This window comes from Zalophus californianus, chromosome 15 (assembly GCF_009762305.2).
Source record: "Zalophus californianus isolate mZalCal1 chromosome 15, mZalCal1.pri.v2, whole genome shotgun sequence".
Classification (NCBI taxonomy): domain Eukaryota; kingdom Metazoa; phylum Chordata; class Mammalia; order Carnivora; family Otariidae; genus Zalophus; species Zalophus californianus.
Window position 1 is genome coordinate 49,389,263 of NC_045609.1, and position 63,392 is coordinate 49,452,654.

At 52.0% G+C, this 63,392-nt stretch overlaps 1 protein-coding gene across 3 annotated transcripts; it reads left to right on the plus strand.

Moving 5' to 3' along the window:
- The first annotated feature begins 13,059 nt into the window (after positions 1–13,059).
- On the plus strand, positions 13,060–28,748 carry CXCL12 (C-X-C motif chemokine ligand 12). 3 transcript variants are annotated; one of them, XM_027589875.2, is made up of 4 exons: positions 13,060–13,215; positions 17,375–17,492; positions 20,076–20,162; positions 28,029–28,748. In XM_027589875.2, exons 1-4 carry the CDS (start codon positions 13,155–13,157, stop codon positions 28,186–28,188), a joined length of 426 nt encoding a protein of 141 aa, XP_027445676.2. In that variant the 5' UTR covers positions 13,060–13,154; the 3' UTR covers positions 28,189–28,748. The 3 variants fall into 3 exon arrangements, with proteins under 3 accessions (XP_027445676.2, XP_027445694.1, XP_027445685.2); XM_027589893.2 differs by having other exon boundaries at positions 25,486–28,169; XM_027589884.2 differs by lacking the exon at positions 28,029–28,748 and adding an exon at positions 22,831–25,478.
- The last annotated feature ends 34,644 nt before the right edge of the window (positions 28,749–63,392 follow it).

Sequence of the window (63,392 nt, forward strand, 5' to 3'; positions counted from 1 at the left end):
CCTGGCCATTCACCAGCTCTGGGGTTGGGCAAGTTACTGATGTCTCCTCCAAGCCCGTTTTTTTTTGTTTTTTGTTTTTTTTTTTTTTAGGTTAACAGGTGGCAATAAAATTGCCTGCTTTGGAGGGCATGTGGCAATTAAAGTAGATAATGGGCGTCTACTTCCCGGGAGGGTGCGCACGTGCACAACCCAGATCTATGGCACCTCTGCCTGAACCGCTGTCCCCAGGGTCACTGGGGCCTGGACCCTCTGCGGCAGCTAGGACTGGGCTGCAGTGGCCCTCCAGGAGCCAAGGAACCCAGCGAGCACTCCCGGCCATCCTCTATGCTGCTACTCCCCTCTCCCAGCTCAGGGTATGCCCCAAGACCAGACCCAGGGGCAAAATATGGGAGGGGGGCCAACTCCCCTTCCATGGAGCAACTGCTCCTCCCCGCCCTCAAATATGTGGAAGGGCAGAGATAGTGAGAGAGGACATCTAGTCTTCCCTGAGGCCAGTCTGTGCCTCCCTTCCTTGGTCTATTTACAAGAACCCCCTAAATTCCCCCACCTTGGCCCGAGTTAATTCAACTCGGTTTTAGTCATTTGTGACTGTAAAAAATAACTAATACAAAAACCCTTGCAAAAGAATTTGTAGACATTCTGCTCTAACAAGCTGGTGGAATTTTTACATCCCTGCTGTTTTCATTAAAAAGGTTTCTTAAACTTGCATTTCATCTTAAACCAGGCCAAACCCATAGCCTAAAAGGTGTCCCATGAAATCCACTGGCACCCTGAGGCTTCACAGAGGTCCCGTCTCCCCCCCCCCCCCCCCCCGGGCTTGTCCTAGCTGGCTGCCCACACCCCGGAGCCTCCTGTGTGCATGGATTCCTCTCCCGGTCCCTGTCCAGTGACTTAGCTGGCCAGGTTCCTCTTCTAACACAAAACTCTTCCTAGATGTGACTTGGCGAGGCAAAGGGGTGGACTAGAGTAAGTGCTGCGATGGGCCAGCATGTCCCCCTTGGGGCCTGAAGGACTCGTTTCTCCCAAGCGCTGGGAATACCACTGGCCGATGGCCACCTGGCAGCCACCCCACCAGAAGCTGCCCTCTGCTGGAGAAAGCCGCCTCGCCCAGGGCTAAGCCTCTTCCCAGGGGGCCAAGCCCCAGCAGGTAGAAACATGGGAGCCCTGCTCCCTCAGGGACAGGGTTCCCATGAGATTGGCTGGGACCTTTTTCAGGCTTCATCACAGGCTAACGCCCTCTGGCCAATCCTGCTTCCCTCCCTCCCTTTCCACAGGTCAACCCTGGGAGCAAGCCCGAATAAACTTTGCGCATGCTAACGAAACACGCAGATGAAAGACTTAGTCTCTGATCCCAACAGTCCTGGGCTCAGATGTTGTCACAGGTCCCCTTTTGCCTCCAGAGCTCAGCAGCACGCCCAGCAGTGGTCCAAAGGGACCAGCCGTGGGGGGTGGGGGGCCAGGTCATCCTGGGCCTGGCCTGCCCGGGCTCAGCCAACCGGAGTGAGCTGGCAGGGAGAGTGCCTGGGGAGAAGAGCAAAGTGACCCTGACTGCAGGGGGTGGGACGAGAGAGGAGCAGGATGCCTTCTGATTCCTGGATGGGCCCCTCTGGAGAGTCTGAGACAGCTGGAAGGCATGCTGCGGCCGGTGGGCGCTCTGCAGAGCCGGTCATCCTGGTGGCAGAGTGTGACGCAGGCAGGAGAGACGGGCCCTCTCCACACTGCACAGAGAAAAGCCCAGCTCTGCCTCAGCAACTAGAGGTGGGCAGCTGGCCAGGCGTGGGGCTCAGCCCATGGCATTGGCGGCCATTTGAGGGCCGGTCCAGCATTTGGACCAGTGTCAACATGTCCTCGAACAGCTCTGGGGCCCAGACATGAAAGAGCAAGTGGGTGGAGCTGGACGCCGCTCAGCACTCCTAAGACGACCCTACCCCTAGAGCAGGGGCATGGGGAAGTGGGGGCCTGGTGAAGAGAGGAGAAGTACCCTTTCCTGCAGATGCAAACCCACTGGTGCCCATGGGCTGGGAGGGTGGGGACACCAAAGACTGAAGAAGAATTCTCTACTCCTTCATTGGACACTCAAGGACTCTGAGACCTGGTCACAACCTGCCTTCCCCATTCAGCCCATGATCTCCCCTCATGCAACTGCTAACTCCATCAAATCATCCTCCTTGCTGACCGTGACCGCCATGCTCCCAGTGACCACGCACTCTCCTTTGCTCCCCTAACGCTCCCCTGCACTCACCTCAGGTCTGGTTTTAGATCTTTTCAGTCTTTAACATCTAGCTGGGATCTGCCCTCCTCCATCCAACCTTTCAAATTGCCCCTGAGATTTGCCTCTGTCCTCTGCCTCCACCCTCCCCTGGCACCCCTCCTGAGACTCATGGGTATTCTTGTCGTAACTCAAGACCCCATCCACCCCTCTGAGATGCCTCCTCCACCTGCCCTGAGTGGGTTTGTGCTACGTGAAGGGCAGGGAGAGTGCAGGACTGGTGGTTAAGTGTGAGTTCAAAGCCCACCTTTCCTGGTGAGACACTCCCTGAGCCTCAGCTTCCTCATGTGACACAGAAATGTGTAACAACATGCAGGCCCTGAGTGCCATGGCGGGTCCCTTCTTCTGCCCGCATTGTCACTAGGGCTCTAGGGACTTCTCCGGGAAGTGGAAGAGCTCTATGGGAGTTTGGGTTGTGCACTCTGATTTCTGCATGAAAGTCATACCCTTGGGGGGGTCAGGTCCCCCACCAGGACTTCCAGTCACCCCCTGAAAGGGAATGAGGAAGAGCCCAGGTGGCCACTGAGAAGGGAGTGTGCTCTCACCACAGCATGGCACGGTGGAGGCAAGGAACCTTCGGGAATGGTGCTGAGTGCCAGGAGGGGCAGCTCCAGTGCTCAGGTGTGGCCGCTGGGACTGGAGACCCCGCATCAATGAGATCCCTTGCTTTGTGCGGTCACTTGTGGAAAGCAAATAGCGGGCTGTGGAGAGAGGGGGCAGGGAGGCTGTTCAGTGCCCAAGGATGGTAGAGATGCCTCTCCAGATCCTTTCCCCAGATAGGGAGGCAGGGGACTTACTGGGTAAAAGCACAGAGCCTTCTGTGGCTGCTGGCTAGGCTTTCCCACCATTACCCCACCTTTCCTGCGCCGACCTTGCCAGGGGGCAGAAAGCTCGGGGCTCACACCCGTCATGCTGTGTTCCATAGCATCTCTGCCGCTGCCTCAGCCAAATGGGTTCTGTCCAAGGTGCCGGGGTATTGGGTGGAGACTGGCTGGCTACACACTGAGTGCATGTGGCCATGATCTGAGGCTGAACTTCGCATCTGTGAAGCCGTTCACTTGGTCCTGTTGTGGCCGTTGTGGTCCCAGGCAAGGCTGGAGAGGTGGAGGGGACCAGCATGGGAGGGTAAGCTCTTTCCTGGGGCACACTTGGTGTTGCCACCCACTGGGGCTCTTCCCTGCTGGGTGCACACCATGTCCTTCTGAGCCCGGAGCGGAGAGTGGGCACTGCAAGCCTCACTGGTGGACCCCCATTCACTCCAGTTCCTCCTTTTATCTTATCTGCAAACTAAACGCATCTACCATCTGTCAACCTGGAGAGAAGGAGGTCAAAGTTTGCACACACGATGCATTTCAGCCTGAATAAACAAGTTCTTTTTTTTTTTTTTTCTTTCTTGGTCCCCTGTCATTCCCAGAATCAATCCAGCTGTTCTCAGCCTGGGCTACCGCCCGGCCCCAGATGTACTCTGGAATGAGGACAGCAACACACCTGGGCTGGTTGCGTGGGGGGGCGAGGAGGAAGAGGAGGGGGTCTCTCTATGGCCCCGGAGGGAGGTGCCTGCACTTGTTCAGGGAGGGAGGGCAGAGCAGGTGGCAGCCCCCCATCCCCCAACCCGGCCCCTCCCTGGCCCTGACTGCTCTCCCCAGGGGGCCTTGGAATTAGAGGTTCCTTCCAGTGAGACTGACTGATCTAGACACACACAGGCACCCTCTTCCTCCTAAGTGATGAGGCTCCTAGAAAATGCACTCCCTCCCTGGACCTCAGTGGGCTCCAAGACCTGCAGCTTCCTTCTGTCTCCTCTACCTCCTCCTCCCCCTTCCCCAATGCTAACGGAGAGCAGGTCCCTGGGTAGAGGCCAATTTATCTTCTCACTTCTATCTCCCATCACTTCCCAGGCCTGCAGACAGGCTGGTTCTCACTGAAACCCTACTGGCCCAAACCCCAGGGGTGGAAGCTTACAGAAAATAAGCTCCCATTCAAACGCCTGTTAAGGGGCCAAGCTGAGAACAGCAAGGGGAGGAAGTAAACAGTGTGGGCTCAAAAACTGCCCTCCTTGACATCAGATCTGACCCAGGGACTGGGTGTCTACAGACATCTGCCTAAAAAGCCCCCTGTGATAAGAGTGAGGTGGCAGGCAGTGGCTGTTGGGGGGGAACTGGTTTTTAATGTCCTGTGAGGGACAAATCCCTGGGGGAATGCACCCCCGCCCCTGATTGAGCTGCTTCTTCCCAGCAGCACGCCCAGCCCTCCCAGGCGCTGCTTCGCCAGCCTTGAGAGGTCACGCAGCCGAGGGCATGACCACCCCCAGGACCCCGCCTCCTCACCCAGCACCTGAGCAATGTCCTCCAAGCCTTGGAGTCTTGGATGTGTCCTCGGCAGAATGAAGAGGCGAACCCTTGCCTCACTGCAGTTCAGTGGGAGAGAGAAATGCATCTGAGGGGTGCTTCCTAAACCAACAAGAGCTGTAAAATCACAATAAATAACGCGGGCACTCGCTGCCCCGCCACAGAACAGAGGGTCACCCACGGAGCCTCTGGCTCCATTGAAAAGGCAGAGCAGACTCTGATCCCTCTTCCAGCTCCGCTAACCAGCAGCGGCGCCCTTGAACTGTTCCATGCTAAGAACCTGGCATTTGGGTCTGATGTCAGTCATGAGGATTCCAGGTCTGCTAGGGCACAGTCAAGGCCACCCCTCTTCGGGAGCCCACAGAACCATGTCTGGAACCCCCAGGCAGGGGCCGGTAAGCATGGAACAGTAGAAGCCAGTGCCGGCCGTCCAGGGCACCGGGCCTGCGGCCCCCACTATAGCTCCCAGGCAGCCTGAGTCTCTGAGGCTCTGCAGACCCCGTGGCAGGCCATGCACCCAGACCAAAGGGACCCTGGCCTTTGCAGTCAGCTATTCTGTGGGTTTATTAAACTGCCTCCTGTTAGCTTTCTGGAGAGCCCAACAGAGACGTGACGGGCCCTACTGCACACCAGCAGATGCACCCCGCCATGGGCCAAGGGGTCAGGAGGGAGCATGCACATCTGCGTCCAAAGCAACCAAAGACCGAGCCCTCCCACACCACGATCAGGGCCACAGTGGGGAGCATGCAGGCCCTATCATGAGCACTTGCCAGCTGCCCTGCCAGTTCACATTGTGTTGGGAAGGCTCTTGGCTCGCCGAGGCTGGACGTCTACACCTGAAGATCGGGAGAAGCACACGACCCTACAATATTGCTGAGGGACTCAGATGAGCTGGCAGCGAGACCCGTCCAGGGGATCGTCTGCATCTGTCTGCCATTCAGCCGCACAGTGCTTGTCGCCACACCCAGGACCCACAGGCTAACTGTGGCATCTCAAGAGGTGGCTTGGTGCTCGGCCGCTGGGAAAGGTTGCCTGTCCTCATAAGTTGAGGCTTTAATTTCCCTTCCGACTTCAAGATCTTTGCCAGGTCTAGTGGACTCTGTCTACCAAGGTTGCGTGAGACAATCGTCCAGCCAAGACTACCATCCCTGCCCAGTGGTGTATCAGAAAGGACAGGTGTTCCGAAAGCTCTGGGACAAAATGCAGCCAACAACTGCACAAACCAGTGGCATGGTTGGACCAGGTACAAACTGAGGCCATCAGTCTCTGTTGACAATGGCCTGGGTGTGCAGAGTCCCTCACCCCATCCGGCCAAGACAGTACAATGTGCTTTTCTTGCATGCTCTGGGCAGGGGGTGCCTGACTACTCCTGAGTTATGAGCGCTCAGGGTTTGGGCTTCCTGCTCAAAACCTCAACTCCAGTCAACTGGTAGACAGAATTATACCCATGCTGACCTGCTGAAGAAGCCGCAGAAGTAAATATTGCCTCAGGTCAGAGCCGCTCCTGGGATCTCAGCCGCTTTGTTGAAAGCTGGGGAGGCAGGGGCCATACATCACGGCCGCCCGCCTCTGTTTACAACCGGGTAATGCCTTTTATGACCGCCTCTCTCTATCCTGAATATTTGTTTTATTGCCCCTGTAGGGAGATTTTTCCATTTGGCAAAAATCTTCAGATGGTTTTAGTCATGTTAACAACTGGTCATTAAATACAGAGGAGTAAACAGAGAAATAAAGGTTTGTTTCTTTGCTATTTTTTCTTTCATTTTCATTTTTTTAATAACTTATGGAAGAAAATTATGAAATGAACAATTGGGGGATGGTGAGGAGTGTTCGCATGCTGCTCTCAGCTCCTTCCTGGGTGGGCATTCCCCAGGAAGCCCTCCCTGCCTTTCAGAGAGGTCATGCCTTTAGCAAGGGGAAAGCAAAGGTTTCAATCTGTTGCAAGGTGAGGGCTTGCTCTGTGATCTTTGGATTTGGGGCCCTTGATGCTTGATTATTCTTCCCCTGTGGCCCAGGAAGCAGGAGGCACATCTGTTTCTGGCAGAAAAGGCATCTCAAGGCTAGAGCACCTGGGGAGGTTTGGTGAGGAGTGGTTGAAGGGGAGAGCCAGGGGGTGGGTGCTTGCTGGCTGGGTGGCTGGCTGCTAGATGGATGGATGGACTGGTGAGTGGAGGGGTGAATAGATGGGTGGGTGGATGTTGGATAGAGGAATGGATAGATAGGTAGGTGGTGGAAGGGTAAACGGGTGGATGGAATGTCGGATTACAGATTTATGAAGGAGGTATATAGCACCTCTTGGTGGCACAGCCTAGGGCTCTGAGGCAAAACTTGGGTACTCTACAGAGAAAAAGGGAACATGAATGATCAATCAACTGCCTGCAAACATAGAAACTTCATACTGGGAACCTAAGAAGAAAAAGAATGTTAGAAGCTGGAAATCAATGAGACTTCACGGATGAAGCCCAAACTCAGAGTAGGCATCCTGGATTTCCATTTAAAAAAAAAAACAACAACACCTAATTTACAAATTCTTTGTTTGATAAATTACCCCTAAACAAAATCCGCCTTTCAACCTCCCCAGTCAGCTTCTGAGCAGTGGGGTGGGAGGCTGGGTACCATAGAGGTGCTGGGCCCTTCTCCCCGGCTGAGTCCGTCCCCTACTTACATCCCCTGGGCCAGGCAGCTAGTGGGGCCTGCCTTTGCACTTGGCCTTGAAAGCCTCTCTGGGCAGCCTCCGTGTGCGGTCTTATCCAGTGCATCTGTGCTGCAGGAACTATAGACTCCCAGCCACAGGGAGGTAAGGTGGAGGAAAAAGTAGAAGTCCCTCCTCTGAACAAGGAGGGCCAGCGAGACTGGAATCCTGGCTTCTCTGACCAGGGGACCAGCTGTGCAGGCAGCAGGCCCAGAGTCCCCTCCATGACCCACAGCAGTGCTTAACCTCTTTCCTTGTCTGCAGAGCCCTCCGGAGCAGGATATTGCTTACGTGAGCCTCTCCGCGCCCCCCCTCCCCGGGACCATGGCTCCTCACCTTCCCCTATCCTCAGCCCATGCCACAGAAGGAAGGGTGTCAGGAGCTGGGCTTCTGCCTGGGTGGGAAGAAGAGGAGGGCTGGTGATCCTGGGGAGAAGCTTGTCTCTTTTCACCTCAGGTATGAGCGGGCTGTTTCTGGAAGATCGGAGTTGAAGCAAGTATCGTATTAAAATGCTCATGGCAGAAAGGAGAGAAAGGGGAAAAAAAGATCATCATTCCCATACTGCTCTAATGTACCATTTCACACCATAATAAAACTCTGTAGTAATAAAACTCAAGAAATCCCCTCACTGAGAAAGTGGGTGATTCCAGAACTTGCCTTCCCAATACCCTTCCCTCCCTCCCTCTGTCCACATGTTCTGAAGGCCCAGGGAGAAAGCCCACAAGGAGGGGCTCCTTTGTGTTGTGCAGAGTGTAGACTCTCCAGTAGGGTTACCAGGCTCAGCAAATAAAAATCCTGGACACCTACTTAAACTTGAATTTCAGATGAGCAACGGATGATTCTTTTTGGTGTAAGTGTGTCTTGTGCAATATTTGGAACATATATGCAAAAAAAAAAAAGACTCGTTGCTTATCTGAAATTTAAATTTAACAGGGTTTTCTGCATTTTGTGTGGCAAACCTGCTCTTCTATCCTTCACCAGGAACAGTTCTACTCCAGAGCCAGGCTAAGATGATTTAAATCCTGGCTCTGTCAAAGAGTGGCTGTGTGATCTTAGCTCCCAAATCTGGGGCATGGGGTGAACACTGAGCCCACCTCAAAGGTAGGTGTGAGGATAAAAGAAGTTAAAAGTGCTCAACACTAAGTAACTCACGTGTAAATGGTATTTATCCTTAAAGGGCTCACACTTCCCATCACCCAAGGGTTTGTGGTAGAATCTGGTGCACGGTCCCAATTCTAGAAACTGATGGAGCTCCAGATGCTGAGGCCCGTTTCCCCACAGGCAAGGGGAACAGGAGAGAGGGGGTGGGGTTGGGAACAGCAGAATAAATCTGGACCTGACTGCACTGATTTTGGTGATGGGGTGCAGGCAGAAGTGAGTGGGTATGTGAGAACTAGCATGGCTGCTGAGAATACAGACCTGAACCCTCGGAGTCCTTGGGTGAGACTTTCCCTAGAACATTAGCTCTGCTCATCCAATGTTCCTGGAGGATGTCCTAGAAAATACCACCCCTATTTTAGGAGTGTCCACGAGGGAGAGTTTTTCGAAAGAAGATCTGACTTGCTGGATTTGGACATCTACCTAGGGTAAGCCTTGCCTGCTTATGTGCCCCACAGCCAGCCAGGACCCGGCAACAGAACCCTGCATCCACAAGCCCTGACTCAGCCTCCTAGGGTCCTTCCCTCCAGGAGGAAATGAGACTCTTGGAACTGGCCTCCTGAGGCCAATTTGGTTCCAGTTGAGGAAAATACAGCCAACCTGACAGATGCTAAGCCCCGGTCCTGGGTACAGGCCTCCAAGAGGCTCCCTAGATTTCTTCCATGAAAGCGACTTACATCCCTATGCACACTCCCGTGTTGTTCCAGAATCCAGAGATGCTGGTCCAGAGAGTTGTGCCATTGCCCCTGGCCACATCTGCCGTGTTGGTCAAGGCCTTCAGCCACTCTGAGCTTTGGGTTTCTTGTCTTCAAAGCTGAGCTATGAGGGCTTATTCTGTGAGTTCTGTCTTTGTGAGACAAAATGAAATAAATTCAGAGAAAGGAAGCTGAAATCCTATCATCCTGAGGGCCTTCTCTGGGCCAAGCGGCTTCACACGTAATAAATCCCAACACCAGCCTTGAGAGTTAGTATACCTGTTCCAGCATCCAAGTCTGAGGATTTGCCTTTCTCCCAGGGGTTCCTTGTTCCCAGGGTAGGATACCTACTTGTGAATCCCAATGTGAGGTGTCAAAGGTGGGAGAGCGGAGGTGTGTGTGTGTGGGGGGGTGCAGCATAGACAGCCATCTCCTGGCTGTGCCGCTCCACGCCTGCACCAAAAGGGGGAGAAAGAAGAGTCATGGTTGGGATGGGAGAGCCATGGTGCCCAGGGCAAGGGGGCAGGGCGCGGGATCTCCAATGTCCCCACACCCCGACTAGGACATGAGCACTCTGGGTGAGCATTCTCTGGCCTCTCTTGGATGGCAAGGGTGAGAAAAAGGCCATACCTCCTTTGTGTGATTTTGTTTTACCACCCTGGGACCAAACGGTTTGTCTATAAAGGGGGTGGGTAGTATCAAATAATACCAAAAAAATGTTCTTTATTTAGGCAGCATTTTCAAACTTCAGATCTTTTTGTATCACTGTGTGGATTTTTGCTGCATCTCCAACCACCTACACTCTTACATGCTATTAGTTTAAATCCACTTGCTTTTTAAATCATATATTTAGAAAAATGAAATCTATCCTGAGCCATATCTGAAATGTCTGCTTAATGTACGAGTTATACTTTTTTTCTTATTACTTTTAAAAACAAATATATAAATCTGTATTTCTCACAAGTAATGTTTTCAGAATACCACCTGAAGTCATCTTGTCGGTTACACACTGGAAAACAATGATTCAGTGCAAACCTTCAACCTTGTACTGAGGTCCTCCCCCGAAAGGCCAACCATTGAACTCTGAAGGAATGAGCAACCCAGGCCAAGGGACAGAGGGCCATAGGCAGGCACCTGAACGGGGCACCTGGGGTCTAGAGACGCACCTCAACCACCGGACCCCTGCCTGCCTCCCACCTTGAACCCTGCATGACTGTGGTGTTTCTGAAGAGGAGCAACTCAGAGTGCTGAGCAAAGAGAGCCCTGGAAGATCTCACAGGGAGGGGGACCTTGCTTTGGGCCTTGATGGGGAACCGAGTTTCCTGGCAGAGAAAGAAAGGTGGAGCCTTTTAAGTAGAGACCGTGGCACAAGCAGAGGACAGAGGAGAAAGGGTGGTGGGCTCTGCTATCCAGAATTTGGGAGGCACCCCTATGGCTAAACACAGAGCTCAGGCTAAAAGGCACAGTCTAGTAGCCCATGGCCCCCAAGAGTGTTGGCCAGTACCGTTTTAAAATCAGATAGCTTGCCAACTGAAAAACTGTGGAGATTTTACCTAAAATGCAGATTCCTGGCATCCCTGTTTAAAATCTTAATGCATTCCCCTTCCCTCTGCTCCATTTTCCCATAGCACCTAAGAACCTTCTATAGATTATGTGTTTAATTACGTTTTCTGCCATTTTCCTTCCCCCTCCTTCTCCCTGCCCCGCCCCCCATGTAAACTCCAGGACAGGAGGTTTGGGGTTTTCTTTTTCTTTTTTTGCTTCCTTTACTAAAGTACTTCAAAGAATTCGCCAGTGTCTGGCACATAGTGGGTGCTCAATAAGTATTTTAATAAATGAATGGAAGAAGCAGGGGCCTCTGATGTGTCCCACACTAATATCTATCCTGGGGTGGCAGGACCCAGCCAGGCAGGAGGCCTCAGTTCTCCTTTGCCCCAGCCCACGCGGGACAAAATGACTCCCTCAGCTGCGGGGACAAAACCCGATTTGAAGCAGAGAAGAAGCAAGTGAGAGACTGGCATTTGCTTTAGCAGGATTTACAGGAGAGGCTTCACGCGGCTCCCGCCGGGGTCTGGGTTCCAGCTGCAAGTCTCACCAACTCCCGGCTTCTCGATTTACCGCGGAGCACCGCAGCTTTACCAGGCTGCGGCGAGATCAGGGGAGGGCCTGAGCCTTGGTCCACCCAGACCCCGGGGGCGGGATGGGGGGGAGACTTTGCCACCAGAGGGCGCCCGAGCTCAGTCGGCGAGCTCTTTCTCGCCTGTGGCTGACCAAGGCTCACTAGTTCCGCGATTACCCACCCCGCTCTGCCGAAAAGAGGTGGGGCCTGAGTAATGACCGAGGACTGTAGTCCCCACTGGATTGTTACTTCTTTAATGGCAGGGACCAAGCCAGCGCATTTCCCGGCTTTACGCCCAGTGCCCAGAAGTGAGCTCGGCCTGGAGTGAATGAATGAATAGATGAAGTTCACAAGGCATGTAACTGGGCGTGAAAGTAGTTTTGGGGGAAAAAAGGACACAAAAGACACCCATCCTCACGACCTGAGTCCCAGAGCTCTTGCAGCTTTCTGTTGACCGCCCCCTCCTGTGGCCCCCGGCTGGAGCTGCTGAGCCCAGGCCCCGAGTGCCCCGCCCATTCCCCCTATGGTCTGGACTCCCGGACTTCCCAGGTACAGAGACCTGTCCCCACCGCGCGCTCCTTGGATGGGGCCTGGTATAGAATTCACTCCACTCTCTGGTTATGCCAGTAAGGGCAAGAGGAGATGGCTGGAGCATGCTGTGGTCACTAGTGAGGCCCCAAAGCGTGCTCCTCTCATCCCTGCGCCTCCTGGGCCGCCTGCCTGCACCCCTCCCTGCTAGGCTGGGACCGTCTCCGGGTGTCCAGGTTGGGGCACGGCCTGCCAAGAGTTCAGACACCGCCCAGGGATGACTCGTTTTGTGGACCAGAAAGGCGGATGCCGGGAGTACTGTCCTGGGGCAGAAGGGAGAGGGGAAGAGGGGGAGTCCTCTCAACACTTTGGGTCGCGCAGGGCATTCAGTGGGAGAGGGAGAAAATGATGAAGTTTAAACAATTATTCTAGCTTCCATTTATTAAGTACTATATGCCGGACTCAATGGTGAGCACTTCATGGCGGAGAAAGGAGTCTCAATCATTTCCCCCAATTACACTCGGCCGGTGGGAACTGCGGTCAGCCCATTTCACAGTTGAGAGCACAGAGGCACAGAGAGCCAAGTACATTCACGCTTACTTAGAATTCAGGTTAAATTCACGGAGCCGCAGAGCGGACTGATTTTGTTTCCTCTCGGCGACACAGCACTCTATTTTAGAGTCGCAGTTTTACAGGTGAGAAAACTGAGGCTTGGCTACTAAGTGATAGCGTTGGCTTGGGATGCCATTCGCTCGTTCTGCAAAGACTGGTCTCCTTCCCTTAGGCGGAGCTTGCGGGGCCACAGCGCAGCGAGCCCGGGGCCGGTGGCCACCTCCAGGTTCTAGACTCCAAAAACGGGACGCTCTTAGCTACCTCGGGCCTCGCCGGCACACATCGACTTGTTTATCATTGTCGGGACCTCATTCAGGTCCCGCCTCTGGACTCCCATCTGTCCACCTGCTAAGTGGGCAAGATAACTAGCCTTTAGCCCAGGCTCACCGCACGGCTGGGTTCCCTCGCCGCAAGTCGAGCCTGACCGGAGCAGGGCCCCGCGGAACCGGAGAAGGTCAGAGGCTGGAGCGCACCGCAGCCCCTGGAGCACCCCGGGCGCGGAGGGGGCGGGGAGGCGACAGGAGGGGCGGCCATGTGGGAGGGGGACGCGCGCCGGAGCCCCCCGCCGCCGCCGGGCTGCCGCTCCAGGCCCGCCTCTCGCCGCGTGCCCCGCCCCGCCCCGCCCCGCTCTCGCCTCTAAAGTGCCCGGCGCGCGCCTCCCGCCGCCGCACTTTCACTCTCCGTCGCCGCGTTGGCTCCGCGTCCCTCCTGCGTCCGCCAGCCGCCCGCCGGTGCCATGAATGCCAAGGTCGTCGTCGTGCTGGCCATCGTGCTGGTTGCGCTGTGCCTCAGCGACGGTGAGTGCGCTCGGCTGCGGAGGCGTGGGCGCCGGGCTCCGTGCGGGGCCGCGGCTCCTCTGCCAGCGCTGTCGCGAGCGAACCCAGTTCGCGCCGCACAGGGGAGGTCGAGGCAGCCCCCTTCGCGGGGCGCGCTCCCTCGGGGTGCGGCGCTCGAAGCCCCAAGCGTAGCAGCCACCACCCGCGCTGAAGCTTCGCACTCCGCAGCGGGGCTCGGGTCCGGGGCAGTGGGCGGCCGCCAGACTCGAGCGGCAGGCGGCACAGGGTCGGGCAGGATCCCCGGCCAGGAGCGCTCCAGGAGCTCCGGGGAGTAGAGCGGAGTCGGGAGCCGCGGGCCCCGGGGAGTGGCGCGCCCACCCTACCCCAGCCCGTGCCCCCCAGCGCGCGGCTCGGTTTCTCCGCGCGAACGGACTCCGAGGCCCCGCTGAGCCGGGTGCCGGAGATACGTGTGCGAGGGAGCGCTTCGCCAAAGCCTGTCTCGCATCGCGACGCGCGGATGGCGGCGGCGCGGGTCGGGTGCTGCTGCGCGGCGTCCCCTCCAGGCGAGGCTGGCCCTCTCTCCGCACCCACTCTAGCGAGGCTTCGCGGGCGAGCCAAACCAAGCAGCTGTCGGGTCTGCGCCCCCCGCCCGGCCGCGCTTCTGCACAGCTCCGCGGGCCGCAGCGCCGCGGCGAACCCGGGCGCGCGTCCAGCCTCCTTCCTGGCCTCTTCCCGGGGCCACCGAAGAGAGACCCAGGGGCCGCCAGGGTCGCTCATGCCCCTCCCGTGTCCCCGAAACACACCTGCAGGCTGGCGCCTTTGTCACCGGCCAAGCCATCGCTCTTACCTCAGAAGGAGCGCTGCCACAGAGTTCAATCGCCAAGGCCTTAGGCCACTGGGAGAGGTGGTGTCCTGTTTCACTGCGAGAGGGAGAGCGCTTTTTTTTTTCTTTTGAAGCTTGAGAGAAACCTCGCTGTCCTGTCACAGGACACCACTGCTGCAAACCAAAATAAACTGTTGTCTTTAAACACACAAAACAAGCCATGTTCGCCAGGCCACGCTGGCCTTTCTTGGCTGCGAAGTTGCCAACAAACCCTGCAAAGGGCTGAAGGACACTTGGAGTGCTCTTGGGGCAGCCACCGCCCAGGCAGGGCCTGAGCCCCCGCAGCCCTAGGCTGGGTTCCAGCCACCGACCCTCCTCTGGCAGGCGGTGGACTGGAAGCCCCTGTGGGTAAGGTGACCATGCATGTGTCTGGGCCAGGCAGCAGGGCCGGGACTACCACTCACCGCTGACGCCTGGGGAGTGTTTTTTAAAAAATGTAGCAAGTTAAGGGCACCTGGGTGGCTTCTTGGTTGAGCGTCTCAGGTCTTGATCTCAGGGTTGTGAGTTGGAAACCGAAGTGTGTGTGGGGGGCGGGGGGGGGGGGAATGTAGCAAGTTGCTGGGCAGAGCTGCAGAGGGACTGGATGGAAGGCAATTTGGATTTTACCACCTAGCCGAAAAAGTATGTGAAGCTGAGTCTCCACGCTGACCCCCTGGGTCATGGGAGACACTCTGGTTTGAGCATTAACAATTGAGTGTCTGGTGAGAGTGGAGTGGTCATCGTGCACCTCTCTAGGGAAATGGGGCTGCCCCGCCTTCCAGGGGGAGCCGCAGAAAGTATGGGAATGCTGGGACCCACCCAGGTCATTGAGTCCTAGGCATAGTTGACCAGGAAGGAGCACAGAGGGAATAACGGTCTCATTAACAGACTCATCCTGACCCTGGGAAGGGTTGGTTGCTTGCCTCTTTGAGTTGCCCTCTTGGTAGCCAAGTGGCCAGGACAGGGTCCTGGGCTCGAGGCCGGTCTGCTTCTGCTTGCATTCATAGGCTGGAATGTACTTTTTGACCTTCTGGAGCCTGTGTGCCCATACTGAGTTGCTGAGCTGCCCTTGGAGACACCCTTGTTCAGGGTCAGGGTCAGGCTTCTGCCCTCCCTTCACTGGCTGACCTCAGCCAAGCAGTGGGGCCCCTGGATGCCCTGGGCTTTCAGGGGTTAAATCCAGGGTGGGCTCCATTCTGAGGCCAGGTTGGAGAGACTGGCCAGGGCTCCTGTTCCTGCATTAGAGTGGAAGGTTCTCTTGGAACTGCTCTTGAACAGAGCCAAGTTCACCAGCTCCCAATCCGGTAACATGCAGGCCAATCAGAGTCACCTCCAAACCAGCTGGGAAAGTTAGTAATATTGACAAAAAGCTGGAGGAGAGGACACAGGTGGACACAGCAATGCATCCTCTTGGTAAGAGCCCTTGGTGCTCTTTCACTTTAAAAAACCCCTTGAAAGTCCCCACTTGACAGTCGGGCAACTGGGTCCTGGGAGCAGGAATAAGAATTGCCTTTGAAGGAAATGGATAATCCCAGGGGGTAGAGGGGGAGAAGAAGAGAAAAGAAAGCCTGTGTTTTGAGCTCAGAATCAGCTCTGATTTCTCGCCTGATCTCCACTACTTGCTTAGTGGAGCCAGACTAGCTTCCTGACCCCCCACCCCCGACCCCGGAGAGCAGCAGCGCCCGCCGGCTGAAGCACTCACCCTGTGTACCTTTCAGCTTGCTGAGACCCTTCCTGTGTCACCACCCAAGCCCGGTTATCCAGTCCCTGCTCAGCTCAGGGGGACCCAGGAGAATTCCAGGGAGACTGGAGGCGGGACACTCAGAGGGGAGACTTTCGGCTTTGGCTTTTCCTTTACCCTGACCACCCAGCCCCCAGCCCCCAGCCTTGGGGTCCCTTTCCCAGGTGATCTGGTTACGGGGTGGTAAGGGCAGAGCAGTAGGAGCTTCCCCTGCAGGGACTGGGTGCCCTGGCTGAAGGCCAGCCCAGCGGAGACTTTCTGGAGTCAGGTATACAGCGAAGGCTGCTCCGGGTGCTCTCCAGTACCCTGAGTCTGAGCACCCTGAAGCCAGGCTTTCTTCTTACCGGTTTTTAGGGAACCACGTTTGATTCTAGGGGGCCGGGTGGTCTGCTTTTTCCCTGACTTGGTGGCTAAATAGGCTGCTGTTTGCAGACCCTGCCATCTCTCAACTGAATGCAGCCTTTAGGAAAATGAAGAAGTCCCTTGCTCACAAGGTTTCCTGCAGCTTCCCCAGCTCTCTTGCCCCAAAGTGCAGAACTTCAGGACCAGCAGGAGGCCTCTGGGAGCTCTGTAAACAGGCAGACTTTTTTTTTTTTTTTTTTTTGTAAATCTCTGGACTAAATATTCTCAGACATACATTTAATCCCTGATGAAAGGATCCACAAATTCAAATAATTTGGGGTATTAAGAAGGACTTGGATAAAATCTGCCCAAAAGAAAAAAAAAACCCACAAAGATCCCAGCCCCCCAAGGCTTGCAAGTCTAGACTTAGAGGGTGAGTGGTGGGTTCCGCAGGAGCCCTTTGCTTATTTAAACTAATGAGTGTCAATTATGGCATTTTGCAAATTGGTGAATTGGCAAACAAAGAGGTAATATAACCCAGGAGGCTCTAGCATCTCTGCACAATGGAAACCACATTGGACTCCAGCCCTGATAATCTCCCTGCCTTCAGGGGAGTGCTGGGGAGAAGGTGGGCCCTTGGCCTGCCCTCCAGGGACTCCCAGGTAGGAAGCCTGCCAGGATTCTTTTGTGGTTGCCAGGGTTTAAGGTGAATGTGAGGGGAGAAGATTGCAGGAGGGGGAAGAGGGAAGGGGGCAGCATTCCCCTGGGGAACTACAGTGGCTCCTGGGACAAGGGAGAGCCTGGAGGCTCCTGCTTCCCCCTCCTCCTTCCCTGAGTAAAGAGGGCTTTCTTAGTTGGCCCTGGAGGAGTTTATTTTGCAGAGATTAACTGGGAACCCCAGTACCTTGGACTGAAACAATTCTCTCGTGGGATTAATATATTTTATCTTCAAATGCCTGAGCAAGGGGCTGTTTCTTTTAATTCCCCAGTCTCCTAGGGTCCAGCTCTCTATGGCTGCATTTGCCCTCGGGCCCTATGGAAGCTGGGCCTACCCCCAGAGCTCACTGTGCTGCTCAAGAGCTCTTAGCAAGGATGCCCCTGTGACTCGTCCCATGGCTCTTGATCCTAAACATCGTTCCACCACCTTAACCCTCAGCCGTGGACCCATACACACATGTATCCCCAAGGTCCAGCAGGATCGTAACAAACTGCCCTGTTTTCACTACCTCTTCTAGGGAAACCGGTCAGCCTGAGCTACAGATGTCCTTGCCGATTCTTCGAGAGCCACATTGCCAGAGCCAACGTCAAGCATCTCAAAATCCTCAACACTCCGAACTGTGCCCTTCAGATCGTGTAAGTCTGAACATCATTTTCAGGAGTGTTGCATCTTAGTGGGTATAGTAACCCCTAACGCAAAACTTGTAAAAGCTAGAGAATCGACACACATGCTGAACGGCCAGCCTTGAACCTGGCATAATGAGAGGCAGCTGTGATTACCAGGAGGCCTTTGGGTGTGCTACCAGGCAGGAGTTTCAAAAACCACTCTTCCCTTGGCGCCCTGTTGTGCTCCTGGTTCTTGCCTCCTTTTTTTTTTCTTTCCCAAATTTCCTCCTTTAGCACAATAGATGACAGTACAGTGGGATGCCTCCAGACCAGAGAAGCAAGGAGTTTCTGCTGAAGTCCCATAAATTGGACAGCCCTCTGCCCATCACGGTGGTTTGTCCTGCCAGGTTCCAGGTTTCAGTGTTCTAAATCCATCCTTCATCACATAGTGGAATCTCACAAGACCCCAATTTAGGTTAAGTGGTCTTTAACCGTTGGGTAAAACTCAAACTTTTCAGCTCACTTAACTGCTTTTTCTCAAACACGACACATGAATTTTTGTTCTTGCTGGTGTTGATGTCAACTGCTGATGTTTGATGTCATTTGTGTGGGAAAGGAGACAAATGAAAATGACACCTAGAGAACACATGAGAACCTCTCGCCCGGGGTGCAGGAAGCTGGGTGAGGTTCAGCAAGAGAGCCTCGCACAGCTGCTCATTGCTTGGCCCCGGTGAGCTCTAATGCACCGTGCTTGCACCCAGCGAGTATGGTCACGTGTCCTGACGCAGGGGTGCTGAGGCTCAGGGTCTTTTATGAGGAGCTCACCTCCTGAAAAGTCCCAGTGCTGAGAATGGGGTGGGGACACAGCAGTGGGAAGGCAAGCTGCAACTTCCTGAAGGCTTTGCTCCCCAACGCCAACTGTTTTAAGTTCGATTTTGTCTTTTTTTTTTTTTTGCCAGCCTTAGCTCTCTTGAATGTGTTTGTCATTTAAAGGATGTTTTAGGCCACTGGAAGATGAATGTTTTGTCAATGACTTTGCTTACAATAAAATACTCTCCTTTGAGAAGTATTTTATCAGATACTGAATTTAGCTCCATAGACCTGCTCTGCAGTTCAGATTACACCGGTGCACATGCTAGGAATGCACCTTGAAGTGAAAGAAGCCAGATATAATTTGCGGGTCTGGGCAGACACAGAATCACACCCTTCCTCTGTGCATGTCAGTCACTTCACAGGCAGGCTGCATGATTCCCCTGGGTGTCCCCAAGCCACTGTGCTGGCCTAAGTTGTCCTCACACACCCATGAGTGGCTGGGCAGGGGAGTCCTCAGGCTGCTTGAGGTTACTGGTACCCAGGGCTTGATGGAGGGGGACCTGGAGATAAGTCCAGTCTGCCCCCAGGAGGTGTCGGGTGAGGAGGTGTGACTGGAGCCGAGTAGTGGGAGGTCAGTGCCCTGTGATTTTTTAAAAAACAAATGCAACCATGGAGCATTCAGTGAACCTGTAAAATCTCTCTGGAAATCACTTTCTGGCAAATTACCTGCACTGTCCCTCCCCCACTGTCCTGTCACCCTCCCCCACACTGTCCCCTCCCCCACTGTCCTGTCACCCTCCCCCACACTGTCCCTCCCTCACTGTCCTGTCACCCTCCCCCACACTGTCCCTCCCCCACTGTCCTGTCACCCTCCCCCACACTGTCCCTCCCCCACTGTCCTGTCACCCCCACCCGCACTGTCCCTCCCCCACTGTCCTGTCACCCTCCCCCACACTGTCCCTCCCCCACTGTCCTGTCACCCCCACCCGCACTGTCCCTCCCCCACTGTCCTGTCACCCTCCCCCACACTGTCCCTCCCCCACTGTCCTGTCACCCTCCCCCACACTGTCCCGCCCCCACTGTCCTGTCACCCCCCCACCCGCACTGTCCCTCCCCCACTGTCCTGTCACCCTCCCCCACACTGTCCCTCCCCCACTGTCCTGTCACCCTCCCCCACACTGTCCCTCCCCCACTGTCCTGTCACCCTCCCCCACACTGTCCCTCCCCCACTGTCCTGTCACCCTCCCCCTCACTGTCCCTCCCCCACTGTCCTGTCACCCCCACCCGCACTGTCCCTCCCCCACTGTCCTGTCACCCTCCCCCACACTGTCTCTGCCTTTGTCCCTCTCCAGCCTAAGTCCCCATAATCTTGCAGAGAAAGTCCCACTCTTTCGCGCTGACATCTGGCCACCTGCTTCTCGGGCAGCTCATCTTCCTGCACATCCTCCGTGCACTTACCCCCTTTGATGCCCTTGCTCTTGCTTTTCCCTACCCCCTTATTACAGTTGCCCAGCTCCTCCGCATCCTTCAGAGGCCAACTCAGATGTTCCCTGGTGTGCGCTCTCCCCAGACTCCCCGGTGAAGACACATTCCACCTTCCCGTATCTCTGCAGTATGACTTGGCCCACTGCTGGGGACGTGTTTCCCCACCTTGAGTTCTGTCCTGACCCCGAGCCTGCCCCACGTGGGGCCCTGGTGCTCGTGAGGGCCCTGACGTGGGTGTCTGATGAGCCAGGGCCCAGATCACGACAACGCCTCCTTCCGTTCAGCGGCACACTGTGGTCTCCTCTCTTTTGGCAGGGCAAGGCTGAAGAACAACAACAGACAAGTGTGCATTGACCCGAAATTGAAGTGGATTCAGGAGTACCTGGAGAAAGCTTTAAACAAGTAAGCACAACAGCCAAAAAGGACTTTCCGCTAGATCCACTTGAGGAAAGCTAACACCGTATGGCAGATGGAAGGGCGAGGTGTGGGGGAGGCTGACCTGGATGGGGAGGACCAGGTGCCTGTTGGGGGGGGGGGGGGTAGCGCACTGACCTGGGAATGGGCTTGAGGTTTGCCCAGCATGTAGACATCCGCATTTATAGCGTCTGGTACGATCCTGCAGCTTCTAGTCCCCCGTGCCCCAGACCCTTGTGCATTGGCTGTTTTACAACTGGGGTTTTTCTAAGAAATCATGTTGTCGCAACAGCATTTCCCGCTGTCAGCTCTCTCCCGATCATCGCAATTCTCATCATTCCCATTATCTTTTTTTTAAAATCAGTGATTACTTCAAGATCTGTATTTGGTTTGCTTTGGAACTTTTCTTCCTTGCCCCCCGGGGCATCTGGGCACAGTCAGGTGATGGCCAAGCATGGAGCTCAGGAAAGTCTCCTTCCTCCAGACTCAGCAGGCTTGGAGGAAGGCTCTGGGTGGCCTCCGCAAGGGGTGCCCCTCCGGGAATGACACCCCCCAGGTGACTCGGATACTGGCCAGTGCTAGGCAGCGGCCACCGCCCCCACCTCCTCTCTCCAGCTCAGGGGTTGGATCTGTAGGCTCCACGTAGAAGCTACTGTCACTGGGGACTGTGCCTCAGAGACCACCCTCCCGGCCATTCCCAGGCCTCTCCGTGCCTCCAGTAGCATGCTTTCCTCTTGCTTCTGACTTCTCATTTCTGTACACGCTCCATGGGGAGGAGGGTGGTTGCCCGGAGCGCTGCCCTGCAGCCCCCTCCTCCCTTTGCCCTCCCCCTCCTGCTCAGGCCCTCTGTGAGAATCTTCTCTGGCCTTCTCCAGAATGGGGCTGGCCCTCTCCTGGGGTGGGGGGAGGGGGTTGGAAGGTCATGTCTCCGCCTTCCCTCGAAAGGCCGGGTCTTTGCAGAATCAAATGCAATTTTCAATCTGAGAACTTGTTTTGAGGAATTCGGTTTCTGTGGTTGCCTCTGAGGCTTATATAGGCCACGGAGGCCCTACAAACTCTGAGGTCTCTGAAATCAGAAAGTGAACAAAATAAATGAATAAATGAGCCTCTTGCCACGAACACCTCCTCCTGAAACCACAGCAGGGTTTCAGTTTCCAATCAGAAACGTTGGCAAGGTGACATTTCCATGCATAAATGTGATCCACAGATGGGCCTGGTGGTATTTGTATACTTTTTGCAAGGCATTTTTTTATATATTTTTTGTGCACATTTTTTTTTACGTTTCTTTAGAAAACAAATGTATTTCAGAATATATTTATAGTCAAACAATTCATATATATGAAGTGGAGCCATATGAATGTCAGTAGGTTACATTTCTCTATTATCTTGAACTACTGGCAATTTGTAAAGAAATATATATGATCTATAAATGTGATTACAGCTTTTTAATGTTAGCCACAGTGTATTTTTTCACTTGTACTAAAATTGTATCAAATGTGACATTATATGCACTAGCAATAAATGCTAATTGTTTCATGGTATCAACCTCCTACTGTATGTGGGAATTTATTTACCGGAAGTAAAAATCCATCAGCTGTTAGACAATGGGGCTCAGGTACATTTGTGGAGTTGATGAAGATAAGGTGGCCTGCCGGTCAGGTGCCTTAGATCCCTCCTGCCGACTTCGCTTGTGAGCGTGGGCCTTGCTCAGGAGCAGATTAGAGCTGCAACTCAAGTTTTTGTGCCTTTTTTTTTTTTTAACCCAGTGGAAACAGCAGTGCTAGTCTTCTGAAGAATAATATTTGACTCACTAATTTCTCTTCTCCTTCCTCCTCTTCCTTGGTTCTCCTAACATCCCCACGTAATCTCCAGAGACTCAACTCTCATAATATCCAGCTTTCACATTTTCCCATGTAAAAATCCCATAATCCCAGGCCATGGTTAATAGCAAGCTTTCACGGGAACAGGTGGCCTTACCCCATAAATCATTAAATACCATTCAGCTTGAATCATTTTAATGTGACAATCATGAGCCAGTTGCTCTAATCAAATTCTGCTAACCAGCTCTCTCCCTTGCTCTCCAGAACAATCCCAGTCATTCCAAGGGGTGTCCCCAGGCATCCAGAAAGGAGAAGGTGGGATCAGGCCCGCCTTCTTTTTCCTCTCCTGGATGGCCGCCTGAATGCAAAGCATGATTCGATTTGAAATGCAGGTATTTTTTTGTAGCTACAGCAGAGTTCAGCTCTGCGCTGAGAAGGAAGGAATCCAGAGGAGATGGGATTGAGGTGAGTTAGAAGGCCAAGTCCAGCCTGGCCCAGGGCGTGACTTCACACCCTTTCAGATGTGAATGCCCTTCAGGGTTGGAAGCCTCAGGCGATAGCTGGAGCCAGGGCCAGGCTGGTATCCGTGTGGCCCATGGCTGTAACCCAGTTCCCAGATGTTCTGGAAGGCCAGCTAACATTTTTCATTGAATTGGGGAAAATGTCTGATTTATTTTAATGAAGTACTGATGGACGGTGCTTTGCCCAGGGGCCTCCAGGCCTAAGACTGAAGACAAAGTTAAACAGACACCCAGGGCAGTGTTAAAAAATTGTGCAGACTGAAACAGACCCCTGTGTATTTCAACATCATTAATGGTTCTACTAATTTTATCTAAGGGGCGCAGAGAAGAAAAAATGGGGGAAAAGAGAAAAGATAGGAAAAAAGAAGCGACAGAAGAAGAGAAAGGCTGCTCAGAAAAGGAAAAACTAGTTATCTGCCACTTCGAGATGGACCGCAGTGCACGCTGCTCTTGTCTCCCCGGCGCTTTGTAAATTTGCTCTAACCCTCCTCCAGGGCCAGACCCCCCCCCCCCACCCCCCCCCCCCGCCTTCTGCGCAGGGGCTCAGACCTCCATGGAGGAGTAGCGTTCCTGTGGCCGCACAGGCTCCTGTATTTATGTGTGTTTTTCAGGCCCTTTCTGGTCTGCTAAGGTTATGAAGAAAGTAGTTGTGCAGAGACTGGGGCTGCGGTCTGGGACGAGGGAGACTCTGCTCGGGGCTCGGGAGTGGCCCAGGTCTCTCCAGCCTTGCCCTGGGCTGCCTCCCACCCTGCCCTCCACTCCTCTCTCAGAAGGGCTCCGGAGCCCACCCGGCTCCACACACTCAAAATCTGCCTTCCTGCTGAGGCCAGGGTGTGGCTGCCTGGCTGCACAGAGCCATTGCTAGCCCAGCAGTGGGAGCCTCGGCCAGCAAGGGACATGCACCTCCTGCCCTCCCCTTGACCGCTGCCGGTGCCACCCGTCACCGCCTTCATGGGGCAGCTGTGGCCATGCCTTTTGCAGGTGCTAACTGACTCTTTTTTCCCAAGTGCCTGCTGCCTGGCCCTCCACCCCTCTGCGGTCTGCGGTGGGACTTGTCCAGCAGCCCCTCCCTAGGCCCGAGGCTGTGAGAGCGGCTTTACCTCTGAGCAGGGGTGGTTTCTGCACACCCGGTGGGGAAAGTAGGTGGGAGTTCCACATTCCCAGGGAGCAGCTGTGGAAAATACTTCTCAGGGAGCCTCTGGGCCAGGCAATTCACTTTATAGATTCTTTAAACGGGTCCCTGACGTGGAGGAACTGTGTGAAGGGCCTATCCCCACCCGCTTTCTGCCGGGAGAGGCTCTGTGACCCTGTGTGATTAGGTTCCAGGACACAGCTGCCTCAGTCCTCACTCATGGGAAATAATCTGCTTAAAGTGAACATGGTGTTCTAGAAAGTTCTAGAACTTTCCTCATAGCACCCACAGATTATGTCTAAGATTTCTTGCCTAGTCGCTCTAATTTGGATCAGAAGGAGGGGGGGTCACGTGGGAGAGCCAGGCCCTGATTTCAATAGTACTTGGAAAAAGAACACCTCAAATATCTGGACTGTTCTCCCCACCCTCCTGTCCCTCATAAACATTCATCCTGCACCCCAGGCCCTTGGTCATCATTCAGTATGTGGACCCAGAAAGATGAAGTGGTTGGAGGACAGAACAGGTGGAATCAGGAGAAGAAAATCCAAGGTCCCCGCCCGTCAGACTGCCCTGGAGCACTGGTCCCTCATGCTTTAGTGCCCTCCTCTGGGACAGCAGCGTAGAGCACTGGGGGCATTCCTTCTCTCCACTAAAGAAGTGTCCTGCTAGGGCGCTGCAGCCAAAGACCTTTTAGTCACCATCGCCCGTCCCTTTTATCCGGCTGACTCGCAGCCTGCGCCCCTCTCACCAGCCCTGGGCTTAGCAGGCCTGTTCCCAGGCGTGCGGAAGGCACCCTCCCCGCCTCGGAAGGCACTGGGCTGTTGCTGGTCTGCCCAGGGCTGCAGTCTTCTGTGGAGGCCAGCAGTGGGCCTGGTCTGGGGGACCTTGGCTGGGGTAGTCCTCCTCTGACAAAAGCACCCCGGAGCCGGTCAGACCTGTGGCCCCATGCTCTCCCTTCTTCCTGCAGCAGGATCAGCACATCTCTGTGCCTAGAGAGGGGTGGCAGGTCCATCCTGGACACCATGGAGGGCTGCTTGCCATCTAGCCGTGGGGGGTCAAGCTGTGGCTGCCCTGAGGTGACAGGCTGCTTTCTGCAGTGCTCAGGACAGCAGAGCCTCCCCCTCCTGCTGGGGGAGCTGGGGCTGTGGGGACTAAGACAGTTGGCCCAAGGTTAAGAAAAGCAAACAAGCTCAGTCCTGTGGCCCTCACTGTATCTGACAAGCCAGCGTGGGGCCCTGGAAGAGTGGAGAGCCGGCCTCCATTCTGTTGTGGGTTGAAACTAGGCAGCGCTCACGCAGCTGGGCCAAGTGAACGGCACTGGGTCCCGGCGCTGCCCGGGGCCACCCCCGCTGTTGCTGGCCAAGAGACCCCGGGGCCAGTCGGGAGGGCAGGGGGTCGATGGAGGTGGTTGATGGTGCCAAGGCCTCGGAGGAGCAGGCAGCCTCCTCCAGGCTCCGGGTGAGACGGGGCCACGCTCGGGCGGGGGGCTGGCAGCCCTCCATGGGTGCTGGGCCCCGGCGGGGTGCCCCGCCTGCCCTGTCGTGTGAGCACTGTGCCATGCTGTCTGTCCGTGTGCTCTTGTTCATCTGCTGTGCCCCGTGCTGCCTGCGCCCATCTGTCTTCTCCACTTCCCACCTTCCACCCGTCCCTCCGCTTCAGCCCCCTGCTGCCTCTCACCACGCTCCCCCTTCCCAGGGCCTCGGAAGGGAGGCACACGCCGGCGATTTGGAAGTCAGGAGTTGGGAGCCCTGCCGCCGCGGGGCTCGGCGTCTCAGGCGAGCGACCTGGCCGCTGTGGGAACCCGCCTTAATGGTCTCTCCCTCTGTTCTTGTTAACAGGAGGTTCAAGATGTGAGAGGCGCAGGTGGGGTCAGACGCCTGAGGAAGCCTTACAGTAGGAGCCCGGGTCTGAAAGCAGTGTTAGGAAGAGCCCGCAGTGGCTCCCCTGCACCCAGGCAGGGCCCAGTGCATTTCCAAGGGCTTCGTTTTGCACAGTTTGCCTTACTTTCACCATTTGATTATGTAGCAAAATATATGGTGTTTATTCTTCGTTTAGTTTGATTATCCAATGTCACTGGTGACAGATAGAAACTTACACTAAGGCCATTATTTTACTTGCTTTCTTATAATATCTTCCCCATGGAGCCCCTTGCCTGGCCAGCGGTTCCTGAGTGTTGTATCTCCCTGAGCTGTGCAGGCTGGGACCCCCGATCATACTGTCCTAGGATGGAGAGCCACCAGGAGGTATCAGAGCCAGTCGGCCTGGGCCAAACCCTAGTGAAGGCTGCCCCGTGCAGGGGGTGGAGGAGGGTTAGGTTTAGAGGGCCAGGCAGGAGCTTCACCCTTACCCAGAGTGAGGGCTGGGGTCTTCCCTTTCGGTGAGCATGGCAGAGCTTCCCCGAGCTGAGGCAGGCAGGAGTGTGAGGCCAAGGTAGGGGGAGATGCACCCCTCATCCTCAGCTCTTCTCTACATCCCATCACGTTCTTCCCATCATTCTCTCTCTCATCCATCATCATGTGTATCCAAGACTGTCTCCATCACCCCGGAAAAAGACTCTCTCAAGACTAAAGCTTTAATTTAAACTGGGCACCAAGAAGCAAATCAAAATGTCTCGTGTTACCCGGTTCTGAAAACACTGTGCACATCTGTGTCTTGTTCGGAATATTGTCTGTTGTCCAATCCTGCGTTCTTGTTCAAAGCCAGTGTCCTCGCTGTGTGCAGTCAGCTCCTTGTATGCAAAGGCTCAGAGGCAGGAGATGCCTTTTGACCAGGTTTCTGATTAGGGCTGTGAGCCTCTCGGGTGGGCAACCTGGGTTTCTCCACTGATCACAAACCCAGGATGGATCCGCAGAGCCCAAGGGAATTCGGTTTGCAGCAGTGTTGACCTGGGAGGTACACCAGCCCTCCATGCTCCCACAGGTGTCCGTATCTCGGAACCACGGGGAGTTTTGTCTCCATTTTGCCAAGTGCATGATTCTTTTGGCAATCACGTGAAAATCAACTCTTTTTTCGTTTTTGAAAACCTGGTCCACAAAACAATTAATCCTGTACACGAAGATTCCTCCCCAATTAAAATCTAACCTCATCTTTTTCCCCACTTGGCAATTCCATCATCTGCTGCCTTGTACAGCGGCCTCTGGACTTGACCACTAGTGTTATCTTGTGCTTCCAGAACATCCATCAGGGCATTCCTCTTAGAAAAGGAGATGTTTGGGAAAGTAGGTTAAAACCTTAACATGTAGAGTGTTTCCCTTTACTGAGACTAGTTTGTAGACTTGCATTAGACAGTTTAAAAATCTCACTTTTTGAACAGGTAGGCACTTGAGGGGTTTTTGCTTATTGTGCTTTGTTTAACAGTTTATCTAATACTTTGCCCCTTTGGTTAAACAGCCCAGGAAAAAATTTTTAAAGTAAGAAAGCAGAAAAAAAGAAGAGCAAAACTAGGAACTGTATCCATTGACAGGACACTGTAAATAACATGCAGGAAGTATATTATAGTAAAATAATCTTGAATTGTAGGTGATTTTAGGTATAATAATCTTTGGGTTATCAGTAACATGTTTAAAGCAATTCCATAAATATTCCTTGAAGATCCTATGATCTTCCTGGTAGAAAGACAATCCATCAACCAAACAAAAATCTGTATCTTCGAGTCAGCTATGTTATATTGAATAAAATAGAGTACAGGAACCTTTATTAGTTATAAGGAATACAAAACTGGTCTCAGGACCCTCTTTTTGAAATTAAAGCTGTCACTGCAGGTCTCCTGAACTATACGTGAAATGATCGAATTTTCAGTGGGATGGGCATTTTCTAAGTAAACCAAGATATTTAACAACTCTGATGGAAAATTTGGAACCATCCTCCCCTTTGGGAATCCATGAACCAGAACCATTAAATCTGTTACTCCCAGAAAAACAATGGCCCTAAATCTTGACTGCAGTCAAATAAAAGAATCATTCCTTTCTCCCCCAAAGAGGGAAAAAATAGATAAGAGTAGAAACTGCAGGGAAAGTTATCTGCCTAACAATTGCCCTCCTTGCAATCTGCCTCCTAAACAGAGACTGCCCAGCGAAAGCAAATATTGCATTTAAATAGCCTATTTGCAAAGGAAAAGGCTCTCCCGATCCCCTTTTGCTTTAAAAATACAAGTCAAGTGCATCCCTTGATTAGGGTCACCCAGCTGTTCCTCCTTGTCCAGTGCTGCTCCACCTGACCTTCCCTTGGGCTTCCTTGTAACCTGCAGGGCAGTCCTCCCTGGCCAGCCTTTGCATCGGGACCCAGGCAGCTGCGGGGCTGGGGTGGGGCTAGGACTCACGGAAGTGCTGTGTGTTTATATTACGATTCAGCGCCATGTGTTGTGTGTACTGTTCTCGTCCAGCCCTGTTCAGGTGCTGAGACCCCAGCGAGGAGGCTCAGGAGGGGGACCCTCTGCATGTGGTCCTGTCCTCCAGAGAGAGGAGGGTCCAGCTTGGAGCAGTGGGCCTGAAGAGCAAAAAGTTGCAGTCCTACCCCTCTCCCCCACCCCCCTCCCCGTGTGAAAATCCAGAGAACTTGTAAGCTTTGTCACTGATCCGATTTGACCTTCCTTTTCTGACCGCTGCTGTGATGTTATGGCCATGAGCTCCCCACGGGGAGTTTATCACCCCCACCCCCACCCCAGGCGGTGCACCCTTCCGCAGCGGGATGAGAATTGGTGGGGTCCTGTACCCATCCTCCCTGACCTATTCAAGGGAGCCCCATCCCTGGGAAATGCTCCCTAGAAACCTTCAAGTCCCTAAGCAGACCACTGACATGGCCAAGTTGAAAAAAACCTCCCAGGCTACTTGTGTGTCAGTAACCTCGCTGGCTTCTCAGTCTCCGGGCAGTGATGGGTTCAGTGTTAAATGTGATGAATACTGTATTTTGTGTTGTTTAAATACATCTCCCAGATAATGTGAAAATGGTCCAGGAGAAGGCAGCTTCCTGTATGCGGTGTGCTTTTTTTTTTTAACAAATAACAACTCCTTTTGAGAAACAACCATTTCTACTTTGAAGTCATATCAATGAAAAGATGTATATCACTTAAATTTTCCTAATAAAGACATGTATTCAAATGTAGCAGCCAACAGTTTGAAATTAGTGTTGCCATTCGGAATTTTCCAAACTCGGTTTTTCTTCCTCCAACCCAACACGGGAGGGGTCGCGTATCCTAGCTGCACTGGTTAGTGGAAAACAGGCCATTGCAAAAATCACGCTAATCATAAGGAAAATTCTGGAGCATGCTTGCCTCTCCTAGTCAACTGATCCGTAGCGGGGTGGGGGAAGGCACTCTCTTTCCTCTGAATGTCCTTGGTTTTTGCTGGAATCCCTTCTAAAGGGCAAGCCAGGCCTCTACTCCAGAAGGGATGGTTTTGTGCAAGGGCCCCCATAGTTGCCTGTCAGCTGTGGGGAAGGAAGCCTCCATTTGGTACTTCCCAGGCCAGTGGAGGACAACAGCGGCCGGTCCCTGAAGGCACCATCAAGGACCTAGCACCCTGGGCGTATTTTCTGTCCTGCACTGGGGCCTTCTGGAAACTTACTGAACCTCTCAACAGCTGCCCGCCGGCACTGCCCTGGATACTTGACCAGGTGGTAAGCCTGATAGGCTTCTGTCCTCATAGAGGTCATCCTGTCACACTTTCTCCTACATTCCTTCTGGTCCACAGTCAACCGCACTGGAAAGGAGGGGCCAGTACAGAAGCCCCAAATGTCTGAGTCCAGATTGCTCTGTCCTCAGACCCTCTGCCCGTTGGCCCAGACATGACCACGTTCCCTGTGCTCGGAACCTCCTGGCTCTCTCTAGGGTGGCTTTGATGTGGTGGCTCAGTTGCAGATGGACTGGAGGAGGAAAGAAGTATTCGAGGAGAGCCATGGCAAGAGACAGCATGGTGTCCAGGGACGAGCATGGGTGTGCAGAGTCGCAGAGCAGTGCTCGGATCCAGGTCTTTTCTCTGCTCCCTCCGTGACTTAAGGCACACCACTTGCCGTGAGTTCCAGCCTCCGCAGCTCTAACCCAGAAGCTTAGCATCCCCAGGAGTTGGGCACACTAGACGCGAGTAGGATATGCTTCACTCCCTCTCCACCTGCTGTTTCCTGGGGTCCACCTGCCTCTCCTTAGGCCTCAGCAGTGCTCAGATACCTGGAGCTAGAGATGATTTTGAAAGGTGAGCAGGTGGGGAGAAGCCTCTTGTTTGGGTCTTGTAGGTTCCCTGAGCACCTGTGCGTGCTGGTTCCAGCACACTACACCACACTTCTGGCATCAGGAACCAACACCCTCTGGGTTAAGTATCAAGTATTCAGAATGATGTTGACTCTTCAGAACAATGTAGCTTCGCAGGGCTACTGGTCCCCGTGCAGTCGGCCGACAACAGCTGCACCAGGCCCTGGAGTAGGCAGTTTGGATGCTGTGAGGAGCAGGACGGCCTGCTCCCTGAGGTCATGGAGCCCGCAGTCCGAGGCACTGACTTGCAATTACATGAGCCTTTTGGTAGAGCATGGTAAATGGGACTTTAGCTAGCACTCCAAGGAAGTACCATTTAAGCTTGTGCTTGCTGCCATATCGGGATTGATAAAGGACCCAGAGGCATCCCCTAAGCACCCCCCGACAAAAGGCGCACCGATTCTGTTTAGGGCCTAGGCTCTCCTCCATCCTTGAATGCACCCACCAGCACCAACCCAACTTGCCTACATCACTTGTAGTGAGGTAATCATCAACCTGTGGAGAGCTCCCCTGAGAACAAACTGGGAAAATGGAGTTTCCAGGTGGAGTCCATCCCTAGGGCATCCCCCGAGGCACTGCACAGAGTCCTGGTGGGGATACGGGGAGCCGTGTTCCCAGTGCCCCAAAGAGGGCTTGTCACAGTGGGTGTTTAACAGACATTTGACATGTGAGCGGGTGGTGAGGCTAGCAGCCTCCGGGCAAGCCACAACCAACACCCCAGCGTCCCTACCTGGGCCTGGAGCTACTCTCAGATCTCAAGGAGGTTGCTGTGCTAAGTTTTCAGGAGTCAACACTCATTTTAGAGCAAATGAGTTGCAGCTACCTCTTGGCCCATGAAACCAAACAGAAACAAAGCAGAGTGCTCGTTCCATACTTCCTTCTCTCCCTTTAACACGTTTCATCCTCCCCCCTCCTCACTCCGCTGATGCTCTGGCTTCTAGTCAGAAAGAAAGGCAGCAATAAGAAAGGGGATTCAGGAGCCTCACCTCTGGTCCACGGCCACTGCTCTCACCTGGCAGGAAGCACCCTGCTCCCTTACCACCCTACACCTGGCCCCGGAGCCCAGCTTCTCACCTGCCCAAGGACACCTCTCCTGACTCCCCCTCTCACCTGCACCAGCAATCTTTGACTCTACATCGACACCCAAACATCTAATACATCAGAAACGAAGTGAAAATAGAACCAAGCCCAACATGGGATTCTTCCAGCCCTCTGTCTCCTACCTCGTCTGCCCTACTCTGCTGCTCGTCACACGTTAAGTCCTCCCAAGAGTGGTCTGTATTTCCCACATCCACTTTCTCTCCTCCTCTCTCTTCTCTTTCTTGAAAACCCCACCCCCAACTAAAATTTTGACCCTACCACTCCCTCCGCTAGACCTGCTCGTTGTCAAGGTTGTCACTGGGCCGTCGGGAAATGCAACGGTCAGTTATCAATTCTCAGCTTCCTCGGGCTCCCGGTAAACTTGACAGCATTGGTCGCCCTCCTTGAATCACACTCTCTCGTTGGCTCTCAGGAGACCACTCCTGACTGTTTCTTCAGCTTCATACCTTCCCATTTTTTTCTGTGTCCTCCTCATCCTCCGGACACCTAAACACAAGGACACCCCTCGGTCAGTCCTCGGATGCTCTGTATTCATACCAGGTGACCTCATTCACTCTCCTGGCCTTGAACACCATGCAAAGGCTGAGGAACCCAGACGGATCTCTCTCCTGGGCTTGGCTTGGACACCCCTGCTCCTCTGAAAGTGATCATTTGCAAAAGGAAACTCCTCTTTTCCACATTTCCCTCAACCTGCTCATCCCCATTTCTGTAAATAACGACTCCATTCCTTCTAGTTGCTCAGGCCAAAACCATATAGCCATCTTGGATTTACTTTATTCCCTTACAACCCTGAACTAAACCATTAACAAACCCAATTAGTTAACCTTCAAAGTATACCCAGAATCCAATTACTTCTCATGACTGCCATCTTGGTCCAGCTCCCGCCGCCTCCGCCCCCACCCCCCCGCCCCCGCAGTGGCCTGCCGAGCCGCCTGGTCATGCCACCCTATTCACACCCTCCAGTTTTTAACCAGTGGAGGTTCACACCAACTGGCTCCTGTCACCTCTCTGACCTCACCACTCTCTGCTCCCGCCACAGAGGCTCCCTCGCCCTTGATCAGGCCAGGACTGCCCCTGGCAGGGGACTTTTGTGCTGGGTAGTCTCAGCCCAGATACCACATGGCTCACGCCCTCCCTTCATTCAGTCTCTGTTGGCCACCACCTTGTCAGGAGAGCCTTGGCAGACTCCCCCAGCCTGCAGCTCTTCCCCGATGCGCGGCCCCCTTATCCTGCTTGGCCTCCCCCGAGGCACAGCCCCTTCTGCCAGCTACCCGTGTGCTGCCCGCTTCCCATGAGAAGGTTCAAACCACACGGGAAGAGAGGGGCTTGGTCTGTTTTGCTCACTTTTTGGCCGGCACCTAGAAGTATTTTTGGAATGACTGCCTGGTAAGTCAACAGGAGGTTAACACATTGGAGTCTTTCTTCACACATCTCTGAAATGAAGATAGCAGGACTCACCTCACAAGGTCACGTGTTCATTCCCACACTCAACGGCACACTGTGAAGTCATCATTGAGCACCAAATTCACCTCATGCCACTGTGCACATTTTGGTGGTCACACATACACACCTTGCCTCTTGTCTAGCATCCCCCAGGCCTGAGGCTGCCCCTGGAGTCCCCAGAGCACGAAAAACCATAGTGGTTCAATTCCTGTGACCGAGACTGAAGAATCATCCCTGTCCCCCAGGGCACCTCCTTCTGAGTGCTCCTGGGTCCTGTGGGAACCTGCACACACTTCCTGTCCAGATCTTAGGGGTTACAGTGCTGGCCTGGGGTCCCTTAGGGCCTGGGCTTTGCAGCCAGGGCCCAGGAGGAGGAGATCTACAACTGGCCCAGTGTCTGGGGACGGGGGCCTCTGCGGCTACTGCTTCATCCCAGGCCCGACTTGGGGCGGTGGATGGCAGGCCAGCCCCCTGGGGAGGAGATCAGGGGAAGAGCCCAGGACTCAGGAAAGGCTGGTGGCAGCAGGGCAGGGTTCCACTCTCCCAGGCAGCAGCCCGGCTCTGCAAGGGGAAGTTGCTCAGGAGGAGGAGTGGCCGGTCTCGGTCAGTCTGGAAGGCCCCAGATGCAGCCACAGGCTCACCTTGTCCTGGCCTCTTCCAGGCATGTCCCTGAACATCCGCCCAGGTCACATGGGCTTGTAGGCCGTGAGGAAACAATCATTTGGGGGCATTCCTGAGCTCCGGGGAGAGGCGGCTCTCCTTCTGGACACTGTGGGAACCCTCGAGCACCATGTCCAAGCCTTGGCACCTGGGAATGAGGCCTGCCCGGGACCAGCTCTTTCCAGTTCTTCCTCTGTGGGGGCCTGCCCCCGTGCTCAGGCAGCCAAGGGGAACTGAAGGCTAATGCATTCACGGTGCTTCTCCTTAAGTAGGCAGGACAGAGTTCCCAGGGAGGACAAACACACACCTTGGTCAGATGCTTTCCATCCAGCTGACATTTCGGGAGCAGACTGTGCCTGCCAGCCCACAGAGGTGTTTTTCAGATGCCTCCTTCTTCAGTGTTCCTCACAGTCCCACGAGATAACAGCCCTCTCCCGTGTGATGGACACAGAGACAGAAGTCCAAAGCAGCTGTGGAGTCTCCACATCTCAAGGCCGCGACGAGGGAGGCCCAACTGATCCTGGGCTGTTTGGCTCCAGTGGACCTGGCAACCCCTTGTTGCAGTTTGCAAAGCTCCCCAGGCGGAGGTGGTGGGCGGGGAGCTGCCGGGCTCAGGTCGGGGTCTGCCCTGTATGGTTCAAGTGTATGTCTGGGGCTTAAGAGTCCATCTAGAGGAAATGCGCAGCAAGCTCAGGCTACGAAATCAGTATAGACTGTCAGAAGCAGCCGTTTTTTAAAAAGTGAAACAGCACCAAAAAACAAAGAAGAGAATGGTATGGAAAACATTGGCATATGTCACACCTACTAGAACAATTTGCACACGTGTGTGTGTGTGCACGTGTGTGTGTTTTATAATGCCAAATCCAATTTTTTATTGTGGACTATCCTCATAACATGTACTGCTCTCGTGCACATGAAACCCGTTGATGAACGTGGCTTGCCTCCCTGAGTAGAAGAAGTTAGAAGAGGGCACCAGATTTCTTTGATTTAATAAGAGCTTTTAAAAAAACACAAATGTTCCTAAAATCAGCCTACATTTTACAACCACAGTAGACATCTAATGGCTTTTTTTTCTTTCCTAAACAGCTGTAGGCTTTACAAGTAAATGGTGGTATTAAAGAACCAAGACGACGCGGCCACAATCACTACCCCGTATTGAGCCCCCTGCTCTGTGCTTCTACATTGGTACTGAAGGTGGTCCTGCCCAGGGAAAGCCCCTGACTGATACGCCGGGTAAAGGTGCCGCCGATCCCAGCACAGATGAGGACAGGGAGGCTCAGAAAGGTGCAGGGGAGCCCCCAAAGCCTAGGCGCATGTGCTGGGCTGCAGCTCTGGAAGCCAAGCGCAGGTGTCTCTGACCCCAAGGCTCATCGTGTGCACTCTCTGGAAATGGCTGGGTATGAGCCCCAGGAAAGGCACGGTGCTCACTCTGCTTTTCTAGAATAACAAAACAAGATCTCACCCACAAGGCACTCTCCCTTATGGCTGCCAAGGCCTGCGTTCTCAAGTGGCCTTGTGAAAGAGCCCACTTCCAATGTGGCAGGCTCATGAGGCCCCTGCTGCCCTCCCCAAACCCGGTCACTGTGGACCTGTGCACTGGGTCAGCACCGGGCCACAAGGAGCAAAGACCTGGCACCTGGGGTCCCAGAAAGGGAGGACTTGAACCCGAAAATTCTCAAAGAGAGGAACCTGAGGGAGTCCTTCTTCGGGCAGTCAGGGGTATCAGTGATGCTGTTCAGATGCCTTTTCCAAGGCCTTAAAGAATTCCGATGTGGAGTCCCAGCAGCTGCCTGTTGTCCCAGCAAAAAGACCAACAGTGCCCTTTCTCTCTCAGAATGTCTTATTCCGAATGAGAAATCCTATGGCCACCTCATCAAATAATGAAAAAGTGTGTGGAATCTGCTAGGCTCATGCCAATGGCAAAAGGTCCCGCTCCTCCCAGCCCTCTTCCTCCTCTCAGTCTCCTCTCCTTCTGGCAAAGCCTGGACAAGCCTCGGGTCCACGTCCCACTTCCTCCCCTGGCCTTCCTCTCTTCACCCAAACCTGGAGCTGCTCTCTGGGGCATCCGAATCCCCAGCCTGGCCTTGGGCTCCTCATCCTCTCTGGAAGCCAGCCCCGAGGCAGGGAGGCCAGCCCCAAGGCAGGGAGACCAGCCCCAAAACAGGGAGGCCAGCCCAGGAGGAGGAGCACGGGGCCTGCCCTCCATGCCCACCCCATCACAGACCACACGGGAGACCTGGGGAGGGATCTGAGCCTCCCTGAGCCTGGAGCTCCTCATCTGCAGTTCCTCTTCTGTAGCTCACTGCACAGGGAGAAGGGCCAGCTCTGGGCTGCCCCGGTGGGGGGCCGGGGGCGGGGGGTGGGGAGGCTGGAGATGGGGCTGCTGCCTGAGTGCAGGGAAGGAGAGCAGCCTAGCATGGTGGCACCCCTCCCTCCCTGTGCCAGGCATGAAACACACAAACTGCTGCCCTGGGTTGCCTGCAAGGGAGATGGAATTCCTGTTTCACAGATGAGAAAACAATTGCATTAAGCACTTTCCTAAGCCACATATATAGAAGTTGCAGAAAATCGAGTCTCCACATTTTTTATCGAGCCATCCATATAACCAGTTACCCTCCCTTCCCGTGTGTCTCAGACTCACCACTGAGGGGCAGACAGGAGGTGTCGGGGGACAGAGGGGCCGTGGTGACTGGAAGGAGTCACTCCACCGGCTGCTGGGCTGGGGGCTGCCCTGGGGTGCAGCAGTGACATGGGTCACCCTCGAGTCTGGCAGACAAGGTACGGGTGTGACAGTGTTGCTCGATAGGCCCCCCTGGTGCACAATCGTGGGTGCAGGAGGGTGGGTGTAAAGTATTCTTGAGTTGGAGGAAGTGAGTTAGACTCTGCCCTGACCAGTTGGCATGAAGGAAGGTGCTGGAGGCTGATAAAGAGTCATAGGAATAATAACCATACAAATGATGGCAGGTAACGTTCCCCAAGTGCGGGTTATGTGTGAGACTCAGAGCTGGCTGGTCCACACCCATGACGTCATTCAACCTGACATACTCGGGGAAAAGTGGGGGACTTCTTAAGGCCATCCAGGATGGATAGCAGACATCCTCTCTGTCTCTGCAAGGCTTTGGTTTGAAGATTAGCAATTGGGACTTTGTCTCTAGGTAAGTTGGGTGCCAGGGAGTGCAGTGCTAAGTTAGGGTTCCCCTTCCTGGCTTTGCATTCCAACCCTGCAAGCACGTGGATCTTACCCTCCTTTCTCAGGACTGCCTACCATGTCCTCTATTTATAATCAGACCCGTGTCCTAATGAAGTGCCAGGTGCTCCTGGCGATATCTGTCCCTTCAGCTGTCTGTGTTGAGGACGTTCTTTTGCTGGAGGCCAAGCTGGGATAAATGATCTCAGTCCCCTCATTTCAGCTTTTCTCCAGGCCCATCTCCCATTGTGCTCCTGCTGGGGTGCTGGAAGTGCTCAAGGGCAGGACGTTGTCATGAAGTCAGGGTTCAGGAATTACTTCAAATTCCGGTGCTTAGGGGTTTGGTCTTGGCCTCAGGGCACACAGGCCCACAGTCCACCCACCCTGGGCTCAGCCTGCTCCCTTCCTTCCCTTGCCCTCTTCTGGGTCCCCAGAGCTCCGAGCTCAGCCCTCCCACAAGATGCCCCACTCATCCGGGTCTTTGGGCCCTATTCCCCTTGGCCCAGGGTCCATCAGCACGAGTCACCAGCTCCGCCCAATTTCATGGAAATGTCTAACTCCTAAGTCTCCATCCTGGGGCTAATTCAATGCAAGAAATTTTAATTACTTCTTGACCAGAATATTGAAACAAATGCCTGAGGTTATATGATTACCATGTGCTACAGCTCCCAGACCTGCAGCTTTGGAAGGATTGGGACAGCCACGTCTCCAGGCCAGACCCAGGGGCTCCTTAGGAATGCCCATCCCTGTGCCGTTTTGGCACACAAGGCACATCTAATTATAAGTCTGCTGCTCAGTCGACAAAGCAGGAAAGAATGTTCAATGGAAGAAGGACAGTCTCTTCAACAAATGGTGTTGGGAAAATTGGACAGCCACAGGCAGAAGAATGAAACTGGACCATCTCCTTATGCCACACACAAAAATAGACTCAAAATGGATGAAAGACCTAAATGTGAGACAGGAATCCATCAAAATCCTAAAGAAGAACATAGGCAGCAACCTCTTCGACCTCAGCCGCAACAACTTCTTCCTAGAAACATCACCAAAGGCAAGGGAAGCAAGGGGAAAAATGAACTATTGGGACTTCATCAAGATACAAAGCTTTTGCACAGCAAAGGAAACAGTCAACAAAACCAAAAGACAACCGACAGAATGGAAGAAGATATTGCAAATGACATATCAGATAAAGGGCTAGTATCCAAAATCTATAAAGAACTTATCAAACTCAACACCCAAAGAACAAATAATCCAATCAAGAAATGGGCAGAAGACATGAACAGACATTTTGCCAAAGACCATCCAAATGGCAACAGACACATGAAAAAAGTGCTCAACATCGCTCGGGATCAGGGAAATCTAAATCTAAACTTCAATGAGATACCCACCTCACACCGGTCAGAATGGCTAAAATTAACAAGTCAGATGTTGGCGAGGATGTGGAGAAAGGGGAAACTCTCCTATGCTGTTGATGGGAATGCAAGCTGGTGCAGCCACTCTGGAAACCAGTATGGAGGTTCCTCAAAAAGTTGAAAATAGAGCTACCCTACGACCCAGCAATTACACTACTGGGTATTTACCCCAAAGATACAAATGTAGGGATCCGAAGGGGTACGTGCACCCCAATGTTTATAGCAGCAATGTCCACAGTAGCCAAAACTGTGGAAAGAGCCAAGATGTCCATTGACAGATGAATGGATAAAAAGAGGTGGTATATATACACAATGGAATATTATGCAGCCATCAAAAAAAAACAAACCCCAAAATCTTGCCATTTGCAATGACGTGGATAGAACTAGAGGGTATTATGCTAAGCGAAATAAATCAATCAGAGAAAGACAAGTATTATATGATCTCACTGATATGAGGAATCTCAGAAACACACTGAGGGTTGCTGGAGTGGTGGGGGGTGGGAGGATGGGGTGGCTGGGTGATAGACATTGGGGAGGGTATGTGCTATGGTGAGCGCTGTGAATTTTGTAAGACTGATGAATCACAGACCTGTACCCCTGAAACAAATAGTACATTATATGTTAAAGAAGAAGAAGAAGAAGAAGAAGAAAGAAAAAGAAGAAGAAGAAGAAGAAGAAGAAGAAGAAGAAGAAGAAGAAGAAGAAGAAGAGAAGAAGAGAAGAAAGAAGAAGAAGAAAGAAGAAGAAAGAAGACAGAAGAAGAAGAAGACGAAGAAGAAGAAGAAGAAGAAGAAGAAGAAGAAGAAGAAGAAGAAGAAGAAGAAGAAGAAGAAGAAGAAGAAGAAGAAGAAGAAGAAGAAGAAAAGAAAAAAAGAAAAAAAGAAGAAGAAGAAGGAAGAAGAAGAAGAAGAAGAAGAAGAAAAGAAGGAAGAAGAAGAAGAAGAAGAAGAAGAAGAAAGAAGAAGAAGAGAAGAAGGAAGAAGAAGAAGAAGAAGAAGGAAGGAAGAGAAGAAGAAGAAGAAGAAGAAGAAGAAGAAGGAAGAAGAAAAAGAAGAAGAAGAAGAAGAAGGAGAAGAAGAAGAAGAAGAAGATGATAGCAGGAGGGGAATCGGAAGGGGAGAAGAACCATGAGAGACGATGGACTCTGAGAAACAAACTGAGGGTTCTAGAGGGGGGGGGGTGGGGGGATGGGTTAGCCTGATGATGGGTATTAAAGAGGGCACGTACTGCATGGAGCATTGGGTGTTATAAGCAAATAAGAAATCATGGAACACTACATCAAAAACTAATGAAGTAATGTATGGTGACTAACATAACATAATAAAATAAAATTAAAAAAAAACTTAACAGTCACTTAAAAAAAAATAAGTCTGCTGCCCAGGATGTGGTTTGAAAATCATTTTTGCCCCTTTACCTGTGAACTGAAAATCTTATGTCTGGATTTCACTATTTCTTAATTTTGCTGATGGCTCACAAACCATAGACCTCCACACTCTTGAACAATGTGTCCTTGGAAGTTCAACCTCCCCATCATCCTTGCTTCCCAATCGGTCCAGCTTCAGCAAATTCATTCCACCAGCTGTCCTGCCAGGGGCCTCCCAGCACCAGCAGTGTGGCAAACACGGGTCCCTTCTCAGAGCAGCCATATGGCCTCCTACCCACAAATAAATTAATAAATAAATAAGGTTTTCAAGTAAAATAAGACAGAGGGCACCCTCTGCTAGGGTCCCCACACACCCACTCCTCGGCCTGGTCCCCACCCAGAGGTTGTTTCGAAGGATTTACAGAAATGTCCAATGCAGCTTGGAAAGGATTTCTATTTCGTCTTCTCCCCCCACCCCCACACGAGGAGCTGTTTTACAGAAATCAGATCAAAGTGGAACAAATTTGTGAGGTTGCAAGCACTAAAATGCTCCTTTCCCCCTGAGGTTTTTGTTCACATGTTCACACCCTTCAGCCCCAAAGTGAAACAAAACAAGACAGAAAAAGGCATCTTCGGCAGGTTTGAGTTTGGGATTGTGGCAGGAACTAAAGACATAAGAAATCTCATCTTAGAGACTTAGCCAAACCCAAACACTCGATTGGCCAAGGGAGCTGCTGCCAGCCTTTGGGAGCAGCTCCAGCCTCGATTTGTGACTCTTTGGATATGTGCCCCCATGATTGGTGTAATGAAGGTCAGGTTCGTAGACCCTGGCGTTTTCCAGAACCCAGAAATGGAAACACAGAGTCTAACTGACTCTCTGGACGTGGCCAGTGCAGCTCATCTATGAGAAAAGATATGCAGAGCTTTGATGAGAGTCTGGAAGAAAAAAACAAAAGAAATGAATGGAAAACAGAATTTATAAAATAATATCAAACATTTAATTTTAAACAATGTGAAAAGGGGCTTTATAATGGCCTTCAACTACTTAGGATTTTGGAATCAATCGACTGCCTTCCCCACAGAAGACTGAAAAGCGCCGCCATGGGAGCAACCTGTTAGATTCTGGAACAAAATCATCAGTCTCCCCTTGCTTTGGCATTCCCCCACTGTGCCCAGGAAAAAGCGAGCTTTTTGTAGGCACCAAATAAAAATGCATGGATCTCACCACTCCTTTATTTGAAACCCTCCAAGAACTTCCCAGGGCATCCTCTCCACCCCCATTTCCTTCTCCATCCTTGATCACAGGGGCTCCCTCCTGCCTCCTCCAGGGTCCTCAAGTGCACCTTTCCTTTGTCCAAGGCCTTTTCCCAGACCTTCCACCCCACCATGCCCCTTATCCTTCAGCTGGACTCTCCCTCCCCCGGGAAGCCTCCCTGATAACCACTCCTGCCCCACCCGGTTTCCTTCACACCCCACCGGCCTCTGCATCACCTAGGAGGCAGATACTTCCCTCCACACCGCACCCAGCCCTCCCCGCTAGGACACCCTCTGAGGGCAGCGTGGTCATCCCACAGTGTCGCCTCTCTGAAAGTCCTCTCCCATCATGCAGCCAGGTCTAAGTTTGCTTACCTTCTCTCTGGTGGAACCCTAACTCACTATTCCAAGCAGCATGCAGCAAAGGTGTCACCTGCTAACGAGTTAGAAAGCAGCCCCTGTTTTTGTTTGTTACTATGGCCCATATGCCCTGAGGATTTTTCACTGGTGGAATTATCATCATTTGAGTAATGTGGCAAGCTCATATTTCTCTAAACGTTTACTTTCATGTGGTTGCATTTGCAATATACGTTAATATATTAAACATAAAGGGTAGTATTCATTTTATTTAAAAAGAAAACAATTTAGCAAGCTTAAGACAGAACACTGTGACTCCCCAGAACTATAGATTGCAGCATTAGGAAAACTGGAATATACTATTTTTAGCATGCTTGTGCAAAACCCCCAAAGGACTGGCTCGCAAGCATCTATCTTGTTTGGCACTTTCTTCCCCATAAATGTTTGGAAAGGAGATTATTGCCTTAGCACATTTTCAGTGAGTATATGAAAGAAAAGAGAAGGCAAACCCAAGAAGGGGATTTAGTAAAAGAAATAGAGAAAAGCAGGCGTGAAAAGCAAGTGAAGAGGCACAGAGCACCCCCCGGGGGAAGGTCTGGGTCAGGGACTCTCAGCCAGAGCAGCATGGTAGGACCCAGATTCCCAGGCTGTGACCAGAGAAATCAGTCTTGGGGATGGGATGCAGGCAGCATCCTTTTTTGTTCTGTGGGTAATCTCATGCTGGGAAATCACTGCTCTGGACTCATGGTTCTCAAATTTAAGGAATTAAGAGAATTGCCCAAGAACTTCTTAAGAAAGAGATTTCTTGGCTGTACCCCAGAGTTCCAGATTCCACAGGCCGGGGTGGAGCCTAAGCAGGTGCATCTCTAACAGGTCTCCGGTGACAGGATGCTGCAGGTCCAGGATCACAGTGTGAGAGAGAATCTATGCTCTGGAGCTTGGGGCCTTCAGCCTAAAAAGTTAAAAGTATTGGATGGTGTGCAGGCAGTGACCGTGTCCTGTTTTGGGAGCAGTAGGGCAAGTGAGCTGTGAGATTTCAAGATTGAAAGACACTCATCCTCTGGAGTGTTAATCCTGCCTCTTGGTCTCTCCCTCTGCAAGTACCCCTCCCCTCCGGCGCAGGGAGCTCCCCTGTCTCCTAGGGGAGTCTAAGACATTTCTTCCAGATTTGATTACTGTGAAATTCTCCCTTAAATGGAGCTGAGTTTTTTGTGCTGTATCTTCTACTCTTTGGTCTCAGCACACCTGAGAGCGAGGCCTGCATCATTCAGGTGATGTGAAGACCAGGGGCATTACCATCTCGATTTCTGATCCAAGTATCTCCCCAGTACCTCTTTGGATGGGGTGCAGTACCCTGCCTGGCTCCCGGCCCAGGCCAGCCCCTGTCTGCATGCTCCAATGTTTCCAGAGCTCAGCGTGCTCACACTCCTGTACTCATTTCCTTGCACTCTGTTTGTTTTTTGTTTTTTTTTCAGTTAAGTTCAAGTTAATTAACATACAGTGTAGTGTTGGTTTCAGGAGTAGAATTTAATGATTCATCATTTACATAAACACCCAGTGCTCACCCAACAAGTGCCCTCCTTAATGCCCACCAGCCAGTTACCCATCCCCCCACCTTCCTCCCCTCCAGCAGCCCTCTGTTTGTTCTCTATAGTTAAGAATCGCTTATGGTTTGCCTCCCTCTCTGTTTTTATCTTATTTTATTTTTCCTTCCCTTCCCCTATGTTCATCTGTTTTTCCTTGAACTCTGTTTTTATCCCCAAGAAGGGAAGTCCCTGTGATGCCTTCACTTCACTTCTAACTAGCCCTCTACAAAACCAAACAGGATGGGTGCAAAGGGGAGGACAGGTCATATGAACTTGGGCACCAGAAGGCATGTGAAATTTGATCCCATTTCTGTCACTAGTTGTAAGACCCTTAAAAAGCCCCTCCATGTCCCTGAGCTCCAGTGGGCACCAAAAGTTTTTGTGGCCAGAATCTGGGTAGGGGCTCTATTACCAAAGGAAAGCTCTCTTGATTCGGGATCCGATGGCTCCTTGAAGCACTTTCTTTCTAACCTTGTGGAATAAAAGGCTTTGCGGGGCTGGGTAGGGCTGGCTGACCCTGTACTTTTCTCGAGTCTGGCCTGAGAGGCCCTGGTCAGATTGCCCTTCCTGGGGCTAGGCAGCAAGCACTGACCCCACATGCCCTGAAACTAGGCATCCTGGACCCATTTGGTGTGTTGGTGTGTCCTCCCTTCCGAGGCTCCCCTTTCCACCTGCCTTGGACTTCGAAAATGAGATAGATAGAAGACAGGGAGATAATAGATAGGGAATGATTCCACCCAATGAGGAAGAAGGTGAATCTACCCAATCCCCAGTCACTGAAATCCTCAGGGCTGGGTAGTGCTGAGGTCCAAATGCTGATGTCAAGATTCTGAGAATCCCACATGCATATCTTCCATTCTAATCTCTCAGCGAAGCTGCACTCATTGATTCAATCACCTGCTTGCACATCAAAGGCATCTCAAACTTTGCATAAACAAAACTGAAGTCCTCATTTTCACATCCACCTTACCCTGGTCAAGTAATTCCCCTCCCAGTTTTTCTACCTCGGTAAGCCACATGGTGTCACCCCAAAACCCAGAGTCACCCGTGATTCTGCAGCCGCGGCCCCACCCACCCACCCTCACCTCCATCCAGCCCGTCAGCAAAGCCAGAGACATTGTTAAAAAACCAACTCAAACTCAGACTCTCTCAGAGCTTCCCATAGCCCTCGACCTCCACACCTGATCACACCTGCCCTTGTCCGCCGCCTCACCTGGCTGCACAGAGCATCTCAGGGGGAGGGAGGGAGTGTGCAGAGAGTGAGGAGTGAGCTGGCAGGGGTGGGGGGCCTCCAGGGGCCCCGGAGTGCGGGAACCAGTGCATCTTGCCCATTTCCCACTTCCAGGCTGTGGCCCCAGCCTCCGTGTTGCTGCCTCCTCTCAGCCCTCAGTCATGTCTCCATTGCTCTCATCCAATTCATGGGATGCCCTGAGTGTATTCAGAATGCTTCATTCCACTCAATTCCCCCACAGAACTGAGGGCAGAGCCAGCTGCAGGGGCTTCGGTCTGAAGGAACAATCAGGCGTTAGTACGTGTCTTGGAGACTCAGTCCCTGAGACCATGTGTAGAGACATTGCCACCAAAAGAGTGGTGCTCTTTTGGGATGGGATTCTGGGAGACTCTGTGGAGTATCCTCTGTCACCATCCAGACCCAATCCCCCTCTCTGGGGCCTGATGTCTGCCCTGGGGTCCGATGCTGGGCCAGCACTGCTATCTGCGTCACCAGCAGGAGGTGAAGACGTTGGGAGAGGTGGGGTCAGGATGTTCATTCCCTGGAAACCTTCAGACCAGGTCAGTCCTGGTTTCTGCAGTTGGAAGGTTGCAGCTCTGTCCGGGGGTACCCCCCTGAACTTGCATCTAGTCACTGCTCCCTCTCCCTGCTCAGGGGGTGGCGACCCTGTGTCCTGCCTGCACCTTTATAAAGAGTCTCCTTGTTAAACTCCTCTGAAATGACCCTAGCATGACTGCGCCATCTCTTTTCTGCTGGGACCCTGCTTGCTACACTCCCTTTCCCGTTTTCAGATTCTATTTTCCCATGATGTCTGCATTTCATAAAACAAGCCCGCGTTACTGTTTAGTAGAAGTCAACAGCAAAGATAAAGAACAAGGAAAGGCAGCATTCAGGTGCTGCATGGTCAGGGGGCTGCTCCCTGACCTGGCTCACTCTGGGCCCGAGTTTCAACCCCAACGGGGACACAGGGCTGACCAAGCCCCTGCATCTGTGCATAAAAATACCCAGGGTGGATTCTAACTCAGTCGTTAGGATGGCACCAAAAGGATTGGCTGAGCACGACTCAATTCCCACTCCGGAGTGAAGTGTTCTAACTCTAGTCTGCGTTACTTCCATAGTTAGACCTGGGCAGACCTGGGGTCTAGTCAGGCTTAGCCTGTGTGACCTTAGACAAGCCACCTAAACTCTCTGTGCCCCAACCTTGTCATTGGCAGAGTACTGCCTGTGGGGAGAAATAAATGAGATAATATATCTAAAATGTTTAGCATATTAAGCACCCAGGAAGTGATCAAAACATGAAGATAATTTTTATTGTCATTATAAATGCTACTCTATATGGAGAGCAATTAATGAGCACGGTAAAGGGGGTTATGGTATGCCTACTTCTAGTTTCTTTTTCATAGGGCAAGTGTGGCGAGGGGAGCATTTGTGTCCCGGGTCTTCTCGTGGTCTTCAGGCTTTATTCTGTCCACGCTCTTTTGTGTGGCCCAGACTGCCCGAGCCCAACCTGCTCTGCCTGGGGCAGCGAAGGCCATCCTATCCAGGTCCTTGTCTCTGTTCACAGAAAATCTGCAGTGTCTGCATCTGCAATCAAAGTTCACCCCGCGTACAGAGACATTACCACTTGATGTCTGAGGAAGAAAGATCCCTTATGGGGTCCCCCAGGGCACCCCCCGGTTGCCAACCTGGGGGGTCCATTTGGGACAAGCATCTTGCTGTAGGTCACCTGAGGGCTCTGTGACTGGCTCAGGGTGGCATTGGGACCCTTTCAACTATTTGCTATTCAAGACGAGTCTTTTCCTGAATGAGATTCAGGCTGAGTCCCCCCTTTGGGCCCCTACATGGACAATTCCCCCATAGCAGTACCTTGTACTTGCTGTCCGCCCTAATCACTCTGACCACCATTGGAGGCTCTACCAAAGCCTTTGTGAGTCAGCACAGTGAGTTGGACGCCCGCTGTAAGGGGCACCAGGACGTGTGAGGGTAGGTAAGTAGGCCTGAAAGACCAAAGACAAGCATCGTCCATTCCAGACGGGCCAGGAGCGAACACTGAAGACACACATCATCCATCCCAGATGGGCCAAGGAGTGAACGCTTGCCGGGGAGACTTTCAGGACGACACCCGAGAGACAGCTAGAGCACCACAGAATTTGCCTGCCTCCCACATCTGTCCACTCCCTTCTGCTCATGTGCAGCCCAAGTCCACAGGGAAATCAAGAAGATCATATTTGCAACATCTGTGTAGCTCAGGGCTCAGTTCCACGGTCTCCACCATATCGCCCTGGCTCTACCTACGTGATGCGTAATGAACAACAGGGTTCCCTACGGCACCACACCTTCCATCCACCTCTGTTGGGTGTTCAACAGCTCCCCGCCAGCTAGTTTGATCTTTAAAACATAAATTCTTTCAAACCCTTCTCCCCAAGTGAAATTCTCCAATTTGTGTGTGTGTGTGTGTGTGCGCGCACGCGCCTTTAGAATAAAATCCAAACACCCACCCCAGAACCCACAGGCCCAAGGGTCTCTGCCTCTGGTTACCTTGCAGTGTTCAGCCAAACCACCCTCTCCCCATTTCCTGCCATCCAGCCTCCCCAGCTGCTTCTGTGTCCCTTGGCCAAGCCCAGCTTGGTCCCTCCTCAGGACATTTGCACTGACTGTTCCCTTTGCCTGGAGCACTCTCCCCTCATCTTCCCACAGCTTCCCCCTCTTCACCTCAACTTATGGAAACCTCCTCAGAAAGGCCTGCCCAGATCACACCAGGCAGACCACCATCTCCATGTCAGCCCCTTGCCCCACCCCATTTAGGCAATTAGGGTGCAAAAGCATTTCCTTGATAATTTGGGGTTTTTATTCATTGTTGTCTGTGGACATAAGTGTATAAGGACAGAACCTTATCATTTTCATCCATGTCACCAGGGCCCTAGAACACCCGTGCAGAGCACATAGGAGGTATGTAGTAAATGTGTGAGGCCTGGATGGATGAACGGTCACCCAGTATAGAGACGCAGGGTTGTAACTCCAGGACGAAAGAGCCTGAAGGCCAGGCCGCCATGCTGCCCTGTGGACCCGCTGCACAACAGGGCTCATGGAAGCAGAAATGCCCACACATCCTCCTGTAGAGTGCAGGCCCGGATGCCCCTGACGAGGGAGACTGGGGTCTGAAAGCAGTGCATGCTCAGACGCAGACATTCAGGTGTGGGGAGCATGGGGGAGACACGGGCCCTGGGGATTCCAGCAGGCCTGGGACCAAGGAGAAGAGGCTGGGCCTTGACACCAGCTGTGGGATCCTGGGCTTTGGAGCTAGGCGGCTTGCCCAGGTCACAGCTGGCCGGGCTCTGCCGGGCCTCCCTGGGGAAGGAAGAAGCTGTATAAACAGGAAATCCACTGCCTTTGATAAGCCCTAAGTCCTTGTAGGTTTCTTTGTCCCAAACGTTTTCTCTACTGGTTTGAGGCCTCAGCTCTAATACAGGAAAATGAATTTCACACTTGCCTCCTTCCTTACTCAATCACCATGCAGGAGAGAGGGGGGGGAAGAAAGAGAGAGAGAGACAGAGAGAGAGACAGAGGAGGAAGGGGGAGAACAGGAAGACAATAGAAAAAAAGGTAAGAAATGGAAAGAAAGAAGGAGAGGGGAAGGTTGGAGAGGGTGACACATGGAAGAAGAAACAAAGAACTGAGTGATTATAAAATTTCTCTAAAGTCAACCAACCACGCAAGAATGGAACTTTTGAAAGCTAGAGGAATTTTGAAGGCACTAACCTACAAAGTTTCATAGGTTGGAATTTCTGTGCACTCCTTGCAAAACACCCAAGTCAGAAACATTCTCCTTCTAATGAAACGGGTCTCATCAGAAATTCCCTCTTCTAGGGGCGCCTGGGTGGCTCAGTCGTTAAGCGTCTGCCTTCGGCTCAGGTCATGATCCAGGGTCCTGGGATCGAGCCCCCACACTGGGCTCCCTGCTCCGCGGGAAGCCTGCTCTCCCTCTCCCCTCTCCCCCTGCTTGTGTGCCCTCTCTCGCTGTGTCTCTCTCTCTGTCAAATAAATAAATAAAAATATTTAAAAAAAAAAAGAAAAGAAAAATTCCCTCTTCTAGCACGTGCTGTCCTCCCCAGGAAGGTGGCCAGAGCCTGGGGCAGTGGGAGGGCGGGCAGGGGGTGTCGTGTCCCTCGTCCCCCAGGAAACCAGCACGTGGTCCTCTGCGCACCCACAGCAGCCTGCCCCGGGCCCTCGGAACATGGAGACCAGGTCGGGAGTTTCTGCCACGCGCGGCCGGTCATGCTGCTGTTCACATGGGTCCCTGGCGACGCTGCTCTCCAAGGGAAGGTGGTGCAGAAGAGCAGCAGTGAGACCATGTTGCTAGTCACTCACTGCATGGCCTCCAGGAGGGCCTTCAGTGTTTTAAACCCCAGTGTTTTCATCTGTGAAATGGGGAGAATGAGAGTACAACCTCTCAGGGTTATTGACCAAAGTTCAGGAGGAACAAGGCAAAGGCAAGTTCGCTGTGAGCACAGTGCCCGTGCCCACAGGGAAATCAGACAGCACAGTTGTCTTCTTCACCCAGCACGTCCAAGTAGGCAGCGTAGAGGATAAGAGGGTTAGGTCACGTGGCCAGTAGGGCCCAAGACCACCTGTGTGCTCCCTGCACAGACTTCCCACTTGTTCCAAGCACCCAGCACTGGGCAAAGATGGATCTTTCAGTTTTTCAAGACGAATTTGTTGAACATAAACGAGGCACTTGCTGGCATATGCGGGGGCCTGTGCTGTGTGCGAGGGCTGCAGAGATGAGTAACAACAGCCGTTGATTATCAACCACTTGCTTCATATATCTATCTCCTTTTTCTTCCCACAGTCCTGCATGGTGGGTGTTATTCCCATTTTACAGATGGAGAACCTGAGGCTCAGTGAGGCTGAGTCAAGTCCAAAGGCCATTTAGTCATTAGGTGGCAGAGCCCCCTAGCATCTGCTGATTCTCCAGCCTTTGACCATAACCACCATGCAAAGCCGCCTCACAGTAAGGACAAGTCCTTGGCTTTGAGGACCTTGGGGAATGGGTAGAAAACAGACATGAAAAATGAGCAAGATGTGCGATGAAGCTGTGGGAGTGGGAGGAAGAGCGCAGTGCACAACCTGCACAAGCACCCCATTGGCCCTTGGGGGAGAGAGGTGCAAGGAGCAAGGGAGGGAAAGCCTGGCTCCTTTCGGGAGAGACAGGGAATTTGAAGTGGCCGAGGTAGGGTTCATAAAAGGTGGTGCTGGGGAAACAGGCCAAGCTGTGCACTGAAGTATCTCCCTCTACCTGACCTCAGGGACCACTCCGATGACCCCACATGAGTGTGTGCACAGCTGTAATCCAGTATATTGGAGACTTCCCTGGCATCTCCACTAGCATGATGGGAACAGGCGAAGCCAGCTCATGCTTACCTGGTACAGATGTGTGTCAGCACTTTACTGAGTAGCCCTTTCCATCGTCCCAACAACTGTAGGAAGGGGGTACAATGATTAGCCCCTTTCACAGACAAGGAGATGGAAACTATGATCGTTAATTTTAGGTGTTAACTTGACTAGGCCATGGTGCCCAGTTGTTTGGTCAAACACTAATCTAGATGTTGCTGTGAAGGTATTTTGGGGGTGTGATTAACGTTTAAATCAGTAGACTGAAGAGAACACGATATCGTCCATAATGTGGGTGGGTCTCGTCTAATCAGTAGAAGGACTTAAAAGCTTGAGGTCCCCTGAAGAGGAAAGTGTCTGCCTCCAGGCTGCCTTTGGACTCAAGACTGCAACATCAACTCCTGTGGGAATTTCCAACCTGCTGGCCCGTCTTGTAAATTTTGAACTTGCCAGCCCCAACAATCATGTTTGCCAAAGCAAACTTCCCTTTCCACAGGCCCTATGAAGAAAGCGGGTTACATTTGCCAAGGATCAGGAAAATAGCCCAGAAGCTTCTTCCTCGGGTAAGCTGAGAGCTGGTACTCACTCAGCTGTGATGCAGAGCCCCTCAGGTGAGGCATCCAGGTGGTGGGCTATTTGCCACCCAGCCAGTCTCCTTAGGGAGAACATGGAAACCCTCCTCTACTCGGGGTCAGAGGCTGCAGGGCCTGTGTCCCAGGTCTGTGACTCTCTTTTCCCCTCTCTCCAGGTCATGGAGCTCCCAAGGTGACCAGGTGATGTCCCGGGTCCTAGCAGCCCACCTGAAGCCGCCAGCTCTTGGGGGAGGGCAACACTGATCTCTACACTGTATTACCATGACCTACTTGGTCTCACAGAGTGACTCAGAGGTTGGCAGAGACTGGGGGTTCTATAAGAAGGGAATTAGAAAGAGATCCAGTGAATGAGGCCATGGCATTTGTCAAATCACCCCTCAATGAATTTAAAGGATCTGCTCGAGAGTGCTTCAGGCCTTCTTGGAGGCCTCTGTGCCTGGGCCAGTGAGGGCCTTTGGTCCTCGGCTCCACCCAGGGTCCTGGGTGCCTGTGGAGAGTTCCTTGGATATCCTCAGTGAATATTGCTATTGTCAGATATCCCCCTTCCTAAGAGCACAGAGACTCCGTTTTGCAGAATCTTCTTTCTCCTTCCCTGATCCCACCCATGGCATCTTTACTGGGGTGAGGGGTCTGGGAATTAAGGGCTTCCTTCGCAAGCTGGGCTGAGGGATGCCCTGTGAGAGATGCAACCTTCAAGTGCAGAGAGGCAAGGACAGAAAATGTAACAGGATGGGGCTCCTTCTGGTGCTGCTGGTATCTGGAAAAGAAAACTGGGGGCTGCTGACCCTCCAAGGCGATGCTGGTCCTTGTTCAGATTTTTTTTTTTTTTTTTTTTTTTTTGTCCTGAGCGGATTTTCCATGGCTCTTTCCATCTATACCATAAATGTCCCTGTTGCCCGAGCAGGGTGGGAATGGAGGATACATATTTCTAGTTGGTATCTGAGTCCTGAATGACTTCAAACATGGATACCAACAGAAAGTTCTAAGTCAACCAATATATACACTGGGGCTTACATTTAATTACATTACATGCGTTTAAACACAAAGGTGTGTTTTGTTTAAAAATTAAGAAAATCATTTAATTAAAAGAATTAAGAAAATTAGTTTGGCGGCTGCCAAGCAGGAAAACGTGTGTGGGCCACGGCAGGATGACAGCTTAGAGCTCCTGAGCCTGAGGGCGTTTGCAAAGGAGATCCTCCCAGGAGGGCCCGTTCAGCGCACTGGGGCATCTGAGCACCGGCTGCAGGCACGCAGGGCAGTACGCTGTCCTGTCCGTTCACGGAGCTGCGTGTGAAGCTGGGAAAGAGATTAGAGGGGTTTTGTCCCATCCTTGACTGTCTCCCCAGCTCTCTTCTCCCTCCTCCCTCCACTTTCCACCTTGCAGAGCTCAGCTATGCCAATCGGTCCACGTGAATCACTCTTAAATCTGCACTCTGTCCCCATTTCACTTCCAAAATTCAGTCTCACATTTTCTATTGCCACCTCCAGCCTGATGCCCCCTGACACCTCAAACTTACTAAAATCTGGCCTTTGCTCACCAAGCAAAATACAGAGATAGAGAGGAATACGTCAAAGATAAACGAGAGGAAAACTGCTTTGGAGAAGCACTCTTTTGTTTCTGCTATAATTGCCCGGTCTCCCCACATATCGCTTGGTTCTTTGCATGCAGGAGGCGCTCAGTGGCTGCTCACCGACCGAATGAATGGACCATGGACACCACCATCCACCTGCTGGCAATCACGCCGTTGTGAAGCCGGGAGCCCCGGTCCTCCCTGCTCTCTTGGCCGCCCTAACCCAGCTTCACCTTCTTTGGACCACATCTGCAGTCGTACCTTTATTGTCCCCCTCTTCCCGCTGTTCTCTTTAGTCTCCCCCCACCCCACCCCGTGTTAAATCCTTCTCAAGCCAAGGTTTTCTATTATTTGACATGTACGCAGACATCCTACTGTGTGTGCCTGGCCCTGTGCTCATCACCTCACAGACAGGAGCTCACTTGCTGTTCCAGGTCACCACATGAGGCAGGTTCTCTTCTCTGCCCCCCAGCCCCCACCCCATCCCTCACCCCAGACCCCATGCTGCTGACAAAACTGAGAGATGGCACAGCTTACTAGTGTGGGAGCAGGGAGCAGGTGCCAACGCCACAGCGAATCACTGCTCTGCTCTCTTGGGCTCTCACCTAAACACTATTAACTGATCTCCAAACCAGAAAACATAATAACAGGTCCTTCAGTCTCACATTCCAGAACTTTCCCAGTGTGTGTGAGCCCCCTCTCCAGGCCGATCGCCCCCTGGTCTTCCGGTTTGAGTCTTCCAAGTGCCTGCCCCACAGGCTCCCCTTTGCTCTTCCCCCAGCTGAGGAGTGATTTCTCCACACGTTCAAATCCTACCCATTGTTGAGGGCCCAGGTCATGGAATACTTGAAACCTCTTTTTGAAAACACCTCCATGTGCCTTTACTGTGCACCCAGTACTTAGCCCTTGCCCAGAGAGCAGCTTTCTGGAGAAACGCGTCCGGCTGCACCATGGAGCCTCGGCCAGGTCCCCTGGGGGCAGAGAGGAATATCCACCCTCCTGTGATCAAACTGCAGGAGACCGCTCCCCCTCCACTGTTCCAGGTGCCTTCCCCCTGGCATCCAGATCAATGGCTAAAAGGCAAGTCATCCTCAGAGCCCACTGTGAACCTTCCTTAAAAGAGAAGGGTCTCTGGGGAGGAGAGCCCCGCCTCACCAGCCCCTGCCCCGAGGTCAGTACGCCCAAGACCTTTCATAAGAAACCCAGAGCAGAAATCAACAATTGCCTTTCAAATGTGCACTATGACTTTATTCCCAGTTAAGCAATTTTGGTATTTATAAAACCTTGGATCCATTACCCTAGCTCATTAAAAAATAATCGTGAGTTTCAACAGGAGAGATGGTAGGTCTGGCTGCAAAGTTAGGTCTGGGCAGCTCCTACACCTGGGTGCACACCTGGTTGGCACCCTATGCGGAAGGACTCTTGACCGCCCATGGGCTCAGGGCCACCCTGTCCTCTGCCACTGGGACCTACAGTCCCTGTGGGCTTGAAAGTGCTGGTCGCTGAGCAATGCAGAGGAGAACTCACAAGCATTTGCAGGCCTGCAATGGATCTACATACCCCAGGTTCTCAGAACCCTTCCAGGCAACCCTCAGAGGCATGGTTGATGGATGCCTAAGGTTTTCAAGTTCTCTCTAGTCTCCTCTGCAGGAGGGTCTGGGAGCCGTGTTCAATCCCAAGGTATTCTCTTTGCATTTTCATTTTGCTAAATTTTTCCCATTTTTCTGGGTCGGCCAAGTTAATCTGGGGATCTTGGTTCTGTCACCAAGGGACCTTACTGGAAGACACGAAGGCATTTGAAATTCCTTCCAGCTTTATGCCCTCAAGGTCTTGATCAGAGTGTCTACAGTTGGTGAGTATCTCGAAAGCCCCTTCGGCAACTTGCTGAGGTTGTCTTAATAAATGGCACCAAGAACTGAGTCTGGACCAGAACTTGGGGCTCTAAGATCCCCCCAGAGAAAAAAGTGGAGTCAGGCTTCCCCTTCATGCAATCCACTTGACAGTCATCCCTGCCTCTCAGCTGGATTGTGACCCGTGTGTGCCCAAGTAGACAGGAGCATGACTTGGCCTACTTCATTTTTTCAATTTCATCAATGTTTTCATATGTTAGATACACCAAGTTTGTAACAACAGTTTTCCAAGTGTGTTTCCCAGAAAAACCTAAAGAAAAGGGCCTAGATGAACCCTTCTGTGTCAGAATGCGGAGAGCCAGGTTTTCTATCTGTACCCTCCCTTTCCTTCCGAAAAGTGGACATGGCTCTTTACACCAGCCCGGGCAGTGGGAACTGGGAAACAAACAGCCTGTTGCATTCTCTTTCCTTCCTACAGAAATGCATTTCCTTCCAAAGCAATCTTATTATTTTTATATGTTCCCAGTGTCCTTCATTACAGGTGGGCTCTGCACCAGCTCAGGACTGACTGTGAAATTCACAAGACAGCCCTCGTAGATGGAAAGAATCCGTCACTAACTCCAGTAAATATGACATTTCTTTCTTTTCATTAATAGAGCAACCCCCAATGTGCTCTCAGCTAAGGTATTTATCAAATAAAGCTTCTATAGCCTGTACATAATTGGATTCTTTAAAAGCTTTAAACTGATCCATCCTATAGACCTGGTTTGTCGAGGGTTCAGTGACACATAGCAAATGAAATGAGGGAGACTGGGGAGTTAATCGACATCTCTTGGGATGGTTCGGAGAAGGGAGGATTTCTGGGGAAGAAAAACAAAGAAAGATGAGACAAGAAGAGATGAGAAGCCTTATGCTTTGGTGTAATGAGGACTGTTTGGGGAGCTGTGGCTCTCAGCCATACCAACAAAATCCTCCCTTAGCTAATCTGAAGGCTACATCAGAATTCTTCTCCTAAAGATTTTAGTATTCCAGTTAATGTGTTACTCTCTATCAAACGACCCCAAAATGCAGTGACATAAAACCACCCCCATTTCACTGTCTCACAGATTACGTAGGGCATGTTTGAACAAGGCAGAAGGGAGTAGCTTGTCTCCCCTTCACGATCTCTGGGGCCACAGCTGGGAAGACTTGAATGGCCAGGAGTGATGCTCACAGCTGGAGGTTGGACTGGGCTCATCTGGAGGTGTCTTCACTCAAAGTCTGACCCCTGAGCTAGATGGGTGACAGGCTGGGCTCTGCTGTGCCTGCTGACCACAGTGCCTCCTCCTTGCCATGTGGTTTGGGTGGCTTGTGGCAAGGTGGCTGGATTCCAGGAGAGAGTGCCTATGATGGTTAATTTTATATGTCAGCCTGACTAAGCCATGGTGCACAGATATTTGGTCAAATGCTAATCTGGATTTCACTGAAAGGTGGGTTTTTTTAGATGAGATTAACATTTAAATCAGTAAACTGAATAAAGCAGAGTACCTTCCATAATGTGGTGGGTCACGTCTCATCAGTTGAAGGCCTCAAAAGAAAAAATAAACTAACCTTTCTCCAAAAAGAAGGGATTCTGCCTTCAAACGACCCCAAAACTCAAGAGTGCAACATCAACTCTTCCTTGAGTCTTCAGCTTACCAGTCTACTCTGATTTTGGATTTGCCAGCCTCTGTAATAGTGTGAGGCAATTCCTTAAAAATACATCTCTCTCTCTCTCTCTCTCTGTCTCTCTCTCTCTCTATATATATATATATATGTCTACATATATGTCTATATATCTAGTTCTTTTCCTCTAGAAAATCTTAATATGTAGGGACCAGAGAGGGATAATCTCAAGGGAACTTACTAGAAGACCTAAAGTCTAAAGTATCCAGGCCTTCTTTGGCTGAGCCCCAGAAGTCACGGGGCATCACTTTCCTGTGCTCTATTGGCCAAATTCAGATTCATGGTGGGGGTGTCAAGAAATATGGGTCCATGTCCTACAACAGCACACTGTGAAATTTGTAATGGCCCTTTGAGAACTAGGATCGCAGACAGGGTATGAAGAATCACATCTGTGCCCAGAGCCCTGCTACCATGGCCTGGCCTCTGCATGCATTTCCCTCCTAGAGACAAGAGGGGGACAGTCAAGGTCATGTTTGCCCTAGGTGTCAGATAGGACCAACTGCCAGGTGAGTTCCTGCCTTGCCCTGAGCTTTGGAAGAAGCCTGTAGCACAGGGACCATGGATCTAAACATCTGATTAACCTAGGCAACTTGGAAGAGCACATATGGGCAAACCCTGAAATTCAAATACGGGTTAGACTGGTGGGATGGTCGAGCCCATGAGCCATAGGATGCCTCCTCTCAGTGCGTTTAATGTACGCTGGGTCATACTCAAAATTCTTTCATTGTCTCCTTTAACTTTTGTAGTAAACACGTGAAGTAGTTACCTGTTGTTGCTGCATAAATCACCCCCAAACCTAGTGGCATGAAGCAACGCCAATCATTGCATCATTCATTCTTGTGGTTCTGGGAGACCAGGCTCAGCTAGGAGGGTAGGAATCACCTTGAGGGTCACTCACTCACAAGTCTGGCTGTTGATGAGGGACTGGATGGGACCTCAGCTGGGGCTCAGATGTTCCAGCTGTATTGGCTTGCTCATGAATAGTGGCTGGATTCCAAGAAAGAATCTCCCAAGAGAACCAGGCAGAAGTTGTACGGCCTCTTATGACCTCACTTCGGAACCATGTAGCATCACTTCCACTACACTCAATTCGCTTCAAGTGGGTCACTGAGGCCAGACCATACTCAACAAGAGGACTGTCAAAGCATTTTCAGACAGGTCTAAAAACTGTATTTCTTTTTGTCATCCTCCAAGGCCTTGATAGGCTGAGCTGATCATGGTGGTTCCCACAGCTAGTAAGTAGCAGAGGAGAGACTTGAAACCCGCTTAGCCAGCGTCCAGAGCCTGTGCATTTAACCACTGTGCCACCCTGCCTCGGTGGGAGCCCACATTCTAGCAGGGCACAGAGATATGTAGGGAGACGGAGATATGTAGAGACAGAAATTTTACAAGCACCAGAAGAAAAGGGCTGTTAGGCTATTCCAAAAGCAAGGGAAGAATGAACGTGTCCTGCTAAGAGGGGTCAGAAAAGGCTTTCTGAAGCAGGTGGATTGGAGCAGAATGCGGGCGGGGGGTGTCTGTGTGAGATAAGAATGTACAGAGACAGGTGCCTGGCTGGCTCAGTCGGTTGAGCGTCCGACCCTTGATTTCGGCTCAGGTCATGATCTCAGGGTCCTGGAGGAAGGTGGAGGGGTACAGGCATTCCTGGCAGACACAGGATGAGTGGATATGCAGAGGCAGGAACACTCATGGCAACCTGACTAATAGAAGCCGAATGTGCAGAAAGAGATGCACGAAAGAAATGCAGGAGATGTGGACTGCCACCTGATTAAGAACGTGCTCGAATGCCAGGTCAAGGCCTTTCGCTTTCATTTAAATCCATGCTTTTCAAAGTGCAGTCCCTGGCCTGGCAGCATGGGCAGCATCAACATCACCTGGGAAGTTGCAAGAAATGCAAATTCTTCACCCCACCCCAGCCTTACTGAATCAGAAACTCTGGGCATGGGGCCCAGCAACCTGTGTTTTAACAAGCCCTGTAGGTGGTTCCAAGGCAGGCTTGGGTTTGAGACCCTCCCAGCTATCTGGGAGTCTCTCGGCAGGTTTGAGCGGAGTATGCTACGATCTGTGCCACTCTTAAAGCAGATCACCCTGGTTGTGGTGTGCAGGACAAGCTGAAATGAGAGAGCAGACACTTGTCTTCAGGGGAGAGGGAAAACACAACCCGATTAGCGTAGGAGGAGAGCCCTCCCTCACAGCCTCCCCTATAGACCTCACAGGCACAATTGGCAACTTAGAATTTCTCTAAATATTTGAACCACGTGGCCCAAGAATCTGAGTACAAGCTGAGGACCCAGGGGTTAAGTTACAGACGCGGTTTCCTGTTATGCAATCAAGCTACTCTGCAGTTTGCCTGGGGAAGAGCATTGCTTGGTCAAGCGTTTTCTCTTGGCTTCCCATGCTTCATTACAAGGTCTCCTGGCTCTGCCTGAAGCCCATTGATTTTTCTAAACCACCTCTGCAGAAGGGATTTAATAATATGATGTATCACATATGGTGGAACATTAAATGAGATAATTCCTGCATGCTCAAATATATTCGCTATTTTTATTATCATCCTTGTTAGCACCATCATTTTTAATCATTAACTTATTCAAGATACATCTGCTGTGTACCTACCGCGTAGAGGGCAATGAGAACACAGTGGTGAATTAGACAATCACCGGCCCTTTTCTATCCTCCACTGTCCATTTGTCTCTGAGACAGACAGGAACATGGAGCTTAGCGTTTAAAGAATTGGGTTTGAGCGCTAAGGTTTAGGACGCATTCACTTTATCACCTTGGAAAACCACATCTCTAGGCCTGTTTATTCATCTGCAAATGGAATGAAAGAACTTGCTTTGCTTCACCAGATTGTGTGAAGATCAAATGAGGAAAAGAACAGGAAGACTCTTCTTGACTCTTCCTGACTAGTAAAAGCTGTGTATCCTCAGGAGCTAAGAAAGAATGCTTCTCCCTCCTTCCCACCGCCCCCCCTCCCCCGCCACGCCCCAGCCACACTCTTCTGGTGCTTCTGTCTCCCACCTCTAGGCCCAGCTCCCTACTGCAGCCTTGCAGATTTCGTGGTCTTTTTCCGGGCAGCTACTAGCTCTCCTCCACTGCAGGAAAAGCCAATCAAGTCATGAATCAATTTGCCTAATGACTAATTCAGTGAAATACCAAATACACAGATGTGTCAACAACTTGTTTCTTTTGGCTCTTTACAGAGTGTTTGGCTGTTCTTCCTGGATGTGATGGTTTTATCAGCTTATCGATATCATCAGGGATGTTCCATTTGTGCCTCGGTGGGGATGCTGGAGGGGACTGAGGCCGGGAGGAATTCTCTGATGGAGGAATAGCAAAGGATAGTCAGCACAGGGTCCCACTTGCACCGCGTGACTCAGAGAGAGAGGGACTGGAGGTAGCAGGAAAATGTGGAAACACTGGGTCCCTGGAGCCCCAACCCCTACCTCCCCCTTAGGCCCTGCCCATCCATGCAATATAAATCACTGGAGGCTTCAATAAATCACTTTTTAAAATGTTTTTGGTAAACCTGCAAGTTGGTCATTGAAAACTTAGCCATTCTGGTACCAAATGATCCAGGCACTGATGAGCATGTAGTCAGCTGACCTTTAAGGACTCGTCGAGGCCCAGACAGAAACTCCCAAGTGGATTTCCAGCCTCTTAGGAGCACAAGTGGCAGGGCCTGGTCTTTAATGCACTGTGGTCAGAGCGGTCTCGGACAGCTGCCCGCCCTCTGACCTGAACTGGAAGCCCAGCACACTTACCAGTGGCCCTGCACAGGCCATCAGGTGAATGGGACAAGGGCTGCTTTCTAGAATCCCAGGTGTGAGACTCAGTGCCACCTGAAAGGGTCCGGCCTGGAAATGTCTTAGGTAACATCTCTATTTTTTCTCTCTAACATTCCTCAAAGTTACCACGTTCCCTACCTGTTTCAACAATTTTTCTTTTCTGAGCCAAGAATGAAGGTCAAGGAACTCTCCCCATTAGCACCATCAACAGATGTCCTCTGTGGGTGCTCACCTCCCCGGGGTGGGGAGGGGGGCAGAGTGGCGGACGGCTGACCTTCCCCTCCTTTCTCTGCTCGGCACCCGTGGCTGGGTTAGCCGTCCCCAGGGGCCTGCACCTGGAGCATCCCTCCACCAGGAAGAAGGGGGGGCTCCCAGAATGGAAGTGACCACCAGGGACCAGTGGGCTCAGCATGGGTAAGGCTGAAACCATCCCATCCTCCCCCTGCACTTCCTTAGGAGGAGGAGAGGGGTGTCTGATAGAGAAGTTCGCTGCTGGGGTTCTGTCTTCACATTCCACACGTGAACTCCATGGTTGGACCCTGCTCCTGCCAGGTGGTGGACAGCGAAGGCAACACCTCATGGTTCTGTTCACCAGGAGGAACTTGCCCAAGGCACATGTCCGTAAGAGACAAAGCTGGAAGTGGAGCGCTTCCTGTGGGATTCTGAGCTGCTCTACTCCACTCGGTTGGCGGCGGCTGGGTCTCTCTGTTGGGTCTCTCTAGGCCCATTGCCAGAGCAAGGGAATCGGCTGAAACTCAAACCGGATCAGATGTCTCGGGCCCCATGTCCCATTCCAGAACCCCTTGTCCTGAAGACAATTCCCAAAGTCCCCAGTTCTGCACATATGGCCTTCATTATCGGAGTTCTGTCTGTGTCTAAAGCATAACCACCTACTCTGGTATTTCACTTAACCGCAACACCACGTGCTGGGGGCCCTTGGACAAATGGCTCTTCTCTCATCTCAGGGCTACCTCTTTCCAAGTGTATGAGTTTGCAAGGGCCGCCATAACAAAACACCACAGTCTGGGGCGGGGGCTTAAACAGCAGATGCATTTATTCTCTCACAGTTCTGAAGGCTGGAAAGACCGAGATCAAGGTGGAGGCAAGGTCAAGTCCCTCTGAGAGCCGTGAGGAAAGGATCTGTCCCAGGCCCTGGTGCTTGGCTTCTAGATGGCGGCCTTCTTCCGGTGTCCTCACATGGTCTCTCCTGTGTGCCTGTCTGTGTCCCGATCTCCTTGTCTTATGAGGACACCAGTCATTTTGGCCTAGGGCCTACCCTAATAACCTTACTTTAGTTACTTCTTTAAAGACATTATCTCCAAATACAACCACATTCCAAGGTACTGGGAGTTAGAAGTTCAATGTAGGAATGTGGGGGGACACAATTCAGCCCGTAACACCAAGCCCCAAGTAGGGGGAGTAATTGCCCTGGTTTGAAGGCACCTGAGGGGTTTCCCCACAATGTGGGACCTGGGGTGTTAAAACTGGGGCAGTGCTGAGCAAACCCAGACAGTTGGTCCCCTGGCCCTAAGTCCCTGCAGGCCTTGGTGTGAGCATTGTGATTCCGTTGCGTCTTCTGTCCCTGTTCTCCTGAGTCTCTTCCTGCTTCGTAGGAACTCCTTGAGTGGAGGGGCCATTGCCTACTTATCTCTGCATGCACCGAGCAAATTTATTAGGTGCTCATATATGCAAAGGAATGAATAAATATTCCCTGAGTATGTTCTGGATCCTTCCTTTCCTTGTGCCTCTTCCTGGAATGCCCTTCCCCCTTCCCTTTACTTGAAGTTTTTTTATATCCGACCCCCAACAAAAGCCCAGCTAGAACACAAAAAGCCATTCCAGATTCTTCCACCAGAGCTGACAAGGGAAGGTTTCTCCATCCTTTGTGCCTGGACCTGTTGTCCTTTGCCTGGGGCTTAGTTATGTGGGAAGAGGTTTGGCTACAAGGGTGTATCCTCTCCAAAGGCTTGAGTTCAAGAAGCTCAGCCAGCCCCTGGCCAAGGAGACATGCTCACCTCACTTAAAGCAATGCCTCCCGCAAAGCTCATCTTTGTCTTAGTTTACCACAGTCCTCTCAGAACCTGAGGAGTGAGGTCCAGAGAAGTCACACAGGGGGCAGGGGTGGAGTGTGGAGGTGGTTTTTTGGGTTGCAAATCTACCATGGTGGCTGGACTCCCCTTAACACCGAGCCTGGGTGGGTCTGGCCCACGTGCTCCTCCTGCCTTGTGTCTTGCTTTCCCATGGGCTCGTGTGAAGCCCTCACTAGCTTGGGGCTCCCTGGAGGTGGGGTCACCAACGCCTCTCTTCATTTTTCATGGTCTGGGCACAGTGCCTGCAAGATCTCCCTAGTGTCTCTTGCCTGGTTTTTGGTCACCTGCTCTGTGTCCATCTGTGACAGGAAGACACTGCAACCGTTCTCAGAACAAGAGAACTGAAGGCTCTTGAACTATAGCTAAAGATCTCCATAGATGGCTCTAAATTGAAATTCTGTGCATCATTATAATCATGACAGTTAATATTTCTTCTGTGCCAGACCCTAGGCAAGGGGGCTTCCGTGGATTAATTCATTTTCAACAGACTATAATCCAATCAGGCCAGTTCTCTTGTTACATTGCAGATGAAGAAACTGAGTCACGGAGAGTTTAGATTACCTCCTCAAAGACCAGGCATGCTCGACTCAACGTTACACGCATGTCACCTCTCTAGCCCGCTCACAACAGACCTGAAAGGTTGTGTTCCACTCTAAACAAGAATTGAGATAGAAATCCACCAACGGAGAATTTACACACACACATACCTACGGGATTGGGGCCACCTAAGCCCGCGCAGTGCAGGCGCTGTGTGTGCACCAGGCCAGGAGCTCACCCAGACAGGATGCGTTGTGCAGGTCAGGCACACCCGCACACTGCCACTTTCATGCTGTCCATCGGCCTTTGCCCGGCTTGTCCTCCTTCCCCTCCCCTTGCATGGTCCCTCTACTCTGTGGTCATGCCGGCCGCACTGGAGCCTGTTTTCACCACAGCTGTGGCCAGGGCCATGGGATTTAGCAGGTAATGAGTCTCTAATTGTATCCTGTGAGTCATGAACATCTCCTGGCTAATAATAACTACAGTTAACCCCTGCACAAGACCTCGCACGTCTTGGAGCTCTTTTGCCCAAGACAACCCAATTGATCCTTCTCATCGCCTCATTGGGAAAGCAGGTGGTTTTGTGGATTCCCATCTTCTTGGTAATCCAAGGGCCAGGCAAAAGGACAGAGAGTGGTGGCTCCTTTGCTGGGTGACTGGAAACCTGACCCAGCTTCAGTGTGGGGCGGAGCTGTGGAATCTGAGCACAGCAGCTGCCCCTGTTTGGACTTCCCGAGAGAACACAGATGGGACAGACGCTTACCCCACAGCATGGGTTATTGCAGAAGGGACAGAACGCAGTCCCTGCAAAAGAATCCATGAAGAGACAGAGAGGAAAGAGACAAAACAAAGTGCAGAAGGGAGGCAGCTCTACTCAGCAGGCACATGGAAGTGATTGGAGCCTTCGGGGATCACCTTACACCCCTGGGGAAATCAAGCAGTTGGTGGTGCCCTGGGCTCGAGGGGGGTTGAAAATAATTATCCCCGGTTTATTATTCAGAATGGCGTCATTTATAGCTGAGCAAGAAGAAGAAAGTAAATCCCCCCTTTCTGATCTTTGGCCTCCTTGACGACACCAACATGAGGAGTTGGACTGTAACCTGGTGGTGAAGAGAACTGGGTCAGACAGTTGGGTCTGGGAGAAAGGCATGCGTGCTCAAAGGAAGGCTGCAAATCTCATAGCTGCGAGACAGAGCAAGAGTGTCTCGGGGTCTTAATTTGGCATGCGTGGAATGGACATTTGAGACTCTGAGGGTTAAGAACTGGCCCCTAGTCATCACGCAGATGCAGGGCAGGGCTGGGCGTGATATCTGGAGCCCTGCCTCCCAGCCCAGTGCTGGGCAGGACCCCTGCAGACCAGGAAGAACTCCTCATCTTGAAATGCCCTTGGGGTGGGGGCTGACTTGACTTTGAACATCTGAGCTCAGCCTCTCTTGGACAACTTGGCATAAGTCTTTCTCTCCAGCCCAACCTGTGATCTGCCTGCATAATGCAGGACATAAGAAAAGGATTTTTTCCCATTTCTGAAGAACAACATCAGGCTTTGTTTATCTATTTTCCTTTTTCTCCCCCTTGTTTCTTTCTCTGTTTCTTCACTTACAACAGATCAGCACCAGGCACATAAGTATTCAACAAACGGCTCTTAAGTATATTACTTTATTCTTCTTCTGTATTCGATTATGGAATGAATACAAGTTCAACTGTAGGAAGTCTTGAAAATATAGAAAAGTATAAAGTGGAAAATAAAATGTCTTTAAATTTCCACAATTTAGATAAATACATGCTAACAATGAAGTGTATCTTCTTCCAGTCTTTAGTAGAATGAATACCTTCACATATATAGTTAACAAAGTTGGGTCATCATTTATACACAATTTTTTACATATTTATAGTTTTGTTTGTATACAGTTGGTTTTTTACTTATTATTTCACCAGAAGTATTTTCCCCACATTATTCAAGTTTCTTAGAAAAAACACATCTTACAGCTGGCTCACAATTCCATCATATGATGGGTCATAATTTATCTAATGCATCCCTTTATAAACACCACTGCAAATGAATAGCACCATGCACAAATGTCGTGTGTCCCCGGGGGTTTCTTTTGGGTCATTCCTAGAAAGCAAGAGTGTGGGGCAAAGGGCATAAGCAGCTTGGGGTCCCCTGTGTACACGGCACCCCAGACGGTCCTGAAGATGTTGCAGGTGGGTTTCTCTGACTTGCTCACTATTCTGTAGCTTGAGAACACCTCGGGCATGAGAAGTTCCATGAGTACTTAGCAATAAGGCTGGGCATCATTAAAAATGTCATAACATAGGGCACCTGGGTGGCTCAGTTGGTTGAGCGACTGCCTTCGGCTCAGGTCATGATCCTGGAGTCCCGGGATCGAGT

Bases quoted from the DNA above. Each gene is read 5' to 3' on its own strand.
- CXCL12 (XM_027589875.2), top strand. From the start codon at position 13,155: ATGAATGCCAAGGTCGTCGTCGTGCTGGCCATCGTGCTGGTTGCGCTG. The intron at 13,216-17,374 runs GTGAGTGCGCTC...TACCTCTTCTAG, and splicing joins TGCGCTGTGCCTCAGCGACG to GGAAACCGGTCAGCCTGAGC. The intron at 17,493-20,075 runs GTAAGTCTGAAC...CTCTTTTGGCAG, and splicing joins AACTGTGCCCTTCAGATCGT to GGCAAGGCTGAAGAACAACA.